Source organism: Danio rerio, chromosome 7 (assembly GCF_049306965.1).
Source record: "Danio rerio strain Tuebingen ecotype United States chromosome 7, GRCz12tu, whole genome shotgun sequence".
Lineage (NCBI taxonomy): Eukaryota > Metazoa > Chordata > Actinopteri > Cypriniformes > Danionidae > Danio > Danio rerio.
This window is the reverse complement of record NC_133182.1, coordinates 45,586,502-45,658,590: the sequence shown is the minus strand read 5'-3', so window position 1 is coordinate 45,658,590 and position 72,089 is coordinate 45,586,502. Positions and strand designations below refer to the sequence as shown.

Here is a 72,089-nt window from a genome sequence, read left to right as displayed (position 1 = left end):
TAATTATTATTACTTTTATATAGCGCCTATAAAAAAAAATTGTGTGTTTTTCACAAAAATATACAGATGTATAACAATACCAATAAAACATACAAAATAAAACATTCAAAGTAGATAAATATCTAGAATTGTAAAACACACTAAGAATACACACCTCATGAATAGGTAAGTGAAAAGTAATGCATTTTCAATATGATTTAAACAATCAGATTCAGCATGTCTAATGTTACAGGCGAGTGAGTCCCAGAGCCAGAGGAGGGCCAGCGTGTCCATAGAGGTGACACCATCAAACGCACAATTCCCCCCTCACTGCCTTCACTTTCGTCCGCAACACCCAACCCCCAAAAGCGGAGTAATTAAGTAAATTTAGCCGCTGAGGTTTTAGCATATTGTAGTTTATTGATGGTAATTTTGAAAACACCTGTTAGCAAGGTGTCTCTTGGGGTTTCTTGTCTGCCACAGAAAAAAAAGGTTTTAACAAGTTAAATTAAAGGTAAAGCTGACAGAAATGCAAACAGTTCAATGAAGCTGCTGGAGAATTCAGTAACCTACATATTAATCAGCCACAAAATGGCACCAAACAGTCAAGAACAGCGACATGGCGTATATTGCAATTGTTGATGAGAAATGTATTTTATCCCACTTATTACATGGCTAATTACTACAAAATGTAAACATCAGTCATAAAATATGTTTTGAAGATGCAATAGTTTATTAATTAATAACCAAAAACAAAGCTGAGAGAAATTAAAAGGGCTGAATGGAGGTCATGGAGCATACACTAACCTCAGGACTACACAGTCACAAGATGGCACCAACCGCAGAGAGCTGTTGTATAAGAGACTAAAGGGCTTTATTCTGCTAAAACAACTGCCTGGATATATTTTATCCTACTTTTTACATGTCAAGATGCAAGGTGTTTCGAAGTACTGGATGAGCCTGTGTTATTCAGCAGTTGTTATCTCTGAATTACACCTAGAAATGCTGTGGCTGATCAATCAGAGTCAAGTATTTCAAACAGTCATATAAAATCCCAGATAACAACCACTGAAATAATACCACAGGCCCATTCACGAACGTCAATTCATATTGGCCAACAGTGAATATGTTCACCTCCATTTATATTCATGCATGTGATTAAAACCTCCTAGATGGACTTTGATCATTATCTATATAATTTACAACTGTGCAAATATGTGTATGCATACAGTTTGCAAAGCAATGAACATCAATAGCAACATGTTGGCTCAGAACAATGTTTTGTGTTTTTTTTTTTTTTGCTGCTGCTGCCAGTTGCCATGTAAAAAGCAGAAAAAATACATCTAGCTAGTCGTTTTAGCAGAATAAATAATAATAATAATAATTCCTTACATTTATATGGCGCTTTTCTGGGCACTCAAAGCGCTTTAAACAATGGGGGGGGGGGGGGATCTCCTCATCCACCACCAGTGTGCAGCATCCACCTGGATGACGCGACGGCAGCCATTTTGCGCCAGAGCGCACACCACACACCAGCTGATTGGTGGAGAGGAGACAGAGATGAAGCCAATTGGAATATGGGGATGGTTAGGAGGCCATGATGGACAGAGGCCAGTGGGCAAATTTGGCCAGGATGCCGGGGTTAAACCCCTACTCTTTTTTGAAGGACATCCTGGGATTTTTAACGACCACAGAGAGTCGGGACCTCGGTTTAACGTCTCATCCGAAAGACGGATGCCTTTAGTAAAAGCCTTTTACTCTCATACAACAGCCTTCCGTAGATGGTGCCATCTTGTGACTGAATAATATGGAGGTTAATGTATGAGCTCCATTCAGCCATTTAATTTCTATCAGCTTTGTTTTTGATTAAATAATTAATAAACTATTACAGCTCTAAACCATGTTTTTTGTCTAATGTTTAGATTTTGTGGTAAACCTTGTTCATGCAGCTCACAATTGTATAGATGTGGATTGCAAGTGAGAATACTTTTTCCATGGCTTGCTCATTTTCAGAGCTGGTACTTTAGGTGTTGAAAAATAAAGAACTGCCATTTTTGGAAAGAGCTTCTTGTGTCTATAATTCATTACCTGGCTAGTCTGATGATGACTGAAATGAAAAAGGAAGTCATCTCCATATGGCTCTGTAAACAGAAGCTCCTCGAATGGGTCTGCTCTCCAGATGGACGCGGTGGGGAGGACAGGGACAGACTGCTGGTGACAGTATGTTTCAGGGTTGAGGCTGCAGTGGGACTCATCCAATTTCAGCAACAGGTATACACTAATTAGTGACATCTCCCTGTGCAATTACCGCAGATGTTTCTTTTGTTTTTCGAATAAACAAATACAAGAAATTGAACAAAAATAATATGTTAAATTTACCTGTGTTACCTGTGAACTGGGTACATGCTAGCTCAAAATGGTGCACAACATTTTGCTATTGTTTCCAGCTTGAACAACATGCCCAATCAACATCAATGTGTATAAAACACTCGTTATTAAAGAGACAGCTCACACAATGCTAAGAACAAGTTAATTATTTGCACATTTATTTACTTTAAAGCCCAAGTGTATTTTTTAAACTGTAGTCTGTCTAAATATGGTCTTATATCCTTACCTTGGGAAAGTGTGAGATAGAATTTGCACATGTGTATTACTATAGAGTGTATATGTATAGAGAGTAATTTGTGTGTGTGTGTATGTATGCAGTGTATCAGACATGCTTATGTATAGAGAGCATCATGAGAGTACATATGCATATAGTGTATAGTGTGCATATGTATAAAACACATCATATCTGTATAAGTATAGTGTGCTTAAGTCACAAAATTTAGGACTTGAGACTTGCTTGACAAATATCCAAATATGGCTCGACTTGACTTGGACTTGAGAGTGACAGAGTAGCATTATGTTCATCAACTCCAAGTAGCTTAGTGATACGTCACTCACTTTTCACGCCAGAGCCACGGTTCTATCCCAGATCCTAACAGGAGTTAATCATGTATGTCTATGTGTATCATGTATATGGAATGAATCATGTGTGCATATGTATAGAAAGCATCATAAGTGTGCATAGGTTTAGAGTGTGTCATATGTGTATAAATACAGAGAATGTATATGTATAGAGTGGATCCTGTGTATATGTAAGAAGTGTGCATATGTGTATAAATATAGGGTGTGTATGTATAGACAGTATCGTTTGTGTATGTATGAGAGTCACGTGTGTATAAAGTGTATCATATGTGTGTAAGTATTGAGTGTGTCATGTCTGCATATGTATAGAGTGTATGTGTACAGAGTGTATCTTGTCTGCATATGAATAGAGAGTATTGTGTGTATAGTGTATCATGTGTGCATATGTATGAAGTGCATCATGTGTATGTATGTATCATATGTACAGAGAGTAGCAGTATGTTCATCAATTGCCAGTAGCTCAGTGGTAAGTCTAACAAGAGATTGTCATGGTTGTATATGTTTATCATCTATGAATATATAGAATGTAACATGTTTGAATATGTATAGAGAGTACCATGTGTGTTCATATATAGGGAGTATCATGTCTGCATATGTATAGAGTATCATGTGTCTATATGTATAGAGGGTATCAAGTGTGCAAATGTGTAAATTGTATTATGTGTGCATATGTATATGATGTATGCATATGTAGAGAAATATAAGTATATGTATAGTGTGCATCATGTGTGCATATATAGAGAATGTTTCATGTGTTCATATACAAAGTATTATGTCTGTCTGTATATAGACAGTATCATGTGTGCATATAGAATGTATCTTGTCTGCGTTTGTATAGACAGTATCAAGTGTGTGTGTGTATAGAATGTATCATGTCTGCATATGTATAGTGTATCATGTGTGCATCTGTAGAGAGAGTATCGTATAGGGAGTATTATGTTTGCATATGTAGAGACTGTATCAAACATGTATAAGTACACAGTGTGTGCATATGTAGAGTCTTTCATGTGTGTTCATATATACAAAGTTTCATGTCTGCATGTGTATAGACAGTAGCATGTGTGTATATGTATAGAGTGTATCATCAGCTCCCAGTAGCTCAGTGGCAAGTCACTCACCTTTCATGCCAGAGACCTGGGTTCTATCCCAGACCCTAACAGGAGTTTAACTTGTATGTATGTAAAAATTGTATACAGTGTATCATGTCTGAAAATGTATAAAATGTATTGTATGTTTATAAGTATCCAAGGTGTGTATATGTACAGTATAGAGTATATCATATGTGTGAAGTGAATCATGTCTGCATATGTAAAGTGTTTGTATATGGAAAATATCATGGGTGTATATGTATAGGGTGTATAATGTCTGCATATGTATAGAGTGTATCATGTGTGTATATCTACAGAATGTATCATGTCTGCATATGTAGAGTGTATCATGTGTGTTCATATATAGAAAGTATCATGTATGTATAGGTTGTACCATGTGTGTATATGTATATAGTGTATCATGTCTGCATCTGTATAGAGAGTATGACGTCTGCATAGAGAGAGTATCATGTGTATATATAGAATGTATCATGTCTGCATATGTAGAGAAAGTATCGTGTATATGTATTGAGTGTATCAAGTCTGCATAAGTAAAGAGAGTATCATATGTGTATCATTTATATAGTGTATCGTGTATCATGTGCATATGTAGAGAGTGTATCATGTGTGTTCATATATAGAAAGTACCATGTCTGCATGTGTATAGACAGTATCATGTGTATATATAGATTGTATCATGTCTGCATATGTAGAGAGAGTATCATGTGTGTATATATAGAATGTATCATGTCTGCATATGTAGAGAAAGTATTGTGTATGTATATGTATAGAGTGTATCAAGTCTGCATATGTAAAGAGAGTATCATATGTGTATCATGTGCATATGTAGACAGTGTATCATGTGTGTTCATATACAGAAAGTACCATGTCTGCATGTGTATAGACAGTATCATATGTGTGTATATAGAATGTATCATGTCTGCATATGTAGAGAAAGTATCGTGTGTGTGTACATGTATAGAGTGTATCATGTGTGTTCATATATAGAAAGTATCCTGTCTGCATGTGTTTATATGTATATGGTGTATCATTTATGGATATGTATATAGTGCATCATGTCTGCATATGTATAGAAAGTATGATGTCTGCATATGTAGAGAGAGTATCATGTGTGTATGTGTATAGAGTGTATCATGTCTGCATATGTATAGAGTGTATCATGTGTGCATCTGTAGAGAGAGTATCGTATATGTATAGGGAGTATTATGTCTGCATATGTATAGAGTGTATCATATGTGTATAAGTATACAGTGTGTGCATATGTATAGAGTGTATTATGTGTGCATATGTAGAGTGTATCATGTGTGTTCATATATACAAAGTATCATGTGTGTGTGCATGTATAGAGTGTATCAAGTCTGCATATGTATAGAGTATCATGTGTGTTCATATATAGTGTGTATCATCTCTGCATATGTATATAGAGTATCATGTGTGTTCATATATAGTGTGTATCATGTCTGCATATGTACAGAGATCATCATTAGTGTTCATATACAGAGTGTACCATGTCTGCATATGTACAGAGAGTATCATGTGTGTATATGTATGGAGTGTATCATGTGCAAATATATAGTTCATACATGACATACATGATTAACTCCATACATGATTGTGCATATGTATAGAGTATACCATATGTGTGAAGTGTATCATGTCTCCATATGTAGAGAGTGTATCATGTGTGTTCATATATACAAAGTATCATGTCTGCATATGCATAAAGAGTATGATGTCTGCATATGTATAGAGAGTATCATGTGTGTATATGTATAGAGTGTATCAACAGCTTTTAGTAGCTCAGTGGTAAGTCACTCACCTTTCATGCCAGAGACCCGGGTCCTATTCCAGACCCAAATTTTGAAGTTTAACATGTGATACACACACACACACACACACATTTTTATAATTTGTGGGGACTTTACATAGGTTACAATTGTTTTTATACTCAACAAACTATACTTTTAATTGCTCTAACCCAAAATCTAATCTCTAAACCCAATCCTTACAGGAAATTATGTGTAGTTCTACTTTCTAAAAATATATATATATATATATATATATATATTTAGTGTGATTGAATTTTATAATGTCCACATAATTCACCATCTCCTCGTAGCATCTGTGTAATACCGATGTTGTTATACATATACATGGGCACACGCACACACAAACACATATAAATACACTCTTTTACACTCTCATACTCTCTCTCTCTCTCTTACACACACAGACGCACAAACAGGTACAATCACACTGTTTCTCTCTTACACACATTATTCACTCTCACTCACTCACACACTCACACTTTGGGAGTTTTGAAGTTTGATTGGTTAATACCACAATAAACAAGAGTTCTGTCATCTGGAAGCACTCGTGAAACTAAACTAAACAAGCAAACTAAATCATGTTGCACTAATTCACTTGATTTTGATTTTATAGTAAAAAAAAAAAAAAAAAAAAAAACAGGAAAGCGTGTATATTACTGTGTTAAATGAAAATCTGAAATATTTTATAGTTTATGGTTATGGTTTAGAATTCAAAATGTTTTTATTTTGATTATGTTTTTAATTAAATTGGTCTTACACTTCATATTTTGTTAATTATTAATTCTGGTACTTACACCTTAAACCAACATCTCAACCATTTGGTAGAGGCTAATATTTTTGAAATTATGGGATGTGTTGGAAAAAAATGCATTTTGTTAACTAGCCACATTAGGAGTTAAGAAATGCAATAAAAAAAAATTCTATTGCTTTTGTCTTGGTGTGACAGTTAAAGGGTTATTTGTAATACAATGTTGTTCTTCAATACAGCAGTAAGACATATGAACTGTGTCCTTAATTTGACCTGCTCAAAGAAATAATTTTTTTTTAAACATTTTTGGAATGTAACAAAACTCATGCATAGAATTACAGCATTTACAGCTAATAAACTAATGTCAATATTATCCCGCTTGCTTTTTTAACGCTGACAGGCGAGGACTTACATGCCTATGGTTGGTTAATCTTCATCTGCTTAACAGAAAGGGCTTTAGAAATGAAAGCGCTGTTCAGCGAAGGCGGGAAGAATACGTGGTTATCACAGGTAATAGACAGTGGAGAAAACTTGCACATCTGGCACGCTTGTGTCTGAATCCACAGCTTTAACAGCCAAGAAGAGAACAAAAGTTACCTTACAAACAGGCCAGCGTGTCAAATGTCCAAAGTGAGAAAGAGAGAGGCAGAGGCGAAGTTTTACAACATTTCTCCCTAATAGTGAAATAGCGGCTTGTGTGTTGTGTGTTCACTCGCCCTCGCGCCTTCGTCCTTAGTCATAGTATTGCGACATCACGCATAGGAGATAAATGACGTCATCACGTAATAACGGGTACTGATCTATTACTGGTGGTAAATCACTCACCTTTCACGCCAGAGACCCGGGTTCTCTCCCAGACCCAAATTTTGAAGTTTAGCATGTGTGTCATCTGCAATTGTATAGAGTGTATCATGGGTTTAATTCCAGGTTTCTGTTAAAGGCAACTTGTGTTGGAGTGTGTGGTGGCTCAGGAGTAATGTGACCAGTAACCCCAATTTTTAAATTAATTAAGTAATATTAAATGTGTATTAAATAATTGTAACTCATTAAAAATAACAGCTTATTTGTTTAATAATTTGTTAATTTTAACATGTTGCAAATACCCTTCTCTTACAAACAGAAGAGAACAGATTCTTGATGGTATGCAAAGAGAGTGATTTTGATGATGTCAAGAATGTCAAGGAAAGTGACAATGAGGGAAAGAGGGAGAGATATTGAATGATGCTGATGTAAGGCTTTGAAGGGAAACCCGCTGTTTTAGTTTCACCATGCTGAGAACAAATGGTAGTAATCTGAGCCTCTCCAGTGCAAATAAATACCATGATGTGTCCTTTCACTAAAGACAGAAAGCGAGGGAGAAAAAGGAGAGAGCATGAGAGACAGCACGCAACGACTAAACAAATGGCAAATGATGGTTTCCTTAATCATTTAAAAGAGCCTCTGTCAACAGGACACCTTGTGCTTGGCACATACATCCCACTGAAGCACATCTCGGGCATCCCTTCATTAATAAGCAGCTTTCACGTTCCGCGTCTAAGAGAGTCATCATGTCATCTCTCAGCGTGTAGCCCTGTTTTAAGTGTCCATAAAGCACTTAAAGACGCTTCGATGACGCTGTACACAGCAACAAGCTGCATTCAAACTCTGCAGCTTGCATGGATTTATTATGGCATAGGTGAAAATGAATCTGGAGTATTTTGACATTAAGACAGAGAGAGGGAGGGTGCGGTGTTCAAAATGTGTCCTAGATTCCACCTTGATATGCACACGCTATTTCAAAGCGCCGAACACCCGTCTCCTCACGGAGCGGGAAGGCACATCTATTTATTTATTAATTAATGACCCTCCTTCCTACCTCTCTTCATCTTAATGTCAAAGTGATTTTTCCTCCCTGGCACCTGTTATTTTGGATGATTATGGAGCTTGCAGCAGGGTGCTAAGGCCCCTCTTATTCTCAGCTTAAGTATGCTAATTTAAAGGCAGTAAAGAAGCAGCCGCCTGAGTCTCCATCTCCTTCGCTGAGGCAGAGATGCATACTGTTCCTAAGCTCAGCATCTGTTCATCAAGTCACTCATTAAGGATTTAGAGTGACTAGCCTTTTAAATATAATAAGGGAAACAATATAATGGTTGTTCAGAATTTAAGAATCAATGAATAGCCTTAAACAACCATAGAACCTCTTAGCTACTTACTCACAGGACCATTTGTATCGAAGTTGATATGTAACCATAACGTCAAATTTTTATGAGGTGGGCCATTAGTCCAACTCTTAACCGTGGAGGACCAGGACATACTCACATACACTATGGACAATTTTAGCTTACCCATTTCACGTATACCACATGTCTTTGGACTTGTGGAGGAAACTGGAGCACCCAGAGGAAACCCACATGAATGGTGAGATGGGAAGAACATGCAAACTCCACACAGAAATGCCAACTGACCCAGCAAGGGCTTGTACCAGCAACCTTTTTTTGCTGTGAGGCAACAGGGCTACCCACTGCGCCACCCCATAAAACCTCTGCATCTGCAAAAAATAAAGTAAAATAGAATATATATGACAAATGTTATTTGGATTATTACAATGTTTAAATAATATCTTTTTTATCATTATTTTTGTTTTTCAAAAAGGTCCCATGAAATTAAAAATATTTTTTTAATGTTAGATTCAGTCTGATAGTTTTAAGGATATCTATTGGCTAGTGTGCTCCAAAAAAGTGGACAAATTTGCGTTTAGAAGATGTAAAACAATTCTAAACATGTAACGCTTTCAATTTTAACTCTAACCCTAACCCTAAATTCCACCTTTATTGATCAACATTTTTTTTACATCACCTCATAGTACGTCTGCTTCTCAATATGCGTTCTTCAGCATTATTGCATGCTTGTGTTCTTACACAATACACAAAAGTAAATACAGTACATACCACAATGATGACAACTAACCAAGAAAATATTTTCAGTAAATCTGACTACAGACTTTTATGGACATCTGACAGAAAAATTTAAACAGGTTAGTAATAAGTGAAGCTGCTGATTCTGTTTGTAGAGTTGTTTAATGATCCATTGATGTTTTGAAAAGCTTCACCCTACAGGAGTTTTCAAAAATCTGGGAATCAGTGACCTGATATTGCATTTTTGTGTAGAAAAAAGCTCTAATTATGTACTTACAAGGTATTTGGCCACCGGCAACTATAGTTGCAGCTTGAACTTTTGACAGGTTATACTAAAAACTAAAGATCTCGTGAAAGATTTGTTTTGTTGACATAAATTTGTGAACAAAAAAATATTTTTAGTAATATGAAAATTGCCTTAGTTTTGCATTCTAGAATAAGTGGTAGAAAGGTTGTTTGCTTGCTTGTCATTGAGAAATTAAACATGGATAACGTGGAAGCTAAGATTACTTCACAGGACCTTTAAAGTTCAATTATTTTTAAACATTGTCATTAGTGACACCAGTGGCTGTTTAGTGAACTGCTGCCAGCAACAAACTGCTCGTACTTGCACCTGTGCACACTTAATACATCTCAAATGTTTACTTTACTTTGTTTGATTATGTTTGAGCACCGAAACACAGACATGGTTGAACTTTTTCAGGTAAATAAAAAAATGATCTGTGTGCATGCAATGTCTTATAGAATCGGTTAATACAGTTTATATAAATTTCCTGTGATTGATATCTGTTTTTGTGGCTGAAGTTCGGGACATTGTGAATTATGAAAATGTTAAATATTTGTTGAGGTAAAATGTAAAAATTGTAGGTAAACATGCTGAGCAATATGGCTGTTGGGGAATCCACTGACATCAATCAATCAGTCAATCAATAAAAAAATAAATAAAGACTTCTGTAGTCAGTGATGCTATGGGATTAAATATGGTACACCACTCACATATGTCTTATTTATATGATTTACATATAGCCAATATCTAGTTCAACTGGAGTCAGAAAGTTTCTGACCAAACGTTGGAGATATGTGTTTTGTCCATCTTTATAATGGTTTAACACATTAAGTTTTCAAATTCCAGGTTATAACATTTTTATGTAATTTCTTGAGTAATGAAAACAATTTTTTTAAACAACTTCTTTACCTCCCCTTTCATTGAAGACAAACAGAAAATGTGCAGCCAGTGTTAAAGTAGCACAAGCTATCGCAAATAGAGTATACTCTGTCTTTAGTTAAATAATTGTAAAACCCATTTAGAGTTTTAAAGAATGACCAATAAAGCACTGACTCAAGAGAAAAAAAAAAAGTGTCATTGTCTGTAACGCAGAAGAAAGAAGATCAGTCAGGTTTAGAATGACATAAGGGTAAGAGTTGACAGAATTTTCCCTTTAGGTAAGATGCTTGTTATTGTGTCTCACTCTCAGCTCTTGTTGCTGGCGATCGGGTTGCATTGCAGTGACCTCTGTTTCCAGAAAGTGTTTATTGCAGATTCAGAAACTCCTGATGGGTGAAACATGAGTGTGAACGAGTCCTAATTGCACCTACAGCTGACATCACTGCAGTCAAACAAAATGTAGACTACTGCACTATACTGATCTAAATCTAAAACTGATATACACCAGTGAATCTGGCATTCCTAGAAACACAAATACCTTTCCTGTTGGCCTATTCTGAAACATAACAGTTGTCTGGAGCAAGCATATTTTATTCAGTTTCCTTCCGCTTAGTGCATTTATTTATCAGGGGTTGCCACAGTGGAATGAATCACCAACTTATCTAGCATATGTTTTAGGTAGCAGATGCTTTTCCAGTTGCAATCCAGTACTGGGAAACACCCATTCTTTATATACTCATACACTATGGCCAATTTAGTGTATTCAATTCACCTGGGACTGTGGGGGTAACCAGAGCACCTGGAGGAAACCCACATGAACTCTACATGCAAACTGAAATGCCAACTGGCCCAGCCAGGACTCAAACCAGTGACCTCCTTGTTTTGAAGTGGTGGTGCTCCCAAGATTATTTTATTTAAAGAAAATTAAAGACTAAAACTGTTGGTATAAAAAAAAAACATGTTTGTTAAGTGAATTATTATAATTATAATAACAATAATAAAAAAACTACAACCAACCAAAACTGATTACAGTCACTAAAATAAAATAATAATTATTAACAATAAACAATCATCTTCAGAATTAGTAAACACTTGTTCCTTAGCAGAATATTACAAGTGTATCTGTCTGTGGACTGCAAGACATGGGCCTAAGATGAACTTGTGTAACTTGAAATAAGTTTAAGGCATAACTTGCAATTATCGAGATCCCCTTGAGCCATGCAAGATGTCACAACAAGATATTGTTGTCAAGATGTTGGAAATACTTACCAGAGAACATTTTACTTCAAATGTTTTCATGAGATTTACACTTGTTGACAGTTTGCCTACTCGGCATCGCCCCCTATGGTTGCAAATAACAGTACAATGGGAGCTCAATCAAGCTCGAATCAAGTATAAAAGTCTACGCAACTCGCAGCTGTATGGTAAAAACTGTGATGGTTAGTTTTAGGGTTGAGGAAGGTGTAGACATCAATAACAATGGTTGGGTTTAGGTTTGGGATCAACATTAGTAAATTTACACTGTATTTAAATGATGATGACAATGGTCCAGGATCAACATCAGTGAATTTTTATTGTATTTAAATGATGATGGTCCAGGATCAACATTTGTGGATTTACCCTGTGTTTAAATGATGATGATGGTCCAGGATCAACATTAGTAAATATACAGTGTATTTTTATAAATTAATTTCAGGGAGGTTTTCGACTTTAATTGACAGGACAATAAAGATTATGGAAAGGAAAGTGTTTGAAACCGAGATAGGGGATGGATTGTCAAAGTATCTTGAGAAAAGCTTCAAATTTGGGTCGCTTTGAGTAGTACAGTGCCAAGTGTCAACGCACTAACCACTACACCACTGGCACTGTTTATTTGTGGTGTATTAAAATGATAGTGATTGTGCAGGATCAACATTAGTGGATTTACACTGTATTTAAATGATGATGGTCCAGGATCAACATTAGTGAATTTACACTGAATGTAGATGATGATGATAATGGTCCAGGGTCAATGTTAGTAAATTTACAATGTATTTTTTATAAATTTGTTTCTGGGAGGTTTTTAGACTTTAATTGATAAGACAGTAGAGATTATGGAGACAAAAGTGTTTAAAACATAGATCGGGAACAGATTGTCAAAGTATTGTGAGGAGAGATTCGAAATTGGGTCTGTATAAACACAACAGTGCTAATTGTCATCACACTAACCACTGCACTACTGACCCTGTCTGTTTACATTGTATTAAAATGATAGTGATGGTCCGGGATCAACATTAGTGAATTTACACTGTATTTAGATGATGATGGTCCAGGATCAACATTAGTAAATTTACACTGTATTGTAGTAAATTTATTTCTGGGAGGTTTTCGACTTAAATTGACTGGACAGTAGAGAACATGGAAAAGTAAGCGTTTGAAATAGAGATAATCAACGAATAATCAAAGTATCTTGAGGAGAGATTTGAAATTGAGTCGCTGGGAATACTACAATGGCAACTGTCAACGCACTAACCACTACACCACTGGCACTGGCTAACTATTTTTGTAATAAAATGATAGTGATGGTCTAGGATCAAAATTAGTGAATTTATACTGTATTGTAATAAATTTATTTCTTGGAGGTTTTCGACTTTAATTGATTGGACAGTAGAGATTATGGAGAGTTAAGAGTTTGAAACAGAGATAAGAAACGAATCATCAAAGAATACTACAGTGTTAATGCACTAACCACTACACAACTTGCACTGTATCAAATTGATAGTGTTGGAGCAGGATCAACATTAGTGAATTTACACTGTATTTAAATGATGATGATGGTCCAGGATCAACATTAGTGAATTTACACTGTATTTAAATGTTTATTTAAAATGGATTTCGACCTTAATTGACTGGACAGTAGAGACTATGGAGAGGTAAAAGTTTGAAACAGAGATAGGGGACGAATGGTCAAAGTATCTTGAGGAAAGATTCAAACTTGAGTTGCTATTAATAGTACAGTGCCAAGTGTCAATGCACTGACCACTACACCACTGGCACTTTCTCTTTAAAATAATAGTGTTGGTGCAGGATCAGCATTAGTGAATTTACACTGTATTTATATGATGATGGTCCAGGATCAACATTGCTGAATTTACACTGTATTTACATGTTTATGATGGTCCAGGATCAACATTATTAAATTTACACTATATTGTAATATATTTATTTCTGGAAGGTTTTCGACCTTAATTGACTGGACAGTAAAGATTATCGAGAGGTAAGTGTTTGAAACAGAGGACAAATCGTCAAAGTATCTAGAAGAGAGATTCAAACTTGAGCTGCTTTGAATATTGCAATGCCAAGGGTCAACACACTAACCACTACACCACTGGAACTATCTATATACGTTGTATTTAAATGATAGTGTTGGTGCAGGATCAACATTAGTGAATTAACACTGTATTTAAATAATGATGGTCCAGGAACAACATTAGTGAATTTACACCGTTATGTTAAAAATCTATTTCTGAGAGGTTTCTGACTTTGATTGAACAGTAGAGATTATGGAAAGATAATTTCAAACAGAGATGGGGCACAAATCATCAAAGCATCCTGAGGACAGATTTGAACTTAGGTAGCTATTAATGCTACAGAGTCAAATTTCAGCGCACTAACCACCACACCACAGGCACTGTCTACCTTAAATGTATTAAAATGACAGTGATGGTCGTGGATCAACATTAGTGAATTTACAGCGTATTTAAATGATTAGGGTCCAGGATTAACATTAGTGAATTTATCTTTAGTAAAACTAAATAAATTTATTACAATACAGTGTAAATTTACCAATGTTGATCCTGGACCATCATTATGATTTAAATACAGTGTAAAAAACTGAAAAAAGTTCTTGCTAAAACTGAAACTAAACATATTAAAACTAAATAGAAACGTGTTCACAAAATAAAGATATAAACTAAAACTAATAAAAAAATTAATTAAACAAAATAAAACAAACGTATATGTACAGTATATGTATCTATAGTTATCTTTCCTACTGTGACATGAGCAAATTTATTTTGTTGGCATCATTCTCCAGACCAAGGATAGTTTTTTTTTTTTTTTTTTTTTAATAATTTTTATTTCGGTGCTGTTTTTATTTGCTGTACATATACGTTTGATTTATTTTATTTAATTAATTGTTTTATTAGTTTTTTTACACAGTATTTAAATCATAATGATGGTCCAGGATCAACATTGGTAAATTTACACAGTATTGTAATAAATTTATTTCTGGGAGGTTTTCGACTTTAAATGACTGGACAGTAGAGATTATGGAGAGTTAAGAGTTTGAAACAGAGAAAGGGGACAAATGATCAAAGCATCTTGAGGATAGATTTAAACTTGAGTCGCTATGACCACTACACCACTGGCACTTTCTTTAGACATTGTATTTAAATGATAGTGTTGACAATTCATCAAAGTACCTAGAAGAGAGATTCAAACTTGAGTTGCTTTGAATACAGCAATGCCAAGGGTCAATGCACTAACCACTACACCACTGGAACTATCTATATATATATATATATGTATTTAAATGATAGTGTTGGTGCAGGATCAACATTAGTGAATTAACACTGTATTTAAATGATGATGGTCCAGGACCAACATTGGTGAATTTACACTTTATTTAAATGATAGTGATGGTCCATGATCAACATTAGTGAATTTACACTGTATTTAAATGACGGTGATAGTCCAGGATCAACTTTAGTGAATTTACACTGTATTTAAATGATGGTGATGGTCCAGGATCAACTTTAGTGAATTTACACTGTATTTAAAGTATATCAATTCCTCTGGCAAACAGTTCTCAGTTTCTTTGAACCACACTGTTGAATGTCAGTGTATATTTCAACAACAACCTTTAAGAATACAGTTTACGTATAAAGAACTGCACAGTTCAAAGTCTGATTCTTCCTTATGCAAATATCACTGCAGTAGATTTGGTACACAAGCAAATGAGGGAGGAAAAAAAGACTTAATCAGCTTGTGTATACCTTTATACTATGTCCTGGTCTCCTGGATAAAATAGAGATTAAAGAAGGGGAGCTAATCGTTTTTGATGTGTCACACGTTGCAGCCAGATGGTTTCATGTACTGTCTTGAGGACAGCTCTCCACTCCTTTTGTTATGCTAAATTGAACAATGTTGAGTACGACAGAGCTTCTTTCCTACTGTGACATGAGCAAATTTATTTTGTTGGCATCATTCTCCAGACCAAGGATAGTTTTTTTTTTTTTTTATAATTTTTATTTCGGTGCTGTTTTTATTTGCTGTACATATACGTTTGTTTTATTTTGTTTAATTAATTGTTTTATTAGTTTTAGTTTATATCTTTATTTTGTGAACACGTTTCTATTTAGTTTTAATATGTTTAGTTTCAGCAGACTTAACAGAACAATTAACGAATAAACCAAAGCAAATTTTAGTTTTTACACAGCTTACATTGAATCTTGGTGATAAATAGGTTATTTTTTAAAAGTAAAATAATTGAACATGAACATAGGAGAATGGGGGAAAAAATATTTTGGGGGAATAAAAAATTATATTTTAGATGCCAGTTAGATGCCACTCTTCATGTACACTACCTCATACCTAATAAAAGTCTTGTCATTGACACCAGTTGTAAGAGCAACAAATAATATCTTAGTTAATCATTTGGTAATGGTTTCAGATGAATCATCTGTTGAATTGCTTCCAAATCATCACAATTACTGCAGACCTATTGGATCAAGAATGGACCCAAGATTCTCATAGAAATCAGTCAAGTTTGGTGAAGGAAAAATCATGGTTTGGGGTTACATTCCATATGGGGGGTGTGCGAGAGATCTGCAGAGTGAATGGCAACATCAACAGGCCGAGGTATCAAGACATTTTTGTTGCCCGTTACATTACAAACCACAGGAGAGGGCAAATTCTTCAGTAGGATAGCGCTCCTTCTCATACTACAGACACCAGTTCCAGAAAGCAAAAAAGATCAAGGTGCTCCAGGATTGGCAAGCCCAGTCACCAGACATAAACATTATTGAGCATGTTTGGGGTAAGATAAAAGTGGAGGTATTGAAGATGAACCCAAATAATCTCGATGAACTCTGGGAGTCCTGCAAGAACTCTTTCTCTGCCATTACAGATGAATTTATTAATAAGTCTCTTGAGTCATTGCAGGAATTTATGGACACAGACGTCCAAGATTATAGGATTCATGCACAATATTATTTATTTTTCTACTGCACCACGATTTTATATTCTATACTGTAAATCATTTCTGTTAAGTGACAAGACTTTTGTCTAAGCAAAGTCAGACCTGGTTCGAACCTTGGCTCAGTTGGTGTTTCTGTGTGAAGTTTGCATGTTCTCCCTGCCTTCGCGTGGGTTTCCTCCGGGTGCTCCGGTTTCCCCCAAAGTCCAAAGACATGTGGTACAGGTGAATTGGGTAGGCTTAATTCTCCGTAGTGTATGAGTGTGTGTGTGTGGATGTTTCCCAGAGATGGGTTGCAGCTGGAAGGGCATTCGCTGCATAAAAACTTGCAGGATAAGTTGGCGGTTCATTCCGCTGTGGCGACCCTGAATTAATAAAGGGACTAAGCTGACAAGGAAATGAATGAATGAATATATATATATATATATATATATATATATATATATATATATATATATATATATATATATATACATATATATACTTTTTTTTTTTGTAAAATAAGCATAATCTAGAGGCCTTTGCCTTCAATATAAGCCACTTCTGATGCCAAATGATCAACTAGATAGAAGATATTACATGTTGTTCCTAAAATTTTGATAGGCAACAAGACTTTTAACAGGTAGTATAGCTAAACATGCCTAGATAAGCTGTATTTTACCTAATATTTCATCTGTTAGATGCAGTATCGGTGTGTGTAAATGACTTCTTTTAAATGCCTTGAAATATATATATATTTTTTTTTAAACGGTGGAACAAAATTTTACATAACAAGGCAAATGTTATAAGGTGTCACAAACAGTTCACATTTATGGATTATAGCAAGTAGGGCCAAGAACTGGGTGTTCAAAATAAGTTAGACATTAAGTATTAAGCATTAAGTAAAAATATTAAGCATTTCTTATTTAAGTGTAGCAAGACATTTATCAAAGCAGGAGAGTTGGAAATTAAGTGTGTAATTTTACAAATTAAATTAGACACAGAATGTAACTGTCACAGTGTGGTTTTCTCAAAGCTTCTGTATGCGTCTCTAAGTTAAGTTAAGGAAAGTTGAGTAGAAAAAGGGAAAGAGGACAAAAACTGCATATCATAGTGGTTTCAGTGGAGGAAAAAATAGCATGGACATGACCAAAAAAAAAAAAAGACAATAAAATTAATAAATAAAAGTCGGAGAGCCATCAGCTGAGATGCTTAAATTGCATTGCAAGCTACGTCTAGCATGCCACATGCATTAATATCACATTGCTTGCTCATGAATTAGACAGGATTGCTGTCACCCTGGCATAACTAGCTTTCTTACTCTCGAGACTGTCCAGCAGCAGACACCGCTTCCCACAGATCATAAATATCTCATCTAGCTTTCTGCTAAATGCCATGCAACAGCACAGGAGAAGTGCGATTTTAGATGCCATCGGCCAGCTGACAGGAGAACCTGAAGAGACCTCCATCCAAGAGTCTTTTGAGAGTCACGACTCACATGAATATTAGACAAGAAAATAGGCTCCTGACTGTTTACTTGCTTTTTGTTTCGCTTGCTTGTCCAACTCTGAGTACTACCTTTCAGTCAAGTCAACTTTGGTTTCACAAAATCTCTTCACAAAGATTTTTCTTTTTCTTTTGCTCACTAATTCATTCCACAGGGCTCTGGCTTATCTTTAGCAGCTTTCTGAATATGATAGTTTATTATCTGGATTATGGAATTACCTAGAAATTAATGCCTGCAGATAATGTGTGCCATTATATAGTTTTGTCATTTACTTGTATTTTAAATTGACAGTGTTTTATAATTGTCGTTATGTATTATTAAAGCAGGCATTAGATGTTCCCCGCTGTCACTATGTCAAGAAAGTCTTCTGTTCCATAGTAAGGAATGATGGGTGCAGATGGTTCAGACTTAAATGAATGTAAAAGGCACACATCATTTCTGAGAGACTGCAATTATCTCCATGGTGTCATTTACTGAGTGATTGTGGGGTTTGTTTGTTGTTCAGCACTGCATACTTGCATGTTTATGGTAATGAATGCATTTTTTTTCACTTGAATGTAATTTTATGTATAAATACTTTAATGCAACTAAATAAATGTTTTCATTTTCTTTAGTATCCATTAATTTCACATGAGTCACTGATATGTTTTGTTTTTATTTCTGTTTATTTTATAATAATAAAAATATGTAACTAAATACTCTTTCCTCTAAAATTTGAAAGCATTTTATGTAAAGATAAAAACATGATATGATAAGCCCGCGAGGGCTTTTATCTGGATTGCTTTTGAAAACATTGTGGGTTGGGTTTAAGAAAGTGGGTGGGCACTGGTCAATCTGTGCTTTTTAAAACACTATCGGTTGGGTTTAGGGAAAGGGATCTGCATGTCAGTCAGTCAACAGCGACCTCTGCTGAATTTATGCAAGAAGAGCGGGCACGAATGGCACTTGTGAGAGAATTTGAGATTTAAAAAAGCATACACAGCAAACTGTACTAAAAAAACTGCCAAAAAAAGGAACCTCCTGCAGTAATATATTAAGTCTGCTTTTACATGAAGTAGTTTTTTTTTCTACTTCAGAACGTTAAATGTGTCAAATATATTGATTTATTTAAGTTATAGTTGAAAAAGATAAATTTCTCTTGATTTTCAATTTAGTTGTGTTTGTGTTTATTTTTTTTATCAAATAATGTAAATCATATTAAAAGAACAAAGGAAATGTAATTAATCTAAATGATGCAAAAAAAAAAAGGTTACAAATGTTATTAAATGGTTTTATACCTTTAAGTAAATGGGAGTTACAGACAAATACAGTGGTCTTAACAGAAAAAAACTATTGTCTTAAATGTTATTTCTAAATTGTGATTGTTTTTTTATGTTTATTTTTTGTGAAGTTTTACAAGCTAATTTTGATGGCTGCATGTGATATGATTGATCCCTGGTTCCTCATCCATAATCAGAAATAATCTAATCAGATTGATCCAAACCTACAATAAATAGACATATTTTACCCTATTGGCTTATCATTATTTTGGAAGAATCCCCCCTTCCACCCCATCTCCTCCTTTTCCTCATTTATCAGGGGGAGCTCTCGAGACCTACCAGATCTGGGACCTCCATATGTGCTAACTGACCAGGCAAGGACACTGGGGTCAATTATCTCCCAGCTCAAGGTTCTCTCCCGGAACAGCATGCCAAACCTGCTAATATTGTCAAGCAATATCTAAGTGTGTGCTCTAAAAGACCAATTTAGTTCATCGTTGAGTCCAAAACTTTTGAATGTCTGCATGTGTATGTATCCCTCTGAGAAATGTTTAAGCAAAATAGCAGCACTCTTTCATCATGTGTGTATGTTTGTGGACAAGAAGCACAGTGCAGTCAGTGAGTGAATTATATGCTGTCTAAAGTCTTGAATTGTGACACTAAAGGTAAACACACTGACACCTGTCTTATCGCCAAGGACAAACCACTAATCAGCCTGTTTCTTTAGAACAACGAAGAGGGAGGTGCTGTATGAAAACAGATGGAAAGATGAAAACAAAACCCTCAGACATGCTGCGTGGGTTACCAATGAATATCTGACTCCTCTTATTAAATATATCGGGGACTGTTGTCAAAGTGCTTGACTGATGAGTATCTCCCTACAGCAGAAGGACAGATTACTGTTCAATCCCTCTCTGTCTGATCTGAACCTCTCCAGTTCTCCCTCTCAATCTCATGTACTTTCTCATCTTGTTTTTCAGCCACATCGAGCGCTCTTACATTCTCTTTCACACCACCTCTCGAGCACCGATACATCAATAATGGGCAAAAGCCTAATTTCAATAGCGCCATAGTCCCATTTCTTCCTTTATCAGGGCTTTCTCTCTGTCGCACTCTTCCTTTCTGTGTTGGTGAAGTGCTAATGGGAGTGTAGGGGTGAACAAGTGCTACATTATTGGCAGGAGGCAGCTGGGAGGGTGGGCTGTTTTAGGATTCAGCCAGAGAAGCACTCTGCCGCACAAGCCTGAGACTCCAGGGACAACGCAGGATTAGTGGTCAGATATGGTGATACATCCTTCACGTCCATCTGAACGAGTGGGCTTGTATTGGACTTGTAGCACATACATCTTTCCATGACAGAATATGCATCACTGAAGAAGAAAAAACTAGGCGCAGAAAAAATTTTCAGTCAGAAATTGCTAGTAAATTTCACATCAACAATAAAAAGACAGCAAGCAACATGCTAAAGTAAACATTCGATTTTCAAGTATAAAATCCGAAATAGCATTTGTGACCCTGAACCACAGAAATTGATTTGGCTGAGATATAACTATTTGAACATCTGGAATCTGAGGGTTCAAAACAAATCTAAATACTGAGAAATGTGCTTAGCAATGCACATTACAAATCAAAAATGCAGATTTAATATATTTACTGTAGGACATTTACAACATAATTTCATGCTTCATGATTTAATATTCTAATGTTTTTTTGTTTTTTTTCTGGCATAAATGGAAACTTGGATCATTTTGAATCATGCAATGAATGTATGGCTATTTCCAAAAGTAAACTTAAGACCTGACCCGACTTCACCACTAAATCAGTTTGTGAAAGTTAGAATGACTGCTCACCGAACTACTAGAGGTGGTGATAAAAGGGACTGTATTATTCCTCTAGTGTAATAGCTAGTGATCTATACCTACTATGTGATATTTGTCAATTTGGAAATAAATTAAATGAAGACACTTTAACTAGCATTACAATTAGACAATGCAATTGTGTTCATACACATTTTACATTGCACTTATACAATATTTTAAAAGGCCTTTTTTTCTAAGTTTAATTAAACTTAATTGACATCATTAAATACATTTTAAACAACAAACACCAGCATTCTATCACTCCTCCTGTCTTATATGCCAAAATGTTCCACAATCTGAAATATGATAAATTTATTTATCATTTTTCTTCATTTAAGTAAAGCTGCTTTGGCATTCTGCATTGTAAAAGTGCTATGGAAGTAATGATGACTTGCCAGGACTCTTCTTAACCAACTCTCAAACATTGTCTCATTAGTTATGTGCCTATTTATCTATATTAGACCTCAATAGAAGTAAAAGTGCTCTGCAAAACAACATCACATGAACACACAAAGTGCATTACTTATAAAACTTTGTATAGTAGTTGATGCTGATTTTATCGTTTTTGAAGGTCTCAGACTAATTATCATTAAATATCTAACTACCATTTGTGTACCTATTTATGCCAGCTTCATTAATTTAATTATAAGTGCCTTGTCTGGTTTATTTTATGCCATTGTCACTGTGCAATGTAAAATGTACAGCTTCAGATGTAATCAATAACTTTTATTTTAATTTGTTAATGTTGTGTCAGATCAAACAAAAAAAATAATAGGGGATTGTCTAAAATGTATACAATACAAGATAAGATTCATTTATTCATTTTCTTTTTGGCTTAGTCTCTTTATTAATCTGGGATCACCACCGCAGAATGTATCGCCAACTTATCCAGCATATGTTTTACACAGCGGATGCCCTTCCAGCTGCAACCCATCACTAGGAAACATCCATACACACTCTTTCACATACACTATGAACAATTTCACTTATAGCGCATGTCTTTAGACTTGTGGGGGAAACCGGAGCACCTGGAGGAAACCCACGCGAACAAGGGAAGAACATGCAAACTCCACACAGAAACACCAACTGACCCAGCCAAGGCTTGAACCAGCAACCTTCTTGCTGTAAGGCGAATGTGCTACCCACTTCACCACCATGCCGTCCAAGATAAGACTATAAGATACAATATTCTTGATCAGCACAGTGCAGTACAAAGATCAATTGTTTTTAATTATTGGATTTTATTGGCAACAGCTCTATGCTTTCTCTTATTATAATGATTGCAATGGTCGATTACATTCGAGTCGCTTCTTGGGGCAAGATATTTCAGACAGTATTGTCAGGGTTTTAACCACTCAAAGTCTTTGGTTTTGTTTTGATCTGTTTAGGTGGTCTAGACCTGTGTTTCTCAACCACAATCCTATAAGGACTACCAGCTCTGCACATTTTCCCTGTCTCCTAAACTAAATACACCTGATTTAGATCATCAGCTCATTAGCAGCGACTGAAAGACCTGTAATGGGTGTGACAAACAAAGGAGACATCCAAAACATGCAGTGTTGGTGGTCCTCCAGCAACGTACAGTAGTTGAGAAACACTGGTCTTGTCTAATATATTAAATGCAGACATAGACTTCTAAGGGTGACGCATTGGCACAGTAGGTAATGCTGTCGCCTAACAGCAAGAAGGTCTCTAGTTCGAGCCTCGGCTGGGTCAGTTGGTGTTTCTGTATGGAGTTTGCATGTTCTCCCTGCGTTCGCGTGGGTTTCCTCCGGGTGCTCCAGTTTCCCCCACAGTCCAAAGACATGCGGTACAGGTGAATTGGGTAGGCTAAAATTGTCCTTAGTGTATGAGTGTGTATGGATGTTTCCCAGAGATGGGTTGCAGCTGGAAGGGCATCCGCAACGTAAAAACATATGCTGGATAAGTTAGCGGTTTATTCCGCTGTGGCGACCCCAGATGAAAAAAGGGACTAAGCTGAAAAGAAAATGAATGAATGACATTTTGTGATTTATTTACCTGTGTTGGCTGATAACCAGAGGTGTTTTCCCACTTATTATGTGATTTATACTCTTAATTACTTACTCCCAGGGTCATTTATTTCAAAGTTGATTCTTAGCTATTGGTGTTTTGTAAAATCTAGTTGTTAGCCATACTTTCAACCTGAAGAACCAGGACATACACACATACACTATGGTCAGTTAAAATTAGCCAATTCACATACAGCACATGTTTTCGAACTGTGCAACTGAAGTACCTAGAAGAAACCCACACCAACATGGAGAGAACGTGTAAACTCCACACAAATGCCAACTGAGGCTCGAACCAGCAACCTCCCTGCTGAGAGGCTAAGGCAAAACCCACTGTACCATCGTGTCACCCATTCTTTTAAGCACTGTTGCTTATTTCTTTTAGAATTTGTCTCACTGTTCTAGATATCCAAGTAAAACCAACAGACACCTACACAGCTTTTCTTCCAATACATGTACATCATCTTTTCTCATGCATGATATCCCAAAGCACTGAACTCTAATAATAAGCACTATAATTTTATTCGTATTTATAGAATCTTTGCTGAGAAAGGCTGCAGTGCTGTTATCAGAAAACAGGAATAACTGAACCTTGAATTCCTTTTATATCCTGTGAAGTACAGGACTATGGGAGGTGTCCAGGTACGTATTTTGATTACCAGCAAGTTAAAGGTGGTAACTGTGTGTTTTGGAACGCAGAGTAATAGCAGCTTCTTCTCTAAGATGATCATTATGCTGGGACTGACCAACATAAAATCTGTTTGACCAAATGATAGCTGGTTTCTTTCTGGCCCAAGATGATCTACCATCTTGTCCTTGCAATGACTTGTCCAGTTAGAAACCAGTTCCAAGTGTTAATGGTTCAATATGGATTTTTATAGCAGGGAGAACGAGAAATGCAGATCAACGCGACTGCGTTATTACCAAAGGCAAATCATGAAACAACAGAAAGAGAGAGAGAGAGAGATTAAGAGTGCGTGCTTAATCTGAGGTATCGGTGTTTTAAAATGAAATACTTCTGCTGGTGACGCGACGGCTGCTACTTTAATGCCCGCTTGTTGATCTCGCAGAGTAAAACGCGTGAATCACCGAAGCGCTTTTTATGTCCACCGATTTGCTTTGTGCGTCCTTTGGTACGGTTTCCTTCTTATTGGTCGAGCCGTATGCTGATTTGAGAGACAGAGACGGTTAGTTTGCTCCCAAAGCTCGTCAGTCTGTCAGTGGTCTGGAAATGCCAAAGCGCCTCCTCGCTGCTCACGCGCTCACACACACAAAGCAGAGCAGAGGTTCCGGTGGCGCGAGCTGGAACGAGCCACTGATGCCGCTTCTTCGTTTAGGTGCTTAACTGCTCCTTAAAAAACACCGAGGGAACCCTTGTCCTCCGACGTTGGGCTTTTTTCTTTTAGTTTTTAGTTTTTTTGTGGTTCGCGGGTTAAGACACAGGATTGTTTTGTGATGGGTGGTGGAAGCGAATTGCGGATTTTTTCTCTTTTTATGGAGATCGAAGTGAACAGATTTCCTACTGTTGAAAGCAAGTTTTATCCCGACAAGAAGCAAATGGTGGAACAGAGGATTCTTTAGGGGCAAAAAGGATATTTACTCAAGAGAATAACACTTTTCACGCGCAGTTTTCCCAACAGAGAAGGGTTTTTTTTCTGGTCCGCAACATTGGATTGGATTTTACTGTTTGACTGACGCAGCATCCTTTTGGAGTATCTTATTTGGAGATTTCCGTCCTTTTATTCCACATTTCTGGGAAGAAACTAGAGAAAAAAACAAGTTATGGAGATGCCAATGAAATAAAATCTGCATATTCAGGTCAAATGACCGCTTTTACTTGTTTTCCTATCTGACCACCTTATTTATGACATGGAAAAACGAGGACCCCACAGCGTCCTTTATTATTTCATTCTTAATGCGCCCCTGCTACTCTGTGTAAATGGTGAGTAAACTTGAGCAGATTTTTTAATCTCTCCCGTGTTGCGTATTTACTCAGCATGATCAGGGTCTGTTGTTGTTCTCCACTTAAGTCTGTTAGTTTTCATATGTTGTTTTATTTTTATGCGCGAAAGTATTATTACGCATTTGGTTAAGTGTACAGCCTAGTTACCTTATCTGTGTCGTAGTTGCATGTTAAACATGTAGGCTATTAAATGCATATAGGAAGTCAACGTAATAAATCATGATTAGCCTACGTGTGGAGAATTAAACATGAACCATGATTTGAAATTGAAACGCAGTTTATAACAAGCTTTTTTAAAAATAAATAGGGCTTTTAGTGTGTCTCTGCTCGGTTTCTTTTAACCAAACTAGTTGTAAATGTTTTTCTTTTCCTTTTTTATAAGCCACATTTTCTGAAGTGCCCAAAGATGTGACTGTCGGTGAGGGCGAGGACATAGAGATGCCGTGCGCTTTTCGAGCCGTCGGAGTCTCGCCGTTCTCCCTGGAGATTCAGTGGTGGTACCTCAAGGAAGCGGCCCCGAAAGAACTCGCTCACGAACTGCAAATTAGCGCTCCGGCCAACAGAGCCAAGGTAACGGGGTTTTCGTTGTTCTCAGAGCCGCTTGAACACTTGCATGTTCTGTACAAGTTACGGTTCAAGTCGCAGCAGGAGTGTTTGACGGCCGCAGTGGGATGTGTAAAGGCTTCACGAGTCCAGTTGCGCACAGATTGATATCTTGTGATGAGCAATCCCAATTAAACGCTCTGGAGTGATTAATTATTAATTTACGTCATTAGATCAAGTTGGGTTGTATGCTAGTGGGAGGGCTTTCAGTAAAATGATGTGAGTGATGTCATGCTTTAAATAAAAAATAAATAAATAAATGGCACATTGTGTTTATCTAGCCCTGTGATGCTCCAATGGCTAACTATCTCTAAAATTATGTCAAAGCTAAATCAAAAATAAAATGAAGCACTAGTTGTCAATTTAATCAGTTATACGAATCCCCCATAGCCATATGAAAGATGCAAGAGAACTGTTGCTGTCCATGGTGCTGCCAGTGAGAGACTCTCGTTTATTATCATGTCAAGGCATTTGAAGCTTTAGTAAAGATTTTTTTTTTTTTTTTTTTTTTTTTTTTGTATACTGTGTAGCGAGTATCCTATAATGAAATCAATCTTGCAGGCTACTCACGTTGTTTTGTTGTGATTTATTACAGGTGGCCCCCCGGGACGCCACGAAAATCAGCGTGAGTATTCGTAATCTGTGTTTTTACAATGAGTTTATTTCAGTTAGCATTTTCAGATTTGTGGTGTGTTCAGAGGAAGATAATCTTGAAGAAAGCGTACAATTATAAAAACTAATTAGGCTTGAAGGGACATTAAAAGTAAAATAGGCCTAATAATAATAATAATAACATTATTGTTGTTGTTATTATTATTATTATTATTATTATTATTATTATTAACTTTTTAAAGAATAAGCTGCAATTTAAAGAATAGACCCATATGTAACCTATAAGGGTTTAAATGTGAATCATTAAACAAGTAACAATATTATTATTATTTTTTTAAAAAAAGCTGTGGTAGGTTACTTGCTCAAATATTCTTGCTCAAGACTGTATTTATTATTTATTTTTATTTTTTTAATTTCTTTTTTTTTTTTTGGACAGGCTATGTTGTCAGATGTGGACGAGTGATAGCCTAAATAAAGCTAAATAGAGTTGTAATGACAGGCTATTAATGTTTGAAAGATGAAGATCGAAGTTATCGTGTTGCTATAGCTACTTACCCAGGCGAACGCGATTTCAAAGATCCGTTTGGCGGCAAAATATAAATTTTCTTATTTGCGTACAGACAAGTACAACTTGCTCATTATAGACTAATTTTCTCAGTGCGACAGTCTGAAAATTGCCTATATTTGTAATACGGAATGTTGTGTGGGTAAACACACAAATATAAGGCCTAAGTGTAGGATGTAAAATACAGATATATGCCAACAAAACCTGTTGAGATGTCTTGTTTTTGTCTGTCCGTGAGCAGACGGTGAGGGTCCAGGGCAATGCCATCTCCCACAAGCTGAGCTTATCGGCTGTGAAGAAGGGGGATGAAGGAGTGTATGAGTGTCGGGTTTTGGACTTGTACTCAGATGAGACTCAGGAATTTAAGGTGCAGGCCACACTGCGCGTGACTCCACGCGAGGGAATGCTGGCCGAGGAGGCCGTGTCTCACATCCAGAACCGATGGCCTTTGAGGAACAGCAACACAGCGACAGGTGGACGGGCCACTTCTGAGCCGGGCCAGGGTCAGGGAAAACCCCACGTGCCTCCGCCGGCTGGAATGGGACCTGCTCCCGCCTCAACGACTACGACCAGCTCTGCAGTCAAGTCGTCCGCTTCGCCTCGGCCGGGCAATTCATCTATCCTGAGACAACAGCACGGATCCGGTGAGTGACAGTGCAACAGCGACACCGAGCGGTCGAGAGAGGAACATTTCATTAGTCCAGGGTTTCGTTTTGAGGATGTTGTAGTGGAATTACATTTTGAAGTCAGATCGTATACGGGTTTAATTTGCAGTGTAGCCTACATTAAATACATATGGTTAACTTTTGTTTAAGGACCTGACACATACAGCAATAGCCTATACAGTGTATGCTTTTAATTCATTTGTATTATATTGGTGATATTTTGCTTTAGCTTCTCATCTTCTTACATGTTTTCTGCTATGTGTCTGAAAAGGTTAGACACACACATACACGTTTGGTGGTGGAGAGGGAGGGGGTATTCCCATTGTTTCCACACTGTGGAACAATATGTCTCTTGCAATGTTATGATACCAACATCTTTGATATGTTGACATGCATGTGGACCCCGATAAGGAAAGCAGCTTATAAATCACTTCAAACAATGTTAGGTTGTTAAATCGTCACCTTAGAATTATAAGGTTCTATCTGACATTTTTGTCAAAACTGAGTTATTTACCTTCTTATTTAATGGCAGCTTTTTTTTTACATTATGGGATGTTTTTTTTACAGACAGATTTTAACACTTTATGTAAAAAACAAACGTTACACACATACTGTTTGCTATATGGAATGCAAAAACTTTGTAGCTAAACATCTCAAAATCATTCAGAATGCAGATAGAACCTTTTAATTCCGAGGTGATGACATGTAGAATAAATACAAGATATGTTATTCTACATAGTTAAATTGTGTAGTCTAAAAATCAACATATCTATTCCATAAAAGTGTGAGTGTGATTTATCTAAATTGTAAGGACCAAATGTCCCCACAAAGCTAGTAGATCATGAAAAAAATGAATGTTGTGCCAGTGCCCACGAGAAAAACTGTTTGTGCTTTATTTGAGAATTATATATAGGGGTATGTGTGAAGCATTAAACTTAACCTCACATTTTTTGTACATTGTACTATTTGGTTTAGTGTTTTCGTTAATGTGTGAATTGCTTTTTATCTTTTAAAAAATGGTAAGAAAATGATCTTTTCCATATGCAAGTTTTCAGAAAGCAAAAAATCCTAAATTTTACTAGTCCTGAGAGAATATTTGTTCCCCACAGTGCTGGCAGAAGCTGTAGGCGCCTTGCTTTCCCATCATGGTGGTCTTTACTATTGACTTTTCTTGTTTTTTTATGAAGAGCTAATGAGCAAATTTTATTTGGCTTAGCCTTAAGCCTTGCCCTTCTATTACCATATTTGCATTTATAGATTTTCATTAACACATCATGTAGTATGTTTATTAAGCTGTTTCCCTGTGGGCATTTGGCTGATTTCAGGTTTACTGCCACATTGGGGACATTTTGTTGCCGCAGTGTATAAGGCATTTTTGACCCACACACACTTATCAATGAAGAACATCTCAGATGCTGGAAGGTTTAATTTGTCACCATATCAAACCTCTTGTCTGCTCAGTAGCCAGTCTGTCTGTCTGTGTGTTTTATATGTGTAATTCTTTATATATTGCCAGCTCTGCATGTGATCTTTCAGTGAATATGCAAGAAAGCTTTATACAAACTGTTGACTACACAATGTCTGTCTTAAGAGCGATGTGTCTGTCCAGCCTCAGTGCGTCAGTCTTGACCCTTCCTGTCCCTCTCTGAGCATGCTGCAGTGTGACAGAGAGGTTATCATGATATCACCTTGTCTCTTTAACTCTGGCCCTAGGGTCAGGGCCTGTATTTATTGGGGACTTCAGTATGGATTTAGAGGCTTGGTTGTGTTCTGAATCTCGCTTCTGCCACTGCAGGAGTGATTCCTGCAGACAACGAGGGCGATTACATCAAGTCTCTAGCTGAGCCAGAGGAGTTTGTTTGTGGCAGGGATGCATTATCCTGCGGTGACTTCGAAGCACTGTGGACTACTGATACCTTGGAAGTTTACAGTTCTAGTGGAAAGTAACTATACAGTGCAGTCCCTTGAGAGAGCCAGTCGACAGTTGTGTTCTGGTGCTGCATTTATTTCCTCACATTATTTGCTTTATAATATTAAATTAATAAGTTAAATGGGTCACACTTTATTTGGATGGTCCGTTTGTTGAATTTAAGTTACATTGCATCTACATGCCAACTAATTCTCATTAGATTATAAGTAGACTGTTAGGGTTGGAGTTAGGGTTAGTGTAAGTTGACATGTACTCGCAAAGTTTCTTATAGTCAGTTAAATGTCTGTTGAAGGAGCAGTACCAACATATATTGAGCAAACAGTATACTAATACTCAAATGGACAATCAAAATATTTTTTATATTCAATTCTGTAATTTAAATGCTGAATTTTAGTGACATTTTAAGCACAATTCTGAATTAGCTTGTCGGATGGTAATCATTACCGCACTTTTTGACTATTTTAGCCATAGTAGTATTCAAATCAATTTTAATATGCTCCGCTTTTGGTGCTTCAAACCTTTTCATTGGTAATTTTTAGTTTCAAGGTCCAAGATTTAGAATAAAAGTTACTTGTAAAATGTTTTCTTAACAATACAGTAGCGAAAGATGACTTTATTTATGTCAGATTGCACTGACTCATGAAAAATATTTATTAGCATTGGCCAAAGCTGATTAGCTGAAGTCACACTGAAGTGACAGCCAACAGAGGATTCTGCTTGGTCTTAAAGCCTTCAATGGATTATTTTAACCATCATGTAATAGCAGTCAAAATAGGAAAAAAGTATCTCTTGTATGGGACAAATTCTGAACCTTTGTCAGTGAGAGGTGGGTCTTCCGAATTACCCAACCCCCCACCCATTGGCAGTTTATTCTGTTCTGGGGACCTCTGATTATTAAAGGGACTAAGCCAAAAAGAAAATGAATAAATTAGTTTCTGTAAAAGAATTATCCTATTTCAATATTATTTTAGCATCATTCAATCTTCAGGGTCACTTAATATTTCAGATATCTTTCTAAAATGATTATTCAGGGCTTAAGAAACACTCTTATTTTTGTTGAAGTAGTTATTGTGACGAGTCTCTTAGTCCCATCGGTTAAGACTCATCTGCGGAATTGGGAACGAAATTGGTTATCACCGGGTCGTGACATTATAGAATTGTAAAGTGCAAAATATCAACATTTGTTGTTAGAAATCAAATTTGAAACATCTATGCTGTCATTTATGGTTATTTGAATGCACTCAAAGAAAAGGGAAATATATAATAGCAGTTATTATGATTCATTTAAATATATATGTTACTGACCTCAATAGTACTGTATACCTTAAAGGATATCTTTAATCAGAGTGTAAATTTTCTTGTTTAAACCAACATGTTTATTACACAAGTAATTATGTATCATTATTGTTTTAATTATTGCACTTACTACATTATTTTCCTTAATGAAAAGGCGTAAGCAGCAGGATGATTTTCATCCTATATAAAACTATGGCACATGCTGTTTTGGGAGCACCATGTGTATATGTGCATCCATGTTTGTGTCTGTGTGTATATGTTGGAGAGTAAGTGTATGTGTGCCAGCACGCTCAGCCAGCCCTATCTTTAGTGCGGCCAGACATGGAGGCAGCCATTTGGCGAGCATGTCGGACATTAAGAGGGCCACTGATCCTCCACGCTATTTCATCCCAGGCTTTATTTCTCTTTCTATGTTTATTTGGCTGTTCCATGCTTTATTGTTATCTTTTTAGTGTGAGTTAATTTGGTCTAGTTTTAAAAGTAATAGTTATTAATTATAAAAAAGGGAGTGCATTTTAGTATAATTAGGTTATTTACCCTTTAGGAATTACAAGCAGTGGTTCAAAATGAACATTGGTTTGGGTCCCTGCAGTAGTTTCTCCCTCATTTTTACCCATTACAGTTGACAAAAGCATAGTTATACAAGCATTTTGGGGGAAAAACTGCACATATCGTTTAAAAAAAGATACTAATTGACAATGTTTACATCTTTAATGGTTTCCAACTAAAATTGAACAGTTTAGATGCAAAAACCTCTAAATGTCATCTGTAATTTTCTTCTAAATTGAGCATTTTTTTCCAGGCTTCTCTGTGTGTGTTCAGTAATATCAGATTTATGGCAAAAAATAAGTCCTTTTCTCTTTTCTTGGTCTTTAAATTGAAATATCTCAACATAATCAAAAAGAGGCTGAGAAAAATTGTCATTTTTGATGGAAATTTTAGACGGCCCTTAGAGGTTTTTGCATCAGGACTCTTCAATTGGAACGATTAAAATGTGTTTGGCCTTTAATTTATATGAAAGCTGCAATTTGAGGGCCTGAAAATATAAACTTTTATTTTGTTTATGCAAGTTTTTTAAAGATAATACTTTTCTGTAAACAGATGTTCTTATTTGAACATGTAGCTTGCAAAAAGGAACAGGACCATTTACATTTTTAGTACATGGTCATCCTATAAACATAGACTTAGGCTTGTGTAATTATTATGATGGAGAGCCCCGGTATTACACTTGTCTCTCGCAGTGGCAGGGAAATTGATTTAAATGAATCAGCGAAGCAGCGCTAGTCATACTGTCATGTGTCAGTAAGTGCTCTGGCACATTTAACATTGACAGAAAGATCTCAAATGTATCTCGGCTTCCTCTTTTCCCCTTTTGGTTAAGAGCTCTGTTTTTGTCATTGGAGTGAGAAGGTTAAAGAGTCATCTGCCACGTTTGAAGGATTGCACCTTTCAGGTCTGACCACACTATCAGCTTTTGAGGAGAGAAAGAAAATTCACCCTTCGCTGCTCACGCTCACTCTCTTTCTTTCCCTCTCTCTCACACACACACACCTCCTCTATTGGAAACATGCATCTGTCACTTTTCCACAATGTCATCTCAATGAGTGGCAGAAACAATTAATATTAAAGGAATGCCACAGGCGGGAGCCGATAAGCTTGGCCTTCTACACGCTGTCAGGTGCATCCAATTGCCTCTTGCTGCTTTTGCTTATTTCATGTGTTGTTTTCCCAGCACAGCTGGGTGGCATGTCTGTCTTTACGAAAAAAATAAACATAATAATTCATTAACTCGCAGTTGAAAATGTCTACAAATTCGCTAAAATAGCCAAGAAAGAAAAGGTTACAAAGAGCGCTGATCTCTAAAGAGCAGTTTTGGTCTGTTTGATTCTGTAAAGAGAGGGTCAAACGCTAAAAGGTATATATTTTTTTGTGTAGACATGGTCTATAATAGGGTATATGCGGAAGGACTTTTATTTTCTCAGTAACCTGGGTCAAGCACTTTCGGTGAGCTGTATGCCATTACAAAATCGGCGCATTTAATTTTTAATTTTTTTTTACAAATCAGCGAGTGATATCCGATATAAATTGGGTCTCAGAATGTACACGAAACACTGCATTAAATACATTTTTTCCTGCAGTGTCTTTAAAATATGAACATTTATTTTACCCCATGTATATTCAATGAAGCTTCTGCGTTAATTTGCTAATCCTGAAGTGCATGTGCATGTAAACGGTGTTTCATCTCGTTTTATACATCCGCATCTATATGAATGCCAAAGTCTATTTCTGATTATATTTTAATTACATTATAACATCGATGCTGTAAAAGGTACGGAGTTCTTCATGTCAACCCATTTTTGCCAAAATTCTCCTGTATTTTACCATTCCATCCCGCTATCATCCTATCATGAAGTATTTTTCCATATTTCTGATATATTTAATCTTGAAAGCACATTGACATTAGTTTAACAATGTCTGCATTCACTTTTTTACATTAAAGCTGTGCGTGGATCATCACCCTTCATATGCTACCTCTGAATCAGCGAATGCATGTATAAACGCTAACTGACTTACGCACTCCGTGTGATAAACTGATCCCAGATCAGCTTCTGTTCATTCCATTTGAAGTGACACCTCTGTAATCAACCAAGTGAAGAGCAGCAAATGAATCTTTCAGTTTGTTTTGTTTGATAACAGGTGTCACTGTATGAATGCACTGATCTAAAATTAAAGCGCTCGATTACTTCAGTAACTCTTTGTGCCCATTTAAGAGAATTAGTTGTGTTTAAAATGAAACAGGCAGGACACCTATTATTAGGTGTATTTGTCTGTTTTAACATACACCTGAATCCCAAAGTGTCCTGCACTTTCACTCCTCTTTTAATGGCATGTACAGAATCTGAACTCAGATAACTTTGTAAAGAAAGTTGAATGCAGACATTTTATAATAATTTTAGCTTGCTTTCAAGATTAAAATATATCAGAAATATGGGGAAATACTTAGGATGATAGTGGAATAGAATGGTAAAATACGAGAGAATTTTAAAAATGGGAGGGTTGACATGAATGAAGTGAACAGGAAGTGTTTGTGGAGAAACTGTTTTACGAAATAACGCAAAATATCTTTGCATTCCTACGCAAAAATATTTTTGCCAGGGAACGCAAAAATCTTAAAAAATATGTTTACCTATCACGAAACACGTCCCTTCCGGGTCTCCGTAAAAAGGAACCGTATAAAACGGAAAAAAGTCACATAAACCATTCACCAGAAGTTTATCAGTATGGGAAGAAACACTGGCTCTGCATATACCCTATTAAATGCTGCATATACCCTGGCAATGCTTATTGAAATAAGAAACTGTCTCAGAATATGTTTCTTTTTTAATTATTCAGTAGCTTGTTTCATATTAATACCACAGCCTCCTGATTGTATAATTAAGTTCTTTGTGTTTGCCCTAAGGTGAAATTAATGTTAAAATACTTAAACTAACATTTAGCAGATTTGAATAATCAAATCTTACAAGTTAATTTTAAGATTGCATTTGTGTATTTACATCATAAAAAGGAAAAAAAAAAGTTTTTTTTTCCTTTTTATGATGTAAATACACAAATGCAATCTTAAAATTAAGATTAATTTTAAAAAAAATAACACACATAAGTCAACAAAAAAAAAAAAAAGTTTTTTTTTTTGTTGACTTATGTGTGTTATTTTTTGTTTAATCACCCTCATTTTATCCCAAACCTGACCTTTTTTCTTCTGTGGAACTGAAAATTATTTCCTTTTTCCAATGTTACAAAACTGAAACAATAAATCATTTGATAAAAATGGTTTTGGATTATTTTGACTTTCATCGTATGTACAAAATCAGCTGAAATTTTCCTCAAAATGTTTTTGTTTGCATTCCCCCACAGTCCAAAGACATACGCTATAGGTAAATTGAATCTAAGCTAAATTGTAAGTGTGTCTAAATAAGTGTGTATGGGTGTTTCCCAGTGTTGTAATGTAATGTAATGTGTATTTATATAGTGCATTTATTGTGTATGGCCATACACCCAAAGTGCTTCACAATCATGAGGGGGTCTCTCCACACCACCACCAGTGTGCAGCATCCACCTGGATGATACGATGGCAGCCACAGGATAATGGCGCCAGTGCTCTCACCACACACCAGCTATTGGTGGAGTGAAGAGACAGTGATTTAGCCAATTCGGTGGATGGGGATGATTGGGAGGCCATCATTGTAAGGGCCGATTAAGGGACTTTTGCCAGGACACCAGGGTTACACCCCTGCTCTTTACAAGAAGTGCCATGGTATTTTTAATGCACAGAGAGTCAGGAGCTCTGTTTAAAGTCTCATCCGAAAGACAGTGCCCACTGACAGAATAGTGTCCCCCCCACTTTTACCGGTGCAGGACTCACACAGACCACAGGTTGAGCGCTCGCTACTGGCCTCTCTAACACCACTTCCAACAGCAACCTAGTTTTCCCATGTGGTTTTCCCATGTGGGTTGTGGCTGGAAGGGCATCCGTTGCATTAAACATATTAAGTTAAGTTGGCGGTTCATACCGCTGTGGCAACCCCTGATTAATTAAGGGACTATGCCGAGAAGAAAATAAATGATTGAATGAATTTTGTATGTTCATAAATCATACAGTTTAAAAAAAACATGAGGCAATAAAGTCTTTTTTATTATGCCTATTTTTATTCATTGTAAGTGATGCAATCCGAACGCAAATAGTTTGAGAAATAGAGATAAATAAATACAACGAGAGTAAAACCCAGAGTAAGCTTACATAATGCATTGTGTCCCTCAGGTGCCCTTGATAAGTTTACATCATTCCATGCGCACAGCTGTTTTAATCTAGCCTCTGTGTGTTGTCAGAACTCTGCGTTCCCTCTACATTTAATGCGCTCAAGTCAATCTGCTTATTGAGTGGATGTGATTATTATACAAAACACATGTGTGCCATTCCTGGTTCATTTTTTATCTACTGTACTGGCCAAGCACATTTTTGCCTCCCACATATTTTGCAAACTTAAAACACACCTGTGGAAAATTGTGTCACCCCCTTGAGAGTGAGCCCAGGGAGTGATGTGGTGATGGGTTGATTGCCTGGAAGAGGGGAGAAGCCCAAATGTTTAGTGCTGCTGGACAGCTTTCACACTTCACTGAGAAGCCACATCCAGCTGCAGGCCCCCCATCACTGACCATTTCCCCCCAGTGTGTTTGTGCATTGTCACTGTGTGGGAAGCACTTCAGCACTCTTAGCTGAGTGTTAATTATTCCATCTCTGCTTCTGTCATGTTGGGACACTGCGCTTAGTTGTGTACCTGCTGACTCCACGGGGGAAATCAAGGGGAGCATTGTCTCAATCTAGCTTTTGTTTTGCTACAAGATAGAGACTGAAAGAGAGAGAGAGAGAGAATTGCACATGCTGATTTTGTAGAGCTAGAAACATACTTGGGTCAACATATTTTGTTGATCCTGAAACATCATTTCTGTCCAGAGAATTAAATCTAATACTAATCCCTAGCCCTAAACCTAACCCTATCGGTGCATAACCTATTCCTAAAAACAGAGAGGCATAAAAATAGGGGAATAGCAATTCTGTGAAAGCACCTAACCCTGATTATGTCTTAAACTTGATATAAACTAGAAATTTTCCCTCCAAAAATATAAAAAAATAAATTAGCAAAAAATATAAAAATAATAGTAAAACTTTTTTGCTCACCCCATTGGCAGATTATGTTGCTTGTTATAAGAAAATTGTGACATATTATTTAAAACGTGGCATTGATTTAACATAAAATTGTGACATTATTTCTGAATACAAGACACATTTTTTTGCTAGTCTAGAAAATGCTTCTTGATTTAAGAATGTATATATATATATATATATATATATATATATATATATATATATATATATATATATATATATATATGTATGTATGTATGTATGTATGTATGTATGTATATATATATATATATATATATATATATATATATATATATATATATATATATATATATATATATATACATACATACATACATACATACATACATACATACATATATATATATATATATATATATATATATATATATATATATATATATATATATATATATATATATATATATATATATATGGTGTTTAAAAATTAAAAACTGCTCTTATTATAGTCAAAATAAAACAAATAAAACTTTCTCCAGAAGAAAAAATATTTTCAGACATACTGTGAAAATTTCCTTGCTATGTTAAACATCATTTGGGAATATTTGAAAAGAAAAAGGAGGCTTATTTTATTTTAAAATTTTTTTCTCCATTAGCATGATGTTTAGGAGTGCGGTTGAACAAAGATGTTTCAGGAACATGAATGATGCATTTTGTAAAATTCTTATGAAGTGTGTGTGAAACATGATAGCTGGCTAAAGTCTGTGCAGATATACATTTGAAAATGGGAGAAATACTGAAAAACTGACAATCCAGAGAAAAATAAAACAACTTCACGACTTATGGTCAGCTATTTTGGTGCAATGTGTCTCTGGTTTGTATGTAAACCTGACAGAGTCACAGCTTATTTTCATTTATTCATTATATTAAAGGTAAGGAGATCAAGTGAAACATAATTAACAACAAATATGACAGAATTTATTTACACTGTGCAAATAGCCAGCAATGTTGGCAGAAATTGTAGCACAGACCATCACTTAAGACAGATAGCATGTTACTTCTTTTTACACCTGTGTTGATAGCATCTGTCTCTATTTGCACATAGCAGAACCAAGATGTTATTTGCTACTACAAGCTGTATCTGCCAATATTTACTGCTGTAAACGGCATCTTGTCTTGCTTTGCACTCATATAAAAATTCTACATTTTATGCAAAAATTTTCAATTTGGTAGAGTCTCGATAGATTCACGCTTGTCCAATGTCTGCATTTCTCTTCAAAAATTATGAGAAATGGGCAGCACGGTGGCTCAGTAGTTAGCACCTCACAGCAAGGTCACTGGTTCAAGTCCCCCCATGTTCTTGTGGGTGCTCTGGTTTCCCCCACAGTTCAAAGAAAAGCGGTATAGCCTAACTGAATAAACTAAATTGGCCATAGTGTATCAATGTGGGGTGGAATATAAGATTGTATATAAGATTGTAAGCTGGAAGGGCATCAGTAAAAACATATGCTGGGACAGTTGGCAGTTCATTTCAATGTGGCAAACAATGAGAATCAGGGACTAAGCCAAATGGAAAAGGAAGTTTTAAAAAAAAATAATGCAGAAGTACACCTCACAGAAATATTACAAAAAAAAAAAAAAAATGTGTCTGCACGGACATTGTATACAAGGTTGCAAATATGTGGTGGTAAACATAAAGTACTGGTCACAATTTGCATCATGCTGACTGTATGCAGACACTTGTGTATGTACAACAATGACAAAAATGCAAAGTACATTTTGGGCTTTACTTGTGTGACAACCAATTGGAAGCAATTTGTTGAGTTCCCCCTGCTATTCTGATACTCTTTTCGGTGATATAGTCACAAGTGGCTGAGCTGAGACTGTGAACTGTGTTTCGTGGAACTTGTACCTGAGCGTGTATATATATATATATATATATATATATATATATATATATATATATATATATATATATATATATATATATATATATATATATATATATAGTATTTTACAAGGTTTGCTGAAATGTGGGTACATATTTGTAATATTACCATTTTTTGTTTGGATTTAGGTGAGACTGCTTTTATTTTGTCAAATATTACTTTCAACATCAAATGTGTCATGTAGATTATATTGAATGATTAAATACAAACAATGCAAATGAATGCAAAAGGAAACTAATTTGCAAGGGAACAGGAATAGAGAAACTGGTTCCCATTGTAATATTTAAACTACTTTAATATGTGGTTTTAATTATCTGATCACAAAACAAAATTGATCTCTCACAGAACACTATTGAGTAAAACTAAGTACATCCAAGACGGATATTTAAGTTTTTCATTTTTAGTAAGTTTTTTGATATTTGACCCCTGACCACAAAACCCAGTTTTGTGTAGCGTGTGAATATTTGTAGGGATAGATAACTTTTGACTCACTAAATATCATTAGAATATTAAGTAAAGTTCATGTTCCATGAAGACATTTTGAAAGTTTCCTACCAAATATATACAAATTTCATTTTTGGTTAGTAATACGTTGTTAAAAAAAACCTTATTTGGACAACTTTAAAAGCTATCTTCCCAATATTTAGATTTTGTCAAACCCTCATATTTCAGATTTTTAAATAGATATATTCTTGCCATATACTGTTTTACCTAACAAACCATATGGAAATATTTGTTATTCAGCTTGCAGATGATGCATAAATCTCAAGTTTTAAAAGCAAAAAAAATGAAACACTTGTGAATGATTTTGTGACCAAGGGTCACATGCGTGAGTGGCTATTTGAATAAATGTGAAAGGAATATAAACTTAGAATCTAACCTTTAAGACATTGCTCATTATGAAATCGGATGCTTAAAAAACTGAAACCTTGGCCCTGTTTTCACCTGGTACCACCATGCATTTAAATGCATCTCTTGTGACCACTTGTGCTTGAATTTTGCTCTGACCCTTTACTCCTATTTTGCCCAGCTCTTTATCAATTTTTAATAGTGTGTTGCAGTACACAAGCACGATTAAATGAACAAACCTTTGGTACGTGGCTTATAAGTGAGCTGGTAAGCAAGTGAATGAAATGTTGTGGATGACAACTTTGCTTTTAGTTGCAATACAGGTTTTTTCGACAACACAGCACAATTTGATTTACTTTGTTTTACTGCACTTTTATTCAGCAGCTCAGCAGTTGGAGAATGGGCAGTCTTTAGTGGCTTCAGTAGCTGTGTTTCCATCCTAATGTAAAGGATTTTTTTTTTGCAAAAAAAAAAAAAAAAAAAACAGATAAGGTGCATTTCCATTTTGACTGTATTTGTAAGCTAGTAACCAATATAGTAAACAAAGCAAAAATAATGGGTTTGTCATGTGGGTATAATATTTGTAATATCCAAGTTTATATGCTAGATGCATTTCTTTCTCCCATTATTCAAATTTACCTTTTTGCACAAGCCCAAAACCATATTAGGTCGTGTCTTGTATGCAGGGGCGCCCCCAAGGGGGCCACCCCTAGGTAAACTCTGGCCACCCCTGTGGCCACCCCAATATGATTTTGCTATTAATATTATTAACTTAAATGCACTTATGTAAATTCCCAATGTTTCTATAGATAAATAAATAACATGCAGTTATTGTTTGTGCCACTAACGTAGCTGATTCACTTCACCTCTCTTCCCCAGTGGCGGATTTGGGCAAATGCCAGGGCGGCGTTGCAAGTATCTTGCTGGGGGCGGCACGCGGAGATGGTGCAGCAAAAAGCATCCCCTAGTAAAAGCATTGGGATACCATTTACTTTATGCACGTGAGTTAACTTAGAGTGGTAATCCCAGAATAAAGACATTAAGGGCCATTCACATCTTTTTCACGCGTTATCTATGTGCAACAGAAACAACGCTGGTGAAAGCAAACTGACGCATGCATGCAGAAAACCATTTCCCGTGCGCCTCACACACTCGTGTGTGAATCCCGGTTGTTTACATGCACGCTGATAAAAAACGCGCCGCTCATGCGCCGTGAAACCGGAGTAAGCCTTTTGTGAAGAGGTGTCTGCACGCAGTGAGTTTTGAAAGTCGACAAAACTAAAGTTTATATAATATGATGATGATGATACTTTCACTAAGCATGGCTATAAAGCAGAAAGGAGGGATAAAGAGGTAGGTAAGACTTCATTACATTAATTCTTGGCCATAATTCGGGTCTAAGACCACAGATAATACTATAAAACACATATTTTTGTATTCTATAGAATTGTCATAACTAATATTCATGCAAAGGGTTTCCTAAGTGATCTTAGCATATCACTCTGTTACATTGTTTTCCGGTAACATTTAGGTTTGATGTCTGTTATTTTTTTAGAATAATAATTGTATAATAATCTTAATATAAATTGTATTTATTTAGAACAAATATAAATAAATTTTTATATTTATTGAAAAATAAATGTATTTAAGGAGGGTGGGTATATGGGGTGGTTCGCCCAGGGTGTCAACCAAACTGCCCTCCCTGATAGTCGTTGACAGCACACACACACTCTCTCAATAGACAGTAATGGCTATATGATATTTGCCTTAAGGTACATCAATAGAAAAAGCCGCATTAATAAAGTGGCTCAAAAAGGGATATAGATAAATGATATTATTAGGGTCTGTATAGTGAGTGTGTGTGTGTGTGTGTGTGTGTGTGTGTGTGTGTGTGTGTGTGTGTGTGTGTGTGTGTGTGTGTGTGTGTGTGTGTGTGTGTGTGTGTGTATAGTAATGCCTTTTGTTCAGTTTGTTCATTAGTTTGTTTTATTATTTAACTCATTAATCTCCATTAATTTTAGACATGGCATATACTGTATGCTGTACAATAAGGTGCATGTGAAAAATAACTGAAAAGTTTTTTTCTTTATATGAGAAGTGTTTTTAAACTAAATATTGATTTTTATTTGGTTTGCACATGTACTTGCTGAATTATTTCAAGGAATAAATTGCAATATTTTAAGACTAATTAGTTAAATTAATTAAAATCACATTATTTAATTTACCAGAAATAAAACTATAACATTACACTGAATTAATTATTTTTTGTGTGCCACCCCAAGATTTGGTGTGGCCTCTTCTGGCCACCCTTATGAAAATTTTCTGGGGGCGCCACTGCTTGTACGGCCCATGTCTCTCACACCCCCATACTAATTGTAACTCCAAACCATGATTTTTCCTTCACCAAACTTGATTGATTTCTGTGAGAATCTTGGGTCCGTGTGGGTTCCAATAGGTCTTCTTTAGTGTTTGTGATAATTAGGATGCGGTTATTTTCCAGATGCATTTTTCTCCTACTATTCCCATTTACCCTTTTTTGCACGTCCAAACCCATGTTACGTAAGCATAACATTTGCAAATTAAAGGGTTTTTATTAAATAATTGGGATTTATGGTATGTTTAAAAATTCACATTAACAGAAGGTGATGAAAACCCAGCTTGGTTTTTTATTTGTAACTTGAGTTCTTTCAGCTTAAACATGAAGCAAATAATCTCTAAAACTTTGCTATTTCGTTACTGGATACACAAAAATGGGGTAATAATATGGCGTATAGTTTTCTTATTATGTTGTGTCTGGTTAGGACAAAAACAAGGTGCCAAAAACATGCATTATGTAGGTGTTAGTCAGGTATTGAATTTAACTTGAATAAATGTGATGTGAGTGTTGTATAAGGGACCTACATCATGTAATTTTCACAACTCACAGTGGTTTTATAGAGCTTTAAAATATTTTTTTCAGCATATTGTCAACAATCCAGTCTATTGAATGTGCTGCACATTTAAGCAGAAACACATTGTCTGGGTTTCTTTTCATACTTAAAATGGGTCAATTGCCAGCATGTATAGTAGGTGTTAGGTGTGATCAATGGTCTCTTTTTCTAAGCCATTCAGGCTGAAAATCTTCTTGTTCAGACTAGAGGGAAGAAGTGTTACCCTCCATTTTCTTCCCAGTCATCTTTTTGTTTTCCTTTCATTGGCTTACTTTACTGTGTGTGATTCAGAGATTAGATGATTCCACTGCTATTTTGGACCACGGTTTTGCTATTATAATGTGTCATCATTTTACTTCCATTCCATTAGCATCTTAAATACTTGAAATTAAAAACCATTTGCATGTGCCATTGATTTACTACATGAGCCTCACCATTCATAGGCATGATGAGATGGCCAAATGTATGCCTGTAGCTTATAAAACAAGGTTTCCACAATCCATAGTCAATTGGATTTTGATGTGTGTGGAGTGTGCTGCTGAAACTCTATTATCCCTCAGAGGAAGAGAGACATGGCCTCAGCTCAACAGATATGATCACACCTCAACCCCATAATCCTTCATCTTTAGAGTCCATTGCTTCTGATCTCCTCGTGGACCCTCAAGGGCCATTACAACGCCGCGTAAGAACACCTGCTGAGATCAGAAGAGAGTGAAAACAGCCGATGAAAGCAAAACGTGGCATGTGACTTACTTTTAGAATTGTGTTATGTAGCAAGAGCACTGAGGTAGCAATAAGGATGTTAATCCCAATGTAAGATTATCCACAAGAAGGCTGTGAATAGATCAGGATGGTTTGCCATCATTAAGATAACCCTGTCTGCTGTATTGCATCAGGAGAAGCTAATGGTGAATGTCAGGTCATTTGTGCATGGCCTGAGGGCTGGACGGACGAGAATTTAGCTGTGAGCTATACAGTTAAGAATGTAGTCTAGAAAAGAGCTGGCAGTTAAGAAGAGTCTGCTTTTTCAAGGTTGTGGCAAGGGACCTGAGGCTGGATGCTTCATGTAGGATATACTGTTGTTAAAAGAGTGTGAAGAGATGGTGATCAGGGGGAAAAATGACCCAGAATTTAATGTTAGGGCATTTTAGTACTTGTCGTGTTTGCTCTGAATCCTGATATGTTTATTGGTTCACTGAGGCATTTACAAACACTGCAATCACAGTATGTCTAAACTGTAGGTAAACAGTGCCTAAGCATTTAAAGAGTTCAGATGCAAAAACCTTTAAGTGCCATCTGAAAATTTATTTTAAAATGAACATTTTTTTTCTTAGCCTCCTATGTTTGTTCAGTTATTTCACTTTAAAGGCAATGAAACAAACACACGTAGTGTACAAAAGTCTTGTCACCTATCCAGGTTTTAATGATTTGACTTCTAGTTGATCATTTGGTATCAGAAGTGGCTTATATGAAAGGCAAAGCCCTCTAGATTACGCTTATTTTACCAAAATAAAAAAATAAAAATCGATATTGCCTTGATTTTTTTTTTTTATCATTTAATTAGGACAATAAGGTTTGACTTTGCTTAGACAAAAGTCTTGTCAGTGGACAAAAATAATGTCCAATATAGAATATAAAGTCATGGTGCAGTGGAGAAAGATTTAATATTGTTTATGACTCCCATGAGCTTGGATAACTGCATCCATACGTCTCTGCAATGACTCATATAACGTATTAATAAAGTCATCTGGAATGGCAAAGAAAGCGTTCTTGCAGGACTCCCAGTTCATCAAGATTCGCTGAATTGATCTTCAATGCCTTTTATTTCACCCCAAACATGCTCAATAATGTTCATGTTTGATGACTGGGCTGGCCAATCCTAGAACACCTTGACCTTCTTTGCTTTCAGGAACTTTGATGTGGAGGCTGAAGTATGAGAAGGTGTGCTATCCTGCTGAAGGATTTGGTTTGTAATGTAATGGGCAGCACAAATCACCAAACTTGACTGATTTCTGTAAGAAGTATGGGTCCATGCAGGTTCCAATAGGTCTTCTGCAGTATTTGTGATGATTTGGATGCAGTTCAACAGATAATTCTTTAAAAAAAAACAACTAACAAATGATCAACTAGAAGTCAATATATTATTTGTTGCTCTTACAAATGGGATCGACGACAAGACGTTAGAGATTTTTGCATCTGAACTCTTCAATTGGTCTAAGATCACCTGACGTGCTCTCGGTCTACTTGAAGACATGTTGGTCAAGAGATGTTCAGTTAATCAGAAAGCAATCTCACAAAATGCTCTTTACAGATCCAGGATTTACCATTATTTATGATGAGTTATGAACACTCCATCAAAAGAAGGTATTGGATTTTTTTTTTCTTTATTTAATTTTTTGATAATTCCTCTCAAAATAAACCTTGGGTTAAACTGAAGCAAAAACACAGTAAAATGCAAAATTGAAATAATTGCTTAGGAACATAAGTTGAAAACATAAAAACACAGATACACAGCTTGCAAAGATGTTGTTTTTATCCATTCTGATGCTTAATGTAAATGATATGAATAGAATCCTAAATATGCACTCTGACTGATTACAGTTCATCACCAAGAGGACCTTAATCTGTTTAATCCCTGTTTTGCAACATTAAACAATCTGCAGGTGTAAAAACACTCAATGGCGCTAAATATTCAACATGCAGACTGCTGAAGACGTGCCTAAATTTGTAAAATGTCCTTAATATTATATTTTAGCAAAACTAAAGGGTTCAGCAACAACTTGCCCTTTTGGACCAGCATGAATAATTAAACTAACAACATTGTCCTATTATTTTACCTTTCCTATTACGGCATATTCTTTTCCATCACCATATGAGAAGCATAATCCCTCAGAGGTTATAAAATATTATTAAAAGTGACCCTGATCGCTGGGGTGTGTTCATTAAATATGTTATTAAGTGAACAGACGGATTAATGTCCTTTTCTGGAGGGTTAAATGAGGAAGAGGAAGAGATTACTGATGACATGTGAGTAATGAGCTGGACGCTGAAGCCCTCTGTTGACTGTAATTATTTCCACAGCAGTCAGGGTCATGACTTTGCCATTTTAGCTGATTTGCACGTCTGTTCGTGTATTCACTTACCCTTGTTTAGTCTAATCTCCTGTGTATCTGTCATGTCCCTTGGTAAGAGATTTTTGTTCCATGACATTTTGAAGGAGGATTTGAGGAAGATCCAATGTCCCGTAGCAGCTTGAATATATCTGTTTTTTAAGGTTATATTTCCAGTTAAAAGTTTGATGTTATGGGGCGACATGGTGGTTCAGTGGTTAGTATTGTCACCTCACAACAAGAAGGTTGCTGGTTCAAGTCCAGGCTGGATCAGTTGACATTTCTGTGTGGAGTTTGCATATTCTCCCTGTGTTGATGTGGGTTTTCGTTGGGTGTTCCAGTTCCCCCCGAAGTCCAAAGACATGCGTTATAGGAGAATTGAATAAAATAAATTGGGCGTAGTGTATGTGTAAATGAGTGTGTATGGATGTTTCCCAGTACTGGGTTGCAGCTGGAAAGGCATCCGCTGTGTAAAACATATGCTGGATATGTTAAAGATAAAACCTGATAAATAAAGGGACTAAGCTAAAGGAAAATGAATGAATGAGTGCATGAATTACCATGACTGCATTTGTTTAAAGCAATAAGATTGTGAAATAGGGTGGTCCATTCCTCTGTGGCGACCCCTAATTAATAAGGGACTAAACTTTAGAAAATGAATGATTGTGAAATAGCATTCTAGCCTACAGTTTTCTAAATTATTGTGTTTAAAAGAAGGATTTTTTTTTCTGTGATGGCAAGAAAGATCAGAGCATCATTTCTCCAGTCTTCAATGCTTTAGATATTTTAATTGTAAGATTAAAATAAAATTGTAATATGCTGATTTGGTGCTCAAGAAATGATGAAACAGTTTTCTATATTGTAGATTACATGATGCACTCCATTAAATATGTATTTAGACATTTAGATTTTTAAATAACCATTAAATTGATCAAAAGGGAGAATAAAATATGGTGTATCTATATATTTATATATATAAATATATACTGTGTATATATATACATCATTTATATTAGAAGTGTGAACCTATACTGGCCACACGTTTAGGTTCGGTTCGGTTATGATTATCATGCCATTGATTCGGTTCAATTTGATATCTCGGTGCATCACCGTGCATTGACAATGCTTTCCATACACCGTGTTATATTTTGGGGGGTGGCTATAACAAGCTGTCTGTATAAACACACACATAGACACACAGCACCACACTGTCTCTCATTCACACACATACACAAACATAGACAGCACCAAGCAAACAAACACACACACACACACACACACACACACACGTACGTGCGCTCGCTCAGGAGCAATATTGTGAGACCACCCACTTCTGTTAAAATCACACCAGAGTTAACGATCGCTCCAGCACTTTATTCAGAAATTTATTCTCGCGCTGCATGAAATCTGGTCGGGTCCTACGACAATCCACAGGTACAGCCATGGGAATGAATCGTTGTAACAGCCGAGAGGAAAAGAGAGGGGAGGAAATGTCACGTCAGCAGCCAAGAGGAAAAGTCACGCCAGCAGGTGAAATGGGCCACAGAGAGAGAGAGAGAGAATTGGAGTTCACTTTCATTCCCTCAATCGCAGAGAAATAGGGGTTTCTGCTGTAATTGTCAGTGAAAGATTGTCCAGAAAACACACACACACAGTAAAATTGTGCACAGCTTTTGCGTTTTTAAGTAGTTGGCACCTGGAGTGTTGTATATACCCACACTCGCCTCACACGAGTTTCAAATTTCACACGAATTTCACACGAGTAGCAGTGCGATGTGGCTGTATACCAGCACTGGCAGAGGCAGCCTAGTGCCTTAGTGCCCCCACCGGTGACAATATACAGTAGAGCCTCATCGCAATGTTAATAGTGTGATATTGCGTTGACAACTGTCCAACGGCGTAATCGTGTATATAAAAAAGAAAATCAAACATGGAGAGTCTCAAAAACTTTCTTCTGTCTTTCCTTCACATCTGCAGCTGATGTCAGAAAAACAAAAGCCAATAATAATTCACCAATGTGACTTTAGAGGTAGTATTTGAATGATTCTTTGGTGTAATGTAAAAGTGATGACAAAACAGGTCATTTTTGCTTACATTTTAAGATTATAAGGCTGAACAGCATGACATGCCAACAATCTACAGACATTTCCCAGTATTTCTCTGTTGCAATCAAGATTTAACCATAATTAATCCCAAAAAAGCCAGAGCAAAGCAAACACTACCAGTTTATGTGGTATAAATAAAAATAAATACAGCAATACAAAATGCAAAAGAGAGAGATTGACCTAAAATGTCACTTACCTGATTTATAATTAGTTGTTTAGCTTTAGTTTGAATATATCGTTGAGGAAATGCATCAAAAGTACATTATGTTGTCCAACACCAGAAATATTTGTCAAACTGTAGTGTCCTCTGCTTGTCTCTGTATGTACGCAGAGTAATACACATAAAGTAAAGGGTATAGGGTTAAGAGGCTGGACGAGTGCTGTTATTTGCAGAATATCGCACAGCCAATCAGATTCAAGAACCAGACAAAATTGTTGTTTGTATGTATGTATGTACTGTATTAAGCACCAAACCAAAATATTACAATAATTTCTGAGGGATCATGTAACATGGAATACTGGATTTTAAAATATATTTAAATAGAGAACAGTTATTTTACATTTTAAAAATATTTTACATTATTGGTATTCTATACAAATTTTACTTTGATCAAGCACTTTGTGAGCATAAGAGTCCTTATAAAAACATAAATAACTTAAAAATAACTATATAAGTTATAACTATATAACTATATAAGTTATATAAAATACTAAGTTCTGACAAAGTGCTTTGAAATGTGTTCAGGATCAACAATAGAGTTTTAAAGAAGGCAGAATGTATTAAATACTAGAGATCATTTAATTGGTCAGATTAGAAACTGAAGTTTTGAATGCTTATATCTTCTAAATGTGATTCTCATAGCACACTAAACTGCCTTAAAACTAACATATTGATACTAACACCAAAAAAAAATGTTTGATTTCACTGGGACTTTTCATATACTGAACCCATAGTTGACCACATTTTGGAGCAGTATATCTCAGCTATTCAGAAATACTAAAAAAAAATAATAATAAAGACGAAAACTAAGTGATTCTTTGTGTCAAATCAAAAGTAAGCCCTGCCGTAATGTTTGACTTTTCAGAAAGAGCATGAAATTGAACCAGACCGACTCAACAAACCATGCAGGAGTACAACACCATCCTCTTCCCTCTGCAAAGATGATAACAGAAGAGAGGAGGCAAAATAAATGTAGCTTCATAAGACATATGGACACGCTCCAGGAGCCCACTGTAAGACATGCTTCTCCAGTCTGTGATGTCGTGCTAGCGTGTTAGCATACCGCGGCGTTCAGGTCACGAGGCTGCACGGCACACCATGCTAATCTGCTTGGGGATGATGGGAGGGTAAGAGTAAAAGAGCGTTGTGAGAAATGGCCATAGGAAAAATCAGAACTGCAGAAAACAGACGGTGGTTTCACACTCTAAAAGTCAGCAGCCCCATTAAGCAATGAATCATTACTAGCGTGTTTATGTCGTGTGAGAATGTGCATACATCTTTATATTGGAGAGATGTGTGATCTAAATGCCTCCTTCTGGCGGTTGTGCTTGTTGTGTGTTTGTGTTGGTGTTTTCATGTCACAATCTGTTTCTGTGTTCTGTTGTGCTGTTGTTGGCTGGAGCTCAAAAGGCCCACAGGCTGCTGTTTTGCTGTCAGTCATTGAAGGAAATGACACGTAGTTTCCACAGAGGAGCAAGTAGGTTACATGGAGGTCCAATAGAACTTTTCTTCCCATTTTACTGTGTAGCCAACTACTGATGCACAATATTTGAAAACTATAGATTGTTTTCGTATGACGTCATTGATGATGCAAAATCAGAAAATGATTCTTCTACACAAGAATCGCAATCAGAACATCACAATGTTTCTGTTTTGTGTTGTTTATAATTGTTTAATTTGGCCAAAATAAGAAATGTCTAGCATATTTTATAGAATTCTAAAAAATTTTGCTTATGAAGGGATGAAAACTCAAGAGATTGGCTAAAGAAATGTAAGAAAAAGCGACGTCATGTAATACATGACATTTATTCAATGCATCCATTTGTACAAACTTTTTTTGAACACGATATTTCATTTGACAGCAACAATAAAGATTTTATACAGGTCTAGCTATGTGTATAAATATGTTAATGTGTTTTTTAAAAATTAGATACAAACACCTTCACACTTATACAAAATCCAGGAAAATACAAATAACATACCCTGCCTTGTAATTGCTGCAATGAAAAATCTGTCTTATTTTGCAATAATCCAAGTCTTTACTGGTGTTTTGGTGGAACAAGTAACTTTAATGTCTATATTCACAGCAGTGTTGAATGTTTGTTGATGGTAAGATCATCGACAGAAAGAAAATTAAATGCAGCCTTCGCAACACAAGCAGAGAGAGTTATTATTGTGGAACACTTTTTCCCCCTTACAAAAATTAATAAATAATAATGTTGACTATGTGTTGACGCTTTTGTATGCTTGCGTCTGTTATTCCGTGATGTCTAGTAGATATCCACATGGGGAAAAACTATAGCAATTTATAATAAACATGTTTTTGAACCAGAGAGTGCAATGTGTAATGTGTACAACACTTTGTTAATGAAAGATGCTGAATACTGTAGCATAGTAAACTGAAAGACTGTAATAAATACTGTAACATTAGTGTAAACTCTGGTGCATTGTGAGTGTATATAATAATTGAAGCTTACAGAATAATTTATTACTTTTATTATCTCTTCATGATGTAAGGATCATGCTAAACATATGTTTCTATTTCCTTTGAAATATGGTATAAATCACAAAAATACAGACATTTCTCCATGTCCCCCATTCAGATTTTTGCGCGTCACCAGAACCACATGATTGAAAAAACCCATAGTTTAAAATTGAATTCATTTAGGATTTATAATAGGATTTTTATAACAATTTTATGGGGTATGTTTCTGAGTAAAAAGTTCATATTTATTTAGTTATTTAAAGGCCAGATAATATCATCATTAACAGCATTTTGTTTAAAAAAAAAAAAAAAGAAAGAAATTTGATCAGAGATTTGAGTAAAGAATGTTTTAAATTTATTATTCAGTTTGTTTCATTGTATTTATTTAAGTTGTTGTGATTGAAAATATTTGTAGTTAGAGCACCTTTAGGGGTCAGAGGAGTAAGGTTTTACCTGCATAGCAAATGTATAAACATGAATATATATATATTACAAATAAATAGAACAAAGTGGGTGGGATTTATTTACACACACATGATTTAAACAAGGTTATCCCATTCCCAGTGAAAATTACACAAAATTACTATTTTCGATATGATTGTGGTTTTCAGTTTGGTGGATAAAGTCTGCTTTTGCATTAATGTCGTGCAAACTGCCGCACCACACATCCAGTCTGCTCTGGTCCGTAGGGACTCAAAAGCGCTGAGAGGATCATATGCATGAGTCACGCAGACCACAAAATGTATCTGACCCATTTGAATTATACATCAATGCTGTATTTTAAAGTGGAGAAATCGTTAGACAGACTCAGCAATTGCTATTATAAACTGTGGCTGACATGAATCTGATGTGCTTTAGCTCAATGGCTCGAGTTGTGACATAAACAAAATGCTATTTCTTTTTTTTTTTTAAAGGAGGAGGAGCTAAACAATATACAGTACCCCATCTGTTATCATGTTAGAGTTGAAATGATGTCAAACACATTGAAAAAGCAGCCCATTTCAAGGCACTTAAGGAGACTTTTATACTAAACAAATATTAAAGAGATACTGTACCATCATATCCCTTATTACACAACATTTCACCACATACTGTAAATAATTATGGGGACAAGAGATATTGATTTGAGATTAAACTCTTTTCAATTCCTGTTTGTTGTCTTACAATCCATTACAGTGTGCAAAACAATTACACTAGCAAGTAGATGAACACAGCAGCATAATTACATTACTATTAATGCATTTCCAAGATAATCAATGGTTATAATAGACCGAGGTGACAGCAAATGTGTCTATAAGAAACAAGAGACATTGAGTCTGTAATTCCAGCATGAAATGCATGTTATCTGGAGTTGCTATGACAGTTATCAGGATTTAACACTTCTCTAAAATGTCACGGCCAACCAATCAGAATCAAGTATTCCAGAGAGCTGCATAATAGGTTGAATTAAACCGCAGCCTGGGTGATTAGATAATCACTCTAACTCATGTCACCATATCAGTTTTATTTTGAGATATGCTGCATCCCTACTGTGCACTCTTTTTCCAACATCTTCAGCACAGCCGACTGCAATTTGCTCTTGTAAAGTGAGATTGTCAACTTCCGTGGAGGAATGAGGCGATAAGAACAAAACTGCTGAGCAGTCGTTATAAAAGAGCCATTTGAAGGACTTTAATGATACGAAATATGGCCCACATGCTGAATCAGGTTTTGATGCAATAAATGCCCTTAGACTAAAAGCAGTAAAGATTATCTGTATCTCAAACTAATGACAATGTTCTTGAGAAATGAATGTTCAAAATATTCAATTTAATTCATGTTTATTTCTATAGCTCTTTTACAATGTCGATTGTGTTAAAGCAGCTTAACATAGTTAGTAAGTTCTAGTGAATTGAAAGTGTGTCAGTCCAGTTTTTAGAGTCGAAGTTAAGTTCAGTATGATTTAATTTTCACTGCTGAAAGTCCAAACACTGAAGATCAAATCCATTTATGTGCAGCTCCACAAGTCCCAACCAAGCAAGCCTGTGGCGACAGTGGCGAGGAACAAACTTCATAAATAACTGACGTTATTAGTTTTCTTTGTAATGATGATCTAACAAATGTTTCTGTCTCTCTATTTCTCATTGGCAGGTTCTGGAACAATGGCGTCCACTGAGCCTCTTCTTTACATCACTCTACTGATCCTGTATAAGCTCCTCCCCTTCCTGTTTGCCTACTAAGAGACCACAGCCAAACAACTCGCAATGAATTCACTTTATGTACCAAACGACAAAGGGAAAATATAACTACTTATATATATAAATATATATAAATATATCTACCATTATGGCACATCACAGAAACAGGGAGGGGTTTCGACTTTGGAGAAAAAAAAATCTGAATATTAAATGGAGGGTCATGTTCTGTTCTGGGACTTGTTTAGAAGACTGTCTCAGATCCGGATGTAAAAATGGATTCTAAAAGAAGCATGACAAAAAAAAAAAAAAAAAAAGGAGTCTATGTGAATTAGAGCTTCACAACTGTGTCATACACATGACTGACATCCATAAACGCTGCATCCAGTTTCCAAATATTAGTGTTTGCCTTGCTGAATGCATGGCTCTCTTAATTTATTATGGTTTTGTTTTGTTTTTATTATGATTTTTATTTGATTTCAGTACTAAATTAATTTACATTTTTGTACCTGAAATTTAATCTTGACAGTTTGCAATTTATGTTTTTTTATTTTATTTTTTTTTTATGCAAGCTTGTTTCTGCCACTGAATTAAAAAAAAGACAACTGCATTTGTGTATGTCACAAATATTGATTTATTTTTTCACAAATTGCAAGATTTTCAGAATTACAATAGCGTGTTATGAAGTCATATTTGTGAGATATGAATGTGCAGTTTTGAATTGTGAGTTATAAAGTCTGAATTGTGAGATACAAACTTATACGGTGGCCGAGAGAGCTTAACACGCTGCAATTTAAGAAAACACACATAATTATAAAAACACCAGCAAATTAAGAAACGATCTTCATCAGTTCATGACAGCACACGTTGCAAATTCTCACAACACAAACAACTGAAGAAACGCGCTTCATTTGGTGACAACACAAACAACTGAAGAAACGCGCTTCATTTGGTGACAACACAAACAACTGAAGAAACGCGCTGCATTTGGTCACAACACAAACAACTTTAATAATGCAATGTTTCAGTTAATCATCAATTAGGCTAATAATTTAAGGCAACGGAATCATGTAATAAGGATTTAAAAATAAACCAAAAAAAGTCACATTCCAAAGTAGGGCTGTGTGATTAATCGAAATTTAATTGCAATTGCAATTTGAAATGTTGCAATTAGCCAATCATAAGAGGCTGCGATATGAATTATTCATGTATTATTTAATTTCTCCCGCCCATAGCAAATAAGTGACTGTCGTCTGTGTGTGATAGTCTAACTAGTCAATTATGTGAGCACACTTTCGTTCTGCCCAATCAGAATTGAGCAACCAAACTATGCGGTACACCCACAATAACAAACAGAAAAACAGCAAAATGCGGACAAATGGGATGATGTCGTCTGCCGCTTCAGAAGCAATAATAGATGAATTCATATCAAGGAAAAACTTGACATCTGTGATATGAGAATATTTTATTTTTCACAAAAACAAGTTTTTTTGTAAGAGCTTTTGCAGAATTGTTGCCAGAGCACAAGAGAATACAACAACCAGCACCTAAAAAACCACAGGCGGTTATATGAAGAGCATCTTGCTAAAAAGTCAACTAAAAGTATTGCCAGTGACACTCAATCTAGCAACAGCACAATTTCCGAGTTGATTCAGCCATGTTAGTTTGCTGAGTGTTCTGTATTTCTTAAATTATTTTTATTTGTTTGTTTTTATAATAGGCTACACTATCCCCCTAATCTGAGTTCAACTTGTTTACAGAAAGTTAAGTTCATTTTATTTGTTTGCTGTTTGCTCTAGAGAAAAATGAGTGTTTCATTTTTGAATATTTAAAAATAAATTTGAATAAATGTTTAAGTAAGTTAGGCAATTTTATTTAGATGGTCCATTTGAGTATTAGTAGACTGTCTGCTTAATATCTGTTGAAACTGACATTTAACAGTCCTTCAACGGACATCTAACTGACTATAAGAAACTTTGCAAGTCAACTTACCCCAACCTGTTGGTCTAATAATAATCTAATGAGAATTAGTTGGCATGTAGATGGAATGTCCCTTAAATTTAACAAACGGATCATCAAAATAAAGTTTGACCATAAATTAATATATTTTCATTTACTTTTTTAGCAGTAAGAAGCTATGATACAGAATATTGAGCTGAAGCTTGACATAAAAAAAAATTAATCGCAAATCAAATTGAAATCGCAATGTCTTTCAAAAAATTTGCAATTAGATATTTTCCCCAAATCGCACAGCATATTTCCAAGACCACCAACAACTACACTGAGCAACTGTCATTGCATAATAACACATCCATATCTGTGTTGTGACCAAATGCAGCACGTTTCTTCAGTTGTTTGTGTTGTGAGAATTAGCAGCATGTGTGCTGTCAAACTGACGAAGATCATTTCTTAAATTACTGGTGTTTTTTGTGATTTCTTTTGGGTGCTCCGGTTTCCCCCACAGTCCAAAGACATGCGGTACAGGTTAATTGGGTTTCTCAAAGATGGGTTGCAGCTGGAAGGGCATCAGCTGCGTAAAACATATGCTGGATAAGTTGACGGTTCATTCCGCTGTGGCAACCCCAGATTAATAAAGGGATTAAGCCAAAAAGAAAATAAATTAATGAATGAAAGTCAGTCACTTTTTTAAATTCACTGATGGAAAAGGCGACCGGAACTTTTTTTTATTTCTTTGCATGAATTGTCTCATTTTTCATTTCATAAATGTGAAAGGCGTTCTCTCATGTCAGCTCTTTCTACAAGACTATGTGTAATACTGTGCATTCAGTTCTCTCACATCTGACTCTGAGTTCTCAAGCATTTGTGTCTCATAATGTATAAAAATGCAACCATATATATTTTGATCAAATAAGGCACATGTTACCATAGTTGTTGTTAGTCACCTCTAATAATGTTTATTTTTATTAAAGGTATGGTGGTCAAGATAAGACATTCATTTATAAAAACCTAAAAAGGGGGAAAAAAAGAACATTGGTATGTTGCCAACACAGTTGAAATAAAAGTTGTTTCTTTAAAAAAAAAATAATCTGCGTCTCAAAGGTGCTTTGTTTTTGTGTTTTCTTCAAGTGTACAAACACCAGGCAGCTGTGTCTCAGCTAAACACTCCAGCATCCCACGGGTGTCATGAGCTGTAATGTATTCTTCACAATAGGATAGGCCCAATTCCAGCTGAAAAACACATTACTCTCGCAAGCATCACCAACTGAGCACAGCTGGCGTACAACTCACGGTTCATTTCATTAGTCAAATGCACGTCACCCTGTCAAATAAGTCTTAACTCTGCTGCGGTCTCCGTTGAACTCTCTTCCGCTCCACCTAAACACATCTCCTGATAAATGGCAGAGGCTTTGTTCCCTGCTAAAACACTGCGTTCCATTGTCTTAATGGAAGCCTGCAAAGCGTCACATAACAAACCAGACTCTCACCGACTTAGACATCCATTGTGTTTATCGCCTTCAAGTAACTGACTTTCGCTCACTTCGAGTTTAACATGCACAATGAAAACGTATCCTCGTTGCGATGGAATAAATAACCATTTACACAAAACATAAATGAAACCAACGGGTAAAGCCGAGCATCCGCCGCATTAGCATTTTTCTTTTTTAACACAAAATGAGCCAGGTGGCTTTTATTCTGCTTGGTGAAGGCCTCTCTTCCACATCAAATTAATGAGTGTTTGACATGGCCATTTGTATGTGTTACACAACATCCAGCAAGGCCCTGAGTGCTTTCTGTACAGCGGTAAATCATCCCTTATTCGGGTAAACAAACACAGCTATTCGCTTTTTTTGTGTCCTGCATCCTACTAAAACGTACTTCCGAAAGAAACATTATGAACTGCAAAATCTCTCTGTGCATGATGTATTTGATGGACATGGAAGCAACGCAAAGTAGCGCATTGTACAAAATGTAACAGAGTTTTTAAGTCATTTGTTTTAAGTTATCTTGTTATCAGGGTTAACCATGGCACACTTCCGAGGTTTTCACCACAGTGTCGGCAGACGTTTTCCTGCTAATTATTGAAAAAGTTTGGCGAAATTTGGATGAGAAACACAGAAAAAAACATTTTGGTCCCACTTTATATTATCGCTTATAACTTTGAAGTGGTCAGCCGGTAAAACGAAAAGGAACGGTGTCACACAACCCCATAGCATTTGCTTAAAAATGAAATGCAGCTATATGTACCTAATTCGTGGTCTCCAGAAACATCTACGGGACTACATTTTCAGAATAAGCCTGAGTTGTTTTTTTCAGTGAATGTTTATTAAAAGAAAACAATTTGAAACAGCAGGAGTCATCTCATATTTGTCAATGCCATGGTTAACATTAGGTTAACATATCCATCTAAAAGACACAAATGTTATGGTATGATTTAGTAGTATAATTTATACAGAAATCTCTAATGAAAATGCTGCAACTTCTGACAGATGTGCTTTAGTTGATTTCACTTAAACTGAAATTACAAATACAGTAAAAAGCTAGTATCAGTGTAATTTAGAGCACTGTGGATAAAAAAAACCTGAATAGTACATTGCAACGAAGATGTTTCTTACATTTATGATGCATCCATCAGTAAAGCTTGTTTCACTAGAGAGACATGTCGCATCTGTTATAAAAGAGAAAAATGAGAATGCTCCAGTATTTAACACTTTGCTTTATAAGATGGTACAAACTGTACTCCAGACACAATACAACCAGTATGCAAGTACTGTATTATGTCGTATTAAAAATACAGTTAAGGTCAGAATTAATAGCCCCCCTTTGAGTATTCTTTTCTTTTTTAAATATTTCCCAAATGATGTTTAACAGAGCAAGGAATCTTCACAGTATGTCTGACATAATTGTTTTTTTTTTTTCTGGAGAAAGTCTTATTTGTTTTATTTCAGCAAGAATAAAAGCAGTTTTTTTATTTTTTTAATGCCATTTTAAGGTCAAAATTATTAGCCACTTTAAGCTATTTTTTTTTTCAATAGTCTACAGAACAAACCATTATTCTACAATAACTTGCCTAATTACCCTAACCTGCCAAGTTAACCTAATTAACCTAGTTAAGCCTTTACATGTCACTGTAAGCTGTATGGAAGTTTCTTAAATATATCTAGTCAAATATTATTTACTGTTATCATGGCAAAGATAAAATAAATCAGTTATTGGAAAAGAGTTATTAAAACTATTATGTTTAGGAAGGTGTTGTAAAAAAAAATCTTCTCTCCGTTAAACAAAAATTTGAGAAAAAATAAACGGGTAGCGGATAATAATTCAGGAGGGCTAATAATTCTGCCTTCAACTGTATGTAAAAAGGTGAGAAGTAAAAGATGTCTTACTTGGTGAATCACAAAGTAATGGCTTCGTTGGGCTGTTTGGATGCAATGAGAAGTGATGAAATAATATGCATAATATTCTTGCTATGAGCCTCATGCACGGTTGATCAGCAGATGGTGGGATGATAATCTTGGCGATGGACTAAGCAAGGCAGTATTTGTGTTTCCGCTCAAGAAACCCAAAGTCTTACAGAGATAAAAACTTCAAAGCAGGTCTGGAATCAGTGCCTGCAGAAAATGACCCCACAGATTGTTAATCCCATTTCATTTTCTTTCTTTCTTTCTTTCTTTCTTTCTTTCTTTCTTTCTTTCTTTCTTTCTTTCTTTCTTTCTTTCTCTCTTTCTTTCTTCAGTTTTACATATTTTCTTCAGCATATAATTATTTCATTTATATTATTAGTTATAGTATGCAAATGTTTTGTTTGCAATACAATTTTAAGTTATATTCCTGTTTTAAATAGATGTATTAAGAATATATAAACTGTTTCAACTGTTGACCAAACTTTCTTTTAGTTATATTTGAATTGTAAACTAAAAGATTTAGAAAAAAAAGAAAAGAGTTATTATTATTATTATTATTATTATTATTATTATTATTATTATTATTAATTATTATTAGTAATAGTAGTAGTAGTAGTAGTAGTGATGCCTTAATATTCGAATTTCTATTTTTTTAACTAATATTGTTATTACTATAATTTGTTGGTTATGTTTTCAGCTCCTACTTTCTCAAATATTGTCACATAAATTTGACAATGGATCACAAATGTAAGTATACACACACACACACACACACACACACACACACACACACACACACACACACACACACACACACATATATATATATATATGTATGTATGTATTTACACAATAAATGAAAGCTGATTAAATAGTTCCATATGTAATCTAAGGCTTCTAAAATCTAAATACTGAGAAAACTGTATTTAAAGCTGTACAAATTAAGTGAAAAATTAAGAATTCATATATTTACAGTACAAAATTTACAAAATCTCTTCATGAAAAATGATCTCTACTTAATATTATAATGATTTTTGGCATGAAAGAAAAAAAAGGTCCAACATTACAACTAGTTTCTAATAATAAAGTAATAAAGTAACTAATAATGAGCAATACATGTACAGCATGTATTATAAAAAATATAAAATGTATTTAAAATTAGTGACAATAAACAATTTATTTCTGTTATTAATAATAAAAAATATTGATATATTTTTTTTAATAAATGTATTGTTCATTGATTGTTCATATTAGTAAATAAACAAACCACATTTAACTAACACAAACTTCTTGTAATTTTGACCCATACAATGCATTTGCTAAAAATACACCATCTAATATAAGACTGGTTTTGTGGCCCAGTCTCACAAATTAGCTTCTTATTACAAAGCTCAGCACAGATAACAATAAAAGCCTGCAGATTCTGCCTGGCCCTATACTTCAGAGAAATGTTTGTAGTGTTACAGTGTGTTTATTTCATAAGCCATTTCTCCCTTCATAATCAGCTGCACAGGACATTCATCAACCCTCCTGAGGGCACAAAGGAAAGTGTTTGGTCTGGGACGGGACAGTGGAATCATGACTGTGTCTCATTTGTTAGTGTTTTTCATGGGTGACAGTCAGCGCACGTTGTGGTGATGCATTGTGTGCCAGAAGGCTTTTGCCCTCAGACTTTCACTTACACTGAGGATGATAAATCCCTGATGCAATCGCCTTCATTCTAATAAAGCGCAGCACAGAGATAAGCAAACTGAGTGCACAGGGGTGTCACAGATGAACTGAGAATACAGTGTAATGTCAAACATGGTTTCAGAAAGCTGTCAGTCGCAGTGGCAGTGTCAGACCCCTCAACAAATTAACACAAGCCCACTGATCTGAACACATCCACAAATATTGCTGTTCAAGACTAAAACATTTGTCTTTCTTAAAGAGTAGTGTCAACATGCAGTTCTGTTTACTACTATTACTGTAAAGTAATTATTTACATTACTTACATTATTTACATTACATTAAAATTTAGTAAATCCATTGCCTTAAAAGCACAAGCTGACCTTTATTAAATAAGTAAGTGAACCCATGGTAAGTTGGAACTGTTAAGTTGATTAACATATTTATAGTTTATATTATGTTTAAATAGTTAACATATTTTTTTAGAATTATGGACAAAACTTTAAGGCAACAGGATTACTCGATTTAATTGTAAACAAATATATATATATATTTTACAGTGTAGATTATATAGAAATACAGTAAGTACATGAATATGAATTAAGTAAGTGCATTATACAGCTTTATGACCATAACCATTGTTGCAACCCAGGCTCATTCTTGAAACCAACACAGGCTCATTCTGCAAACGCAGTCCTGCAGACGTTTTTAAAGACTGCAAATTATGTACCCGAGGCACGTATGGCTGCATTAAATTTTTTTAAGCGAATGCTACGGGGCGGTATGACGACGTTCCTTTTGGCGCTTACCGGCTGACTGCTTACCTCAGTGTGGAGGGCTTTCCCGCTGCAACCTGTTTGTCCTGTTAGCTTGTCGTGTGCGTCGGCAGACTTAATACGCAGAGAGGAGTTGACCATGATGACGACCGGGTTCGAGTCCAGGGAAGGGCAGTTCCAGAAATCAGGTAGGACAAAAACAGAATCCAAAAAATGAAATGAACGAGTGAACAACAGGGAGAGAAGGTGGTAAAATCTGAAACTGTGTAAAAAATCAGACGAGGGCTTTTCTTTTTCTGGACGGCTTTTTTAAATCGTCGGTTGTATTTAAGTAATACAGGGAAGTAAGCAGGTGGGCTGGCTAATCTGTAAAAATGGTTGGGTTTAGGGAAGGAGGAGGGTGGGTCGGTCAATTGGCCGGTCGCCCAGTCAACCATTCAGTCGATTGACAGCGGCCTATGGTGGGTTCACGCGAGAACAGCACGGATGCGAACGGCACTTGTGAGAAAGTGCACACATCGGTCTCTCGCGAATTCTCAGTTAACATCTGGTGATCATGGCTTCAGTACAACGATCTGCACAAGATGAGTGGAGGTCTGTTAATTGAACAGTGAATGAAAATCCCGGGCAGGTGCTCCGAATTCCCCCACAGTGCAAAAACCTGGGGTTTATGTGAATTGGGCTAAATAAAGTGGCCATAGTTTGTGAATGTGAGAGTGTGTGGGGGTTTACCAGTACACTGGGTTGCAGCTGGAAGGGCATCTGCTGTGTAAAACATATGCCAGAATAGTTGTTGGTTCATTCCACTGAAATGAATAACGGACTAAGCCAAAGGAAAATGAATGAATGAGTGAAAAACCCTTAAATAGACTATTCATATTAGGTCATAAAAATAAGAGTAAGTGTTACATTCCTGTACATTTCTGTGTTGCGTAATTATTATTTATATATATATTTTTTTTCTCGCTAGTCTCTTTCTCTCTCTCTCTCTCTCTCTCTCCGTGCTCGCTTGCTCTCTACCTCTCTCCCGCTTCCACCTATACAGTGGCTCCGATTGGCTACCGCTGCCCAGCTGTTTGCCGTGCCCCCCTTGACGTCATCCAAGGTCTCCAATCCAGCCGCTGCCACCGTGGCATAAAAGTGGTGACAGGACGCTACACTGGAGGCCCTGAATTTCTGTGTTGTGCTGTGTGTCTGTGTTTTTTGATATATGTCTACTGTGTGTTACAATTTGGTATCTGTCCGTTATTTGTTCTCCATTTGTCTACCGTCGATGTCATGCGCATCTGAGGTTGGAGAGTGGGACAGGTAAGAATGTCGTGCGACATACATTGTGCACAAGTAGCTTGAAAATCTCTGTATTAGACACACTAGGTAAGGGGCGTGCTCCACCCACTGTACTTTTGGTTTTCCCATCAAAGATCAGCGTAGGTTAGGTAGTGCGTATTAGACGCGAAGATTCTTTTCAATAACTTCTGCATTTTTATTTTGGATAGATAGGGTAGAGATTGGGCCAAATAAATTGCTTTTGTTTTATTTATTTTTATTGTTTGGATGCCGCCCGCGTCTCATTTCTCCAACTCTCCCATATCTGGTCAAACATCTTATGTCATTTGTTATCTGTGAAATTCAATGTCTCTTTGTAAATATTCAAGAATCTTTCTATATACATTTTTTTTGGCATCATTATTATCACTATTTTTGTAAATAATATCACGTATTGCATTTAGCTGGTCTTGGTTTTTGTCCCTCATTTATTGATGTTGTGTGGTTGCTTATGTGTTTCACCCAAAAGTTAATGTTACTCCTCTTCCCCTTTATTTAACATCTTTTAAATCGTAACAGTAAGACATCATTAGCCGACATGTTATCGATTAAGCCAGGAAGAATTTATGTAATGAAAGTAGGTAAGCTCACTGGCTCTACTAAAGTAACATAACAAAATGGGCTCTTTGCACTCGATACTTTTAAAACGACCAAAAAAGTTTGGTAAAAGGTCTTAAATCTTCAATTTCATGAGGGTCTAACAGCAATAGTAGAGTAATATAATCAGAGTCCTGTCAGCTAAATAGACCTAAGCATTCATTCAGTCGTCAAAGCATGACGTGAGATGAAAATACCTTTAAATAGAAGTGTGAAGAGCAGCACTTTGATAGTCTAATGCAGTTTAGTCTGACAAATTGAGGCCGCACCACGGTGTGATGTCACATGGAACCTATAGATGGAAATATTTAAGGCTTACCTGAAATAGATGACTAGTCATCAGTGGACCAGAACAGGCTTGGTCAAATAAGTTATCATCGATTTTATGGTTGTTTTTGCATGAAATAACCGATTCCATTTTTATTGTCCTATTTATTGTCTTATTTATGTTGTTCAGAAGTGGGTAGGTTTAAGGTTAGGTGTGGGGAAGGTGCTCCAAAATAGTTCTGAAACATTTTTTGAAATGATTTGCCATAAAACTAAGCATATGGGATGAGTTGGGAATGAGAATGTGTTGCACAGTCCTGTAGTCAACCCTTGTTTTTTCGTTGTCAAGCACACATGGATGACTAAAGACTTCACATAGTCAATCCAGGCTCATTCTGATCACGTGCCCCATAAACATTTCTGGAGAGAGCAAAATATGAATGAGCTACGTTTCTTTTTGCAGTTTTTGTTTTTGCAAATACACCAGAGATTGCTGTTTTTGAGATCTCAAATTTCTCTTGTGAGTGTCATTTGCACCTGCTGTTCATGCGTAAATCAGGCCGTTGTTGACTGACTGACTGACCAATAGACTGAACTCCCACCCTCTCCTTTCCCTAAACCCAACCAATAGTATTTTAAAAACAACCTTTTGACCTCACCCAGCTCTAAACCCAATTGCATTGTTTTAAAAGCAATCCAGAAAAAGAAAACCCCCCTGATTTTTACCACGTTTTCAGATTTTACCACATTTTCACCCTGTTATTTACTTTTATATTAAATTTTTTTTTTGGCATCTGTTTTTCACTGGACTCGACCTTGTTGTCACGATCAACTCTGCGCTGCCTCTCAAGTCGGTTGACATACAGTACGTGTCGAGCTACCGGACAAACTGGTAAAAGCGGAAAAGCCATCCATGTGGAGGTAATCGGTCAGCTGGTAAGCGAGAAAAGGAACAGTGTCATACCGCCCCGTAGTGCTCGTTTTAAAAATGAAATGCAGCCATACATAGCTCTGGCTACATAATTAGTGATCTCCAGAAATCTAAATAGGGCTACATTTTTAAAATGAGCCTATGTTGAACATAGTAGTGCATATTGCATGACATTACAGCGTACACAAAAACTTGGAACTCATTTTTAAAAGTTTCTCAGAAAAAATCCACTGTAATGTAAAAAAAAAAAATGCATAAAATGTTGTGAAGACATTTCCTTATTCTAAAACCTCTTCACAGATATATTGCATGCTGCAGTGGTCCAAAATGCAATGACTTTGTGTCAACAGGTATTCCAGGAAACTAAGTTGCGCACAAAATTCTGGGAAATGAATTTACACACATTGCTGGCATCATGCAGAAGAGATTACAACTGACTTCCCAGGCAGGAATACAGGGCCGGATGTTTAGAGATTGTATCCTTCAGATGAAAGCTTAAAAGTTCAAATCATATTAAATAAACACCAATAGATATATTCAAACAAGCTTGCTAGCAATTCATCAAAATTTAAATGTTACAAATTATCTTGAGAGTGCACAGGAAATGCAGATCTGGAAATCACACCTAGACCCAATTTAATAATGACCACCCTTTCATTTCAGTTTTCTTGTTCAGCACGCATCAGATTTTTAATTGGTTCAGTCTAGCATTGCTGTGACCTTGCCAGTTAGACAATGGCTTAAAGGGACAGTGTCTTACAAGATAAAGCAATACACTTGAGCTTTAATGTCTTTGTTGCCGTGCACTGTTTTGAATGCAAGCAGGACTCTACACCCTCAGGCTAATTTTTTTTTTCTTCAGTGCTTTAAAAATGTACGGCCATATGCAAACCCTGCATTTATCATGCTGGAGAGTCTTGATTAAAAGCCATATGCTTCTGGAGTCCACATTAAGTGGTTATCAGCAAACGAAAGCAACGTGGTTCCTGACCCGACTCATTATTCCTCGGTGTATGTAATCAACGAGGATAAATTTCTGGCGCAGCTGGAAAAGGTGTTCGAATAAAGAGCGTTTTGGTTCCTCTTCCTGACATGGATATCACTCTCCGGCTGCTGTTTGGAATGCACAGGGGAAAAACAGTCCCTCTAAAGCTTATTTATAGTCCAGCACTTTAGCAAGCACATTGATCTTTTTTAAAGCATTTCCTCTGTGGTCGGCTCTGGCTGTGTTCTTTGAATTTTAAGCTGTGGATGGATTTGAGATGTCTGCTGATGCTCGAATCATCTCTCCCAGAGAAAATAGGAGGATCTGAACCAAGGGTGTCCAATCTTGCTGCTGGAGGGCCAACATCCTGCAGATTTCAGTTCTAAGCAGCTCTAATAGTTCAAAGTAACTTTTTGAAAACAAGATTAAAGACTTTTTTTTACATGTATTTATTAATTCATTAATTCATTATTTTTTCTTGTTTCAAATGTACAGTCCTGAAACCTTACTGAAAATTTTAAAGAACTTTCCTCAACTTTCAATAATCTCCATGCTGCCTTAAATGTTATGTGGCAGACCAAACTACAAGTCTTAGAAAATTGAAAAGTAGTGGTAGCATCCAGCATATGCAATACATCACTATAATCAGATAGTTTTGGTGCTGCTCAAAAGCACATAACCACTCATAACTCCTAAAATGCTCTTTACAGACGTGTCTCATACAAAATTATAAATGCAGTGTCTTATATTATGGGAATGATTGGCTCAATAAAAACAAAACACATGCCACGGATTAGATTCCCACACATTTTGAAAAATGTTTTGTGATTTTTCACAACTCAGGCTAATTCTGAGAACGTACCCCTACATACATTTCAGGAGATCACAAAATACATCCCATGAGCGTTTTTTTTTTTTTTTTTTTTTTTTTTTTTGCAGTTTTTGTGCAAATGTTATGTATGCATTTGAGATCTCAAATTTCTCTTGCGAGTACCATTTGTGCCTGCTCTTCTTGCGTAAATCTATCAGAGGCCACTGACTAACTGACTTACTGACCGATCAACTAACCCACCCTCCCCCTTCCCTAAACCCAATTATTAGTGTTTTCAAAAGCACAATTGACCCGCCTACCCACTTCCCTAAACCCAACTGACAGTGTTTTGAAAAGCATATTGTATTGCACAATGCATAAGGTGCTATTGAGGTGGGATATAGGAAAGGTTAGGGGCAGGTTTAATGGTATGAATAATTACAGAAATTAATTACATGTTATTACATACAGATATACACTGTATAGGTACAATGTAAAAAATAAATTCAGGCTCATTCTGATTACTTACCCCTATATAAATTTCTTGAGAAAGCAAAATACATCCCAGGAGGTATGTTTTTTGCAGTTTTTGTTTTGCAAATCCACCAAAGGCCGCTGTGTACACTTTTTCAGAGCTCACATTTCTCTGTGTGTGTTCATGTGTTCATGCCTGCTGTTTTCACAATAATCCACCAGTGGCAGCAGTCGAATGACTGACTGACCGATCGATTGACTGACCATTCAACCGACCCCCCCCCATCCCCACTCTCCATAAACTCAACCAATTGTGTATTTACAAGCATCAATTGACCTGCCCACTCCATTCCTAAACCCAACTGCAAAGCAAAAGAAAAGCCCTTTTGGCAGCCTGATTTTACCACTTTTTAAGATTTTACCACATTCTCACCCTGTAATTTACTCAGTTATTTAATTTTTTGGATTCTGTTTCTGTCTTACTAGCTTTCTGGGACTGTGTTATCGGGATCAACTCTCAACGTCTCAAGTCCGCTGACGTGCATGTCGAGCTACCCGACAAACTGGTAACAGCAGGAAAGCTGTCCATACAAAGGTACACGGTCAGCTGATAAGCGAGAAAAGGAGTGGCATCATACACCCGTAGCGTTCATTTTAAAGCTGAAATTCAGCCATACGTAGCTTTGGCTATATAATTGGTCATCTCCAAAAATGTATTTAGGCCTACTTTTTCAGAATGAGCCTATGTTGTTAAAAAAATGCAGGTACAAAATACGTTTTTTTTTATACCAAATGATTAATTTAAAGGAAAGTACATAGTATAATTAAGGCCAGTTAATATAAAATGGGACCACCATTAGTCACATTAGTATTGAAATTTGACTTTGTCCTACAGTAGGTGTAGTAGGACAATGGTATAAAAAAACATGGCCTAGATTAGCTAATTATGCTTAAGCACCTATTAGACAAGTTTAAATGAGGTAGATTAAACAGGTAGACTGGTTTGACGTCTGTGAAAAGTTTGAAAGAAATCAGATGAGAAGACACCATGTTGTTTTTCAAGCATGTTAAAAGAATACAAAATCTCAAAATACAATACAAATACAAAACTCCGCAGGGGTGGCTTAAATAATGTGTCGGTGCTCTTTGGGCAAAGGATTCATCAGAACATACAGCAAAAATCAGTCCAAGACACTGGAAAAAATACTAAAAAGCTGCATGTTAAAAAGACTAAGAATATTAAAAGGACACACCTAAACACTGTTACGGTTTTTGAAGGATTAGCCAAGTGAATACAGGCTTTTTTAAAATTGTTTTCTTTTTTTCGAGTGCCTTGGACTGATTTTTGTATGTTAAATAAAAATTCACTCAAAAAAAAAAATGTACTCAGAATTTAGCTAACCGCAAATGGTCACAAACCATTATGTGGTTCTTTTTTCAAATGAAGAATATATTTTTAAAAAATGCTAGAAACACTTAACTATTGACTTCCATATTATGAGAAACAAATACTACAAAAGTCAACAATTAAATTTTTTTGTATTTATTTTCAAAATACCTTATTTTGTGTTCAACAGAAAAAAAGTAAAAGTTGTGACAATTGCAAGATGAGCAGACTTTCTATTTTAAAGATGCTACCTTTCTCATTCATTCATTTTCTTGTCGGCTTAGTCCCTTTATTAATCCGGGGTCGCCACAGCGGAAAGAACCACCAACTTATCCAGCACATTTTTATACAGCGGATGCCCATCCAGCCGCAACCCATCTCTGGGAAACATTCACACACACTCATAAACTACGGACAATTTAGCCTACCCAGTTCACCTGCATGTCTTTGGACTGTGGGGGAAACGGGAGCCCCCGGAGGAAACCCACGCGAACCCAGGAAGAACATACAAACTCCACACAGAAACGCCAACTGAGCCGAAGTTTAAACCAGCGACCCAGCGGCCTTCTTGCTGTAAGGCGACAGCATTACCTACTGCTCCACTGCGTCACCCATCTACCTTTCTCAATGTTTAATAAATTTCCCTGATACTGTATGATGAACCTTCTGTTTCTAACCAAATATGTCTCTTGAATCATTGCTGTCAGTAAATTATTTCATTAAATATTCGAGAAAAACATACTTTTAAAAAATGTTTTGGCCTCAACAAAACTAGCATTGTACTGTAAAAATATATCTGGACTGCCTAGATCAATAGTTTCAAGCTGGAAGGGTCTGGAAACAGTTTAGCCATGAACTAAAAAAATGAATTTAGTCCTCTTGACACTGTATAGCGTTTTGTTCAACTTACATCCCTGTTCAGATTGTGCAGGCGTTCGGGGACAAAAGACTAAAAAACAAACAAACAAACAAACAAAAAACCTATGTAGCCCTGAATTGACCCATAGAGAGCCTGCATGCTGTGGAGAAGATAGAAGGATGTTTGATAGCTTGATTAAATGTTAAAAAGTGAGATAGTGGATGTGTTGACTGCAGAGCCTCACTCTAATCCAGTTATGCTTAAATCCTGTGAGAGATTCTGGGTAAGACTCAAAACAATTACCCCTGCCAGCAGCCTGTGTCAACTCTGATACTGTTATTGTCTGAGCGAGCGACTCTAAGCGAAGATCACCTACACACACATATATTCCCTGACAAGGCATGCAGACAAATGTAAACTCATTAATGAACCTTGCCAGCTGTACGCTCAGGCACAGCAAAACTTCAAAGTAATGCCTGCCAAAAACGAAAGAAAAAAAAAACTGCATATTTTAGGGCTAAATCAATTTAGATTCAGGCAATGTTTGTTCAGAACTTTTTACTTGCTTGTTTGCTTTTGTTTAAAGAAGCACTAAACACTATTTAAAACTCCACACTGCATATACTATTGCTGACTTTTTAGAGGCCCTCTGTTGTTGTTTTGTTGTTGTTGCTGTAATAGGTTCATCCTAGCGCAGGAATCATTTTTATGTCCTGCACCAAATGCATTTGCACTCATTTGAGAACTCATGGATGTGCTGGCATTATTTAACATTTAAGCTAAATGTAGCCAGCATGAACTCATAAGTTGATAATGTATGATTATGCTATGACTTTACTTGGAGGGGCACATCACCATTAACCCATCCAAATGGCTGTTTAAACTGTTCATGTTGATGTTGACAGAACACTTTTCTATTGTTTTTCAGTGTAAACACACTATATGCACGTGCCTAAGAGTTCATAAGTAGTTAATATTGGGTTAATGATGATGTGCCCCTCCAAGTAAAGTCATGATATAATTATACATTAACATATCATGATCCTCATGTTGTTGTTAAAGTTACTGATTAGCGCATGCATTACTCATCCTTACTCCATAATATAGTGATGTTTAGTTTACATATTAACACATCATTATTCACGAACTGTTATTGTGAAGTGCTACCGGATTAAGTTTATAGATAGAGATAGTTATTTATGGAGTGATACATACCTATATTTGCATGTACATCTTGCTTATTACACACAAATGGACGACCAGCAGCACCCAAACATCTTTAACTATTAAAAAATAAAATAATTAAAGTGTTAAATATTACTATTATGTGCATAAATATATAAACTGCTATAGCCTTCCACACCTTCTTTAGCTCAGGGGGGCTTTGGTGGAATTCAGATCATCAGGTAGATGGTCTGCTTTCTTTAATCTCATGCATGAGAAGAGTTTCCTTACTAGTGAAGCGTTAAGTTGCTCTGCTTACAAATCTGCCCTGTAAATGCTTGGTTTAATACAAGACACCCAACAGCCTTTAGGAGAATACAGCCAACACTTATGAACTCGCTGGCCATGCCAGCCCTTTTTCATGTCCTGAAAGTCAGCATGAAATTAAAATTGAATCAAATACCACACAAAATTTTCTTTCCCCTTAGAACAACCTTTCTTCAATTTTGGTAACATGTGATGATTCATTTCCACTCTACTTTTGTCCATTCATCCGTCTTCCTCCATTTTGTAAGCAAAACGCATCTTCCAATAATTCAATTGTTTTCCAAAGAACAAAACCATGAACCGGTGTAAATTTTTCTCATTTCAGGACTGTTTCAATTGGTCCCAATAAAGGAAAACTACAATCTTCCCATACAAAACTACTGATTAATGTCAACGTTATAGTTAACATAGAAAAAAGTGCCCTTTAGATTATGTTAGATCACTAAAATAGAGCCCAGATAAGTGGAGCAAGTTCAAAGTGTTTTTAGACAACCATTAACATTTATGTCTGTTACTTTAATGTATTATTTTCCTTTATTCATTCATTCATTCATTCATTCATTTTCCTTCAGCTTATTCCCTTATTTATCAGGGGTTGCGACAGCGGAATGATCCGCTAACTATTCCAGCATATGTTTTTTGCCCTTCCAGCCACAACCTAGTACTGTGAAACACTCACACTCATACAGTTTGGCCAATTTTGTTAAGCCAATCCACCTGTACTGCATATTTTTTTGCCTGTGGGCAAACTAGAGCACCCGGAGGAAACCTATGCAAATATGGGGAAACACATGCAAACTCCAAACAGAAATGCCAACTGGCCCAGCCGGGACACGAACTATCAACCTTCTTGCTGTGAGGCCACAGTGCTAACCACTGACTTACCATGTCGTCCTTTATTTTCCTTATATATTCTTTTAATTTTGGCTTATTAATACAGCAGGGAATATAAGATGTAGGTGTGAGCTCATATAAATCTGTTTTAAAACATTGGTGCATTTATAAGCTCAACAAATCAAACATGAAGTCCATTTCGCTACAGTGCTATTCTTGAAGCTTCACATCAGTTGTTCTTTTTTACAGAAGTTCTTTTTTCAGAGTATTACAGAAATCTACTGCAGCAAATCACTGCATCGCAACTGAACAAAGGCTCAGAGCCTAAAGCACATTAATGATTTACAGCCCAGGCCTCTGCGAGGGAACAGAGGAGCAGTGCAAATGGAAGTCTAGTGGAACGGAGAGCCAGTGAACCTGCACACTGTTTACATATTAATAATTGATGTCAAATTACAGGAAAATTATGACAGCAGCATACCGCTTTCTCAAGTTACAACAGCTGCTGGAGAGATTTTAGTAACAATGGGTGTTTGTTTTCTTTTCTGCCAGTTTTTGCACATATTTTCACTTTGTAGGCTTGTGAATAAATCAAATGTTTAACAAAGATAAATAATGCAAAAGATGAACTAAGAAATACCAGCTAAACCTGCTAGGTAATGACTGTATGATCATATTTGGTCTTTGCAGGTAGATCATGATTGTAGACTTGGACAAATGGTTTGTTTGTTTATTTATTTATTTATTTATTTATTTATTTATTTATTTATTTATTTATTTATTTATTTATTTATTTATTTATTTATTTATTTATTTATTCATTTATTCATTTATTTATTTAAAATAATTAATTAATTTTTATTTTATTTTATTTTAATATATCTCCCTTTATGCTCAACTGAAGAAAGAAACTTAAAATAGTTTGGAACAAATGAAGAATGAGAAGATGATGTCGAATGATGATAAATTAAATTTTTTGGGTGAAAGAGTGGCCAAACCTCCTCGTCGAAGAAAAATGTTGTCAAGTTTACAACTAACATTAAGAACTGATCTGGATCAACTATCATTACATCGGATTTTTTAACATGTGTGTTGTTTATGGCTTAGACTTTTGACAACTGAACATGACATTCTTAAAATCATTTGATTGATTATTTTCTGGTATCTATTACTGTATTGATGTCAGTTTTTTTTATTTTTTTTTTTTTTTTTTACATTTTCATGCCCCTAAACATGATCCTGAACATGGTTTCTTTATATATCAGTCACGTTTCATCTTGGACAGTACTTGACCAATGAAAGCTGCAAAGGAGTCTTTGCTTAAAACTCATCCCATGAACCCCATGAACTTCTTCCTTATTCAGTCCTGCATTTCTCGTGTTCTTATTTCAGAGACAAGGAATCACACGGAAATGTCAGAGGTTGCATTTATCATCACTCTAAGGTTTTTTAATCAGAAAGTGTGACAGACCAGCACCAGAAAAGGGCAAGGTTTTAACAAAAACAGTGTGAAGACACAATAGGTGTGAGACCCATGACTGAAACAGAGTTGTGTGATTTATGTTTAAACTAATAAATTGCCACAGTGCGAAATTGGCATTTCCATGTTCAAAGC

At 36.0% G+C, this 72,089-nt stretch overlaps 1 protein-coding gene across 1 annotated transcript; it reads left to right on the top strand.

Moving 5' to 3' along the window:
• Positions 1–24,991: 24,991 nt before the first annotated feature.
• Positions 24,992–52,895, top strand: vstm2b (V-set and transmembrane domain containing 2B). The gene is given in 5 exon segments (NM_001128778.1): positions 24,992–25,508; positions 25,912–26,099; positions 26,728–26,757; positions 27,551–27,953; positions 52,662–52,895. Coding segments are annotated over 5 exon segments (783 nt in total). The 5' UTR covers positions 24,992–25,435; the 3' UTR covers positions 52,751–52,895.
• Positions 52,896–72,089: the final 19,194 nt, after the last annotated feature.